General features: G+C 44.3%; 1 protein-coding gene and 1 pseudogene across 1 annotated transcript; both read right to left on the bottom strand.

The window, feature by feature from the left end:
* Positions 1-7,753, bottom strand: part of LOC132024152 (large ribosomal subunit protein uL10-like) — a 16,431-nt pseudogene extending 8,678 nt beyond the window's left edge.
* A 21,723-nt stretch (positions 7,754-29,476) lies between these two features.
* Positions 29,477-62,009, bottom strand: FBP2 (fructose-bisphosphatase 2). The gene is made up of 7 exons (XM_059412312.1): positions 61,716-62,009; positions 57,101-57,263; positions 54,993-55,085; positions 41,601-41,741; positions 39,163-39,300; positions 33,226-33,345; positions 29,477-29,762 (listed from the first exon to the last, which is right to left on the bottom strand). Exons 1-7 carry the CDS (start codon positions 61,883-61,885, stop codon positions 29,568-29,570), a joined length of 1,020 nt encoding a protein of 339 aa, XP_059268295.1. The 5' UTR covers positions 61,886-62,009; the 3' UTR covers positions 29,477-29,567.
* Between the last annotated feature and the right edge of the window lie 10,080 nt (positions 62,010-72,089).

The following is a 72,089-nucleotide window of genomic DNA, read 5'->3' as shown; positions in this document are numbered from 1 at the left end:
TATTTCTCTCCAAATGTGTCATTTCTGTCTGGAAGGTCTAGGAGCTTCCAGCTTCGGTCACTTCTTTGGGTCTTCCTTCTCTCATGAAGTCTTCCAAGTGCATATAAAAACCCAATAAAACTTGTATACTTTTTCCTGTGAATCTACCCTATGTCAGTTTAATTCTTAGACCTGGCCAGAGATCCTGAGAGAGTGGAGGAGGACTTCCCACCCCTCTCCCACATGTCCACCCTTAGTATGGAAAGAAGTCTTCTTTATCTGGAGTGAACTGGTTATCAATTTTAATCACTTCTACACAGGAACTTCACAGCAAGTTCCAGAAAAGTGTTGACCAAAGAGCTGGGCACCACAGCCTCCCGAAGCTGACACTTGAAGTCAACCATCTTGAAGTCTGAAGTACAAACAGGGAAAGCTGACCCTGCAAGCTATGATGTTGGGTGAAAAAGGCATTTTACAAACATATGATGGGGTACAACTTTTGTGAATTAAGGGGGAAAAAAAGCACAAAACAAACGTGTGTTCTTAGGTAAAGGAAAAGGAACAGGACTACTAATCGCCCTATGCTCGTGGTTCTGGTCACTTGCCTCAGGCAGGGGAATGTGGGTTGGAGAAATTGAGAACCAAAAGGGGACTCTGTTTTTTCTTCACGCTTGACTCAACACTGTGAGCATGTTTTCACTTGAAAGTTGTGTACGTCACTTACGAATACAGTCAGGCAGCAGAATTTGTGTGTCTCCCCTGTGTCAGGTCCTGTCTGGCTGCTGAGGACAGAGGTGAACGAAACAAAAATCCTTGAACTCGGTGTAGATTCAGGGCCGATGTATGGAGACACGCAACAGCCACATGCAACATACAGAGAGGAACAGTATGTCAGCTGGAGACAAGGCTCTGGGAAAACAAATCAGGGAAGGGGAGAGGAAGCCCAGGAGGGGCTGTGTTTATTGTAATTCCAGGCAAGGACAAGCTTCTCAGAGAGGGAGACAAGGCAGCCAGGTCAGACGGCAGGGAGGAGCCTTGGACACACGTGGACGAAAGCCTCACAGGGGAGCAATAGAAAATACATAAAAGGACATTGAAACTGGAAGAATTATTTCTAAACATTACAAAATACTAGATACGGGATTTCAAGTGTACTTCTTTTTTTTTTTTTTTAAGATTTTATTTATTTATTTATTTGAAAGACGGAGATCACAAGTAGGCAAAGGGCCAGGCAGAGAGAGAGAGAGAGGAGAAAGCAGACTCCCCTTAGAGGAAAGAGCCTGATATAAGGCTCGATCCCAGGACGCTGGGATCGTGACCTGAGCCGAAGGCAGAGGCTTTAACCCACTGAGCCCCCCAGGTGACCCTTAAGTGTACTTCTTTTAGGACCTCACTCTCGCCCCCTCTAGGAATGGTCTGACCTGCCCTGGAGAGGTGGGAAGGTGGGCAGGAAGACAGACAAGGACAGACCCCACCCAGTGAATGGTTGACTCCAACTGAGACTGTTTTCTGGGGAGGTTCCCTAACCAGAGAGCTTCGCCGGCACAGGAGGACTCTGGTTGGCAACACAGCTTTATTCATCCTGCAAGTAGGCTGACACCCAGAACAGTGTGACCATCATGTGACCAAGGCTCCCAGACTTCCAGGGACAAGGCTGATGGGGGCAGGGGTGGGAAAGGCAGATCAGGATCACCTGCCTGCACTTGAGCCACCAAAGGACAACAAAACCTGGCCCAGAAGGTGGAGCCCAGTATACATGGATACATGTTCACGTGTCTAAAATGTGAAGGTTTTTTTTTTTTTCCTAGTAAAAATAATTTACCTTTGTCCTTAAAGATTGATGGTCCCATTTTGCTGTATTCCGGGGTTGGGTTAGATACAGGCAAAGGGCAGCTGATGTGAGATGCATATCTTTATACCTACAAAGAGCCAGAGGCCCGCAAGTGGTCTCCCAGTGGACCACGGGCACATCAGGAGATGTGCCTCGAGCCCAAACACACTTTGACTCTATAAAAACTTACTGTATTAACATTTTACCTCACTTCTTCTTTGAAGTTGTTTCATTTTTTAAAAAGTAAAACTTCATACATTTTTTTAAAAAATGATTTCAAAAGGTATTACACAAGGCAGTAATACAAAGAAGTTTTCATCAATAATGAACGAAGTGGTAATATTCCCTGCGTCTAAAATGTCACACAATCAAAGCAAATTTAGCTCTCCAGTGATTCAAGTGTTTCATCCCACACAATAAGGTGTGGTCAGCTGTAAAATAAGATGCATTTGCTGGATATTCTGTCAAAGACACTGGGACGTTGACAGAGTTGATAACAATGTTGAAGAAATAGATGTCAGGAGTGAAACACTGGAATCTTGGGCAAATCTGGGGTCTCAGCAGCAGGAACTATTAGGCAATATTGTCAGGGCTCTGTTGCTGGAAGGAAGAATTCACACTGTTTCTTTCATCCTTGCATCATTCTGCTTCCAAAAACCTGGGAGACACTGTCTATCGATATCTCATCTCATGTCTAGGGGAGGGAAGGCATCTTAATTACAGCCCCATTAAGACTCCATGCAATGGGGAAGAAACAAGTTTCCCCAAAGAACCCACAGTGCTCCTACCAAGACCAGGGGAAGTGGATGCTGGTGGCTGAGAAAAGCTTTGGTTCAACACAGCAGCCCCCATTTAGCTTCTCAACACACAGATAAATGCTTTCTTTTCATTAAACTTTTTCTTTTGAGAAAATTATAGAATCACATGCAATTGTAAGAAATAATACAGAGAAATCCAATGTCCCTTTTACTGGTATAAAAACAGACACACAGATCGATGGAACAGAATAGAAAGCCCAGAAATAAACTCACACGTATAAGGTCACATCACTTACAACAAAAGGGGTAAGAATATACGAAAGGGGAAGAACAGACTCTTCAGTAAATGGTGCTGGGAAAACTGGGCAGCTACGTGAAAAGAATGAAACCGGACCACCGTCTCACACCGTACGCAAAAATTAACTCAAAATGAGTTAGAGATTACACTGTTATTTCTGAAAGCATAAAACGCCTTGAAAAAATAGAGGCAATAAGCTCCTTGACATAGGTCTTGGCAGTGGTGTTTTTGAATCTGACACCAAAAGGAAAAGCAAAAAAAGCAAAAACAAGCAAGTGGGGTTCCACCAAACTAAAAAGCTTCTGCAAAACAAAGAAACCCATTCACAAAATGAAAAAGCAGCCTACGGGATGGGAGAAAGTATTTGCAAATCATGTATCTGATAAGGGTTTAAAATCCAAAATATTAAAGACCTGAGAGAATGCAGTAACAAAAGATGCCTGGGTGGCTCAGTTGGTTAAGCATCTGCCACTGGCTCAGGGCAGGATCCCAGGGTCCTGGGATCAAGTACTGCTTTGGGCTCCTTGCTCAGGGTGGAACCTGCTTCTCCCTCAGCCTGTTGCTCCTCCACTTCCCCTCTGTGTTTTCTCTCTCTCTTTCTGATGAATAAATAAATAAATAAATAAATAAATAAAATCTTTAATAAAAATAAAATATTAAAAAAGAATGCAATGGCAAAAAAAAAAAAGATTAAAAAATGGAATAAAGATCTAAATAGACATTTTTCCAAAGAAGACGTACAGGTGGCTGACAAGTACAAGAAAAGATGCTCATCATCATTAATCATCAGGAAAGGAAAGTAAACATCGCCATGAGATGTGACCTCGCACCAGTTAGGATGTCACCATCAAAGACAAGGAATGAACAGCTCGGTGAGGATGTGAGCGAAGGACACCGCTGTGCACTGGTGGCGGGAAGGCAAACTGGTGCAGCCCCAATGGAAAAGAGTACAGAGTTTCCAGCTCATTAAATGTAGAACAACCATAACATCCAGAAATCCTGCTTCTGGGTATTTACTCACAGAAAGTGGAAACAAAACTCAAAAGGATGATCTATGTGCCACATATTCATCGCAGCATTACTTAAACAAGCCGAGACACATCAACAACCTAAGTGTCCATCATGAACGAATGCATAGCGACGTAGCATATACACACAATGGAATATTACTCAGCCATAAAAAAGAACGGAATTTTGCCATTTGTGACAACATGGATGGACCTTGAGGGCACCATCCCAAGTGAAATTAGTCAGACAGAGAAAGACAAATACCATACGATCTCTCCTCTGTGTGGAAGCAAAACAAAAACAAAAATCGAGAAAACAGGCAAACACTAAACTAAGCACACGGACACAGAAAGCACAGGATGATTACCAGATACAAGGGCTGTGGGTGGGAGAAAAGGGTAGCAGGGTCAAAAGGTAAAGAATATTACGAAGAGAAAGAAAAAGGAGCCTGACAGGAAAAGCTGTTGAGTCCTCCTGCGATCTCAACTTCTGTTCCATCCTTAGCTGCCGTTCCAGCATTAGCCTGGGGCACAGAGCTTAGTGCCTCTCCCCTGTGGGTAAGAGGATGAGCAGAAGCTGAGACACCTTCAATTACTGTGTGCAGAAAGGGTCTCTCTTAACAAGGCTTTATTGTCTTCCTACTGTTTCCAGATGGGCTGGCACGCACGGAAGAGAAGCTTCTCTGAAAAGGAAGTGCAATTCTTGCTGGAGCTTAGCGCAGGCGGCAAGGAGTAACCACCACATCCCACGTTCTGAAGGTTTTCTGCCAAGTTTCCTGGCATCCAGCCTTGTTAGGCGCTGTCTATATCCCTCGGTATGATGGACTCCGGGTCAACGACCCCGCAGCACACACTGCCAGCTTCTTCACTTACTTGGGAGGGAGAGAGTCACCCTGGCTGCCTCTGCCCTCTGCCAGCTCAGCCGATGCCACATTTCATAGACTGTTACTTCTAATGCCCCATGTCCACGTCCCGGTCTCTCCATTAGACGTGATGCTCCCAGCTTCAGGTGACAGAAGCCTAACTCAACATGCTTTCACACAAGTTCTTGTGTTTGCATGTGAAACAGGGCAGGTGATCTCGAAGCATAGCGGGAGTCCCTCAGAAGCTTGGTGGGTGTGGGACAAACCTCCCTGAGCCTGTCACCGCGCCCCATGCACAGTCCTTCCCCCCATCCTCTCTAGCTCCCAGCTCCGGGCTCCGCTCTCGGACTTCTCAGACTCACTCTTGGCAATTACAGACTCATCCACTTCTCAGGACGGCATCCTCAGAAAAGGGGAAGGATCCTGCCGAATCGCGCAGACGGTGTTGGAACGGTTCCATTGGCTCTACTGGGCTGTGGCAGGTGCTCGTTTTAAATCATCTCTGTAGAGTGTAGGTGAAGGGGCAGGTCTCAGCTCGGTCCCAGGGACAGGTCTGGTGGGCAATACCAGAAACACTCCTGAGGAGGAGGGGGTGATGGAAAAGGAGAAAAAGATGGCCATTGCTGAGTCGTAGGGTATATGAAAGTTTGCTTTTATAAGAAACTGGTTATAAAGGAGGGGAATGCAGGGCCAGGAGTGCCAAAGGTACAAACTTGTTATCGATAAATAAGATCTGGGGACGTAACGTCCAGCATGGTGACCGGCTTAAACATGCCACATTGTACATTTGAAGGTTGCTAAGAGAGTAACACTTGGAACTCTCTAGCGCAAGGAAAAATAATTGTAACTACATGAGGGGAGGGATGTAAAATAAAGATATTGTGGTGATCACTTTGCCATTTTGACACGGGACGGTCAGCAGTGCATCTGATCGAGAAGGGTAGCGAGTCTTCTCTCTCTCCGAATCGTTGTCAGGACCCTTGAGGCTACTTTGAGAAGCTCCTCAGAACCAGTGTGCACTGCGGTTGTCTCTGCTCAGAGAGACTGTCTCTGCATCTCTGCAGTCGTGGGCTCTCCTTTGCACTTAGTGACAGGATGCACTGAGCTTGATATCCTAACCACATGCCTTTTTTTATCCTGAACACGAACACATAACTGGTTATTTGTTATTAACCCCCTAGTGATGTATCCAGGAATCAGACTGTCAGCAAGAACTCCAGATCTGCGGGCAGCAATGAAAGTCACGGGAAGACTGTGTCATCGCCAGGTGTCTGTCACACAGTCTCCATCCCCTTCCCCGATCCTGGAAATGGAGCCAGAAGAGGATGAGGGGGTCTGGGGGGCAGTCGGCTGGGTCATCAAGACACCAGGGAGCTGGAATGGAGGCAGCAGACGGCGCCGGTTTCTCCTGCCCGTTTGTCACATCATAAGCATCTGTCTGTCCCTGTTGAGCAAAACATTTGTGAGTTCATGTGACCCTGACCCTAAATGTGTGCCCTGGGGCAGGAGGGTTCCTGGGATATGAGGCAAGGGAGGAAACATGGAAAGCTGGTGAACGCTGTGCAGATGAACAAGGTCAGAGCCCAATAGCACTGGGTCCTGAAGATTTGAGACCAGGTTTGTCCTGTGTATCCTACGCTTTAGAGATGAATCCTGAACACTAAAAGCCTCTAGGGCAGGGCTTCTTAATCTGCAGTCCACTGAATGCTTGGGTTCATGGACACACTTCAGGCAGCCTTTATTAGTCAGGGTTCTCCAGAGAAGCAGAACCGATAGGACGTAAATAGACAGAATGAGATTTATGATAAAGAATTGGTTCCCATGATCATGAGGGCTTAGAAGTCCCAAGATCAGCAGCCAGCCAGTCAATAACCTGGAGACACAAAACACCCAAGGAGAAGTCCCAGTGGGAGCACCTAAGGACCAGGTGTTAGACCTGCATCACCAATGGTCTAAGTTCCAGGCAGGCCCAAGGCCCAAGATGAGCCAAAGTTTCAGTTCCTGTCCAAGGTCAGGAAAAGACCATTGTCCCAACTGGAAGTCAGTCAGAGTCCTCCATTACTCAGAAGAGCGTCGTGGTTTGGTTTTATTTTGTTTCTATCTATATAGGCCTTCAGCCGGCTGGATGAGGGCTGCCCACATTAGGGAGGACAAGCTGCCTTACTTTGTTTACCAGTTCAAATGTTAATCTCACTCCAAATCATTCTCACACACACGTGTGAATGTGTGAATATGTGTTTGAGTATTTCCTGACCTAGTCAGGTTGACACAGAAATTTAACCATCACAACTCAAGTCCTTGTCCACTTGGCATAGGTACACATCCTCTCAAACCTTGATTTCCAATTAAAGACAGTAACAAGGTCAGAATTCTGCCTAACATGATCCAACTAAGCTGACACAACCAAGAATGCACTAAGGCCTTGACCCAAAGAAGAAATGAGGTTCTTGAGTGGTCTTTATTCCTTTTCTTTATACCCCATAACTACAATACTATGTCATAAATTCCATAATACCTAAATACTATGACACAAAATAAGTACATCTTATGTTACACAGTAAAGAAATAAGAGAGGGAAAAAGACAAAGATATCTTGCACACAAACACATAAGTATTCATGACAGAATAAGAAGGAAATGCTCATAATAATGGCAACCCTCATTTCTGGAACTGGTTATGTGGTCTGACATATCTGGTATTTACAACTGCTTCCTTCCACAGGTTCCATCCCCTTCCCTAGTACTGGAGATGGACCATTCTGCATCCTCATGGACCTCAGCAAACACCTCAGCTGGTCATGATTCTTTACCAGGTGTGGTGACCCAAAATTTCATCTCTTCAGGGTCTTGGGCCATTACCAGTCTGCTGGAGTGGGTTGCTGTAATTTTCTGTTGAGCTTAATCCTAGATGCCCTAAGGTATCTCTTATATCCCAAACATACTCTCCTTTTCCTTCATTGTGGAGTAGCAGCCCATTTCTTCTTGGTAGTAAGGATCAGTCACCACAGCCGGCACCATAACTCCCTTCTTTTCCTGTTGACTCAATAGTGTGAAGAATGTACATGGCTAGGCAGCAGTCTGAACTTCCAAGTCAATGGAATTGTTGTGTATATTCTGGTGGAAGCATTTCTCCTTGTGCAACTAGGACATCCAAGGCAGAAGAGAATAAGGTGATAAGAACAGGTAGCATAAATTTTATCAGTGGACCACTAGGGGTAGTAGTGAATAGTGACACTCCCGTGTCCACCACTGAATTCTGGAACCTTTGAATTTTGGTTTATTGGAGAAATAGCACCATACTGAATGCTGGTTCAGTCCACATACAGCCTCCTAGAGAGCCTTGCGTCAGTCCTGCAAGATACTGCCACCAAGCTGGTGCTGTTACTCGAGTCTTCAAAGTCCATTCCACCATTCTATCAAGTCAGCTGTTTTGCATGTTAGGGAACATAATAGGACCAGTGAATTCCATGAGCATGGGACAATTGTTGCCCTTCATTGGCTGTAAAGTGAAAGTCCTTGAACATAGCAAGGATTCCACAATAGACAAAGCATTCTGTAGTGCATGGGTGGTAGTTTTGGCAAAAGCATTGTATGCAGGGAAGGCAGGTCTGTACCCAGACTGTCCATTTCAGGAAGAGCAAAAGGTTTCCCCTTATTGATGGAAGTCGTCCAATGTAATCTACCTGCACCAGGGAGCTTGCTTAACTCTCTGGAGAATGGTGTCAGGGCCCATTGTTGATCTTTGATGCCGGCAGATGGGGCACTAAACAGTGGCCATTATCAGGGTACCCTTGTGAATAGAAGTCTGTGTTGCTGAGCCCATGCATAACCTCCATCCTTGCCACCATGGCCACTTGGTCCACGAACCCATCAGGCCATGGGAGGGGTGGCTGGGCAGAGAGGCTGATTGCTATGCACAAAATGGATCATTCTACCCACTTGATTACTAAAATCCTCCTCTGTTGAGCTCTCCCCTTGGCGAGCATTCACACAGTACACAAATATCTTCAAAACTTCTACCCATTCAGAAAGGTTTTTTCACATATTTTCCCCCCAGATTTCCCTGGGCCAGAAATCCAGTCACGGTCCACCCAAGTCTTTAGTCATCTTGCCAAACAATGGGACACAGCTCGTGAATCAGAATATAATACCATGTTCGGCCATATCTCCTTCCAAGCAAAGTGAACCACCAGCTGTGCAACTAGAAGTTCTCCTCCTGGGGAGACTCTCCCTTCTCTACTGTCTCTTAGAGATGTCCCAGATAGGACTGAAGTAGTGTAGTTGTCCACTTTCAGGCGAGCCCTGTCCGTTGTGCAGAGCCATCTGTAAACCAGGCTTGTGTCTTAACTTTCTTTGTCAATAGACTGTAGAGAACTCCCAGTGAGGCCATAGGAGCAGGCTGGGCGAGATAAGGCAAGGCTGGGAGCCATGTCATTTGGGCAGCTCCTTACGGTAAATTACTCACACCTTCAGGGCCTGTGTAGGACTAATTGCACACATACCACTTCCATCTGATGGAGGAGTGCTGCTGTGCATGTCCAACTTTATGGCTTGGTGCATCAGATAGCATCCATGCATGATGGGCTCCCCAAGTCACACTGTAACCTGATGACCTGGGGTTAACTGTTCAGTCTCTACAAAGGCTCAGGAGCAGTCAGAGACCTCTTTTTCCCCCGAATTCCTCAGTGTCTGTGCTGTGACTCCTCTACAGGGACCTGCCAAAGGCTCCAACCTGCCACTACCCTTCGAGCACCACTGAATGGGACCTGAGTGGCAGAGGAGTCACAGAGCTACTGCACCTGCAGCAGAGCTCCTCATGTTTCTGAACCTCATTCAAAACCAGACTTATTTTTTGTTCCTTGGGAAATAGGTGGGACATGACATTCACGGGAGGACTATGTTGTTTAAAAAATCAAAAGATGCCAAAACCCAAAGGAGACCTTGTGCTTCTTTTTTGGTTTGGGGGTGAAGGGGTGCAGATATGATACCATATCCTTCTCCTTAGAAAAGATCTATTGACCAACCCCATACCTTTGGGTCCCTAGAAGTTTCTCAGAAATAGAAGGCCCTTGAATTTTAGTCTGATTTATTTCTCACCCTCTAACACAAAAATGTCTTGCCAACAAGTCTAGAGTCTTTGTTAGTTCTTGCTCACTAGATCCAATAAGCATAAAGTCATCAATATTGTAAACCACTGTAATATCTTCTGGAAGGGAGGGGCTGTCATGGTCCCTGTGAACTAAATTATGACATAGGGCTGGAGAGTTGATATATCCCTGACATACACCAAAGAAAGTGTGCTGCTGGCCTTGCCAGCCGAGGAATAGACTTTTGGCTTTATTGGCATTTTCTTTAATAAAACAGAAAACCTGGCCACATTCTTCAGGTTATGGAGAGTTTCTGACCATTCCATGGACCCTATCTGAGGTATGGAAGTGATGGTCTTGCCAGCTGAAAGCTGCTTCTGGTTGGTCTCATGGCAGACATGGAGAAAGAGGCATTTGCAGAGACCAAAGGTATACACCCGTACCGGGGTGTGTTAATTTCGTTAAGCACGACAACCACATCTGGTTCAACACTGATTGAAGTGACCACCTGCTTAAGCGTATAATGATCCACTGTTAGTCTACAGGGTCAGTCTGTCTTCTGCACAGCCGAAATGGGAGAGGTGAGTGGGGATGCGGAGACCGTCACCACTCCTGTGTCTTTCAAGGCCTTGATGGTGGCACCATCAATATCAGCACCTTCTCCAGGAATGTGACATCACTTCTGGATTACAACTTTGCTGGGGAGAGACAGTGCTAGTGGCTTCTGCGTCACTTTCCCACTGTAATATCCCTCACTTCATAGGTCAGGGAAGCAATACGAGGATTCTGCCAAACACAGGGCTCAGTTCATCTATTCCAATTATGCATTCCAGAACAGGATGGGGTTGGGGACCCACTGGGTCCACTGGAAGATGGATTTGTGCTAAAACTCCATCAATGACTTGGTTTCCGTAAGCCTACCCTCTGGTGGACGACAGTGACATTTTGGGTCTCTTGGAATCAGTGTTGATTAGGAGCGAGTGTCTGATTATTTCCACTGTGGTTACCCTGATCAAAATCAAAGGTTCCTTTAGGAAAGGCTGAAGAAAGAATAACAGGACTAATCTTTACTGGTTACCAGGATCCTTCCTCAAGGGGAACTGGACTCTCCTTCATTCAAGGGTCCTGGGTCTATAAACTTGCTGACGTCTGGGAACTGATGAAAGGATGCGATTCTCTTTTATGGCTCAGGTTAGACTTCTGTTCATTCTACCTGAACTTCTGTGCTCAGTTAACATTTAGCAGGCTTCCTATTTATTTCACATCCGGGAACACCGTGACCAACCAGCCAGCGCCACAGGTCTTCATGAGTCAGACGCTTCTGACTGGTGCTTTGGCTCTGCTGACCATTACAGTGAGCGTGCCCGCCCTGCCTAGGGCTGTTGAGTGCAGACTTGGCCCCTCACAAGCTCATTTCTCACAGAGTGGTCCAAAGTATGTCTTCTGCGTCCTCCCAGTGTGGGTGAGACAATGACAAGTTGCAATGACAAGTCCAATCTAACATTCCAGTTGCCCCTGCCTGTAAATCCCTTCCTCTACATTAAACCAGGGAATGCCTGGCATTTCCAGCTGGCTCTCTGTGGGCCACCATTTGGTCCATGTTTCATGACCAACCAACCACACCATTAGACCCTTTCTGAGTCCCCAGGATGCAGCATTAAATGCAGAACCTCCTCTTAGGGAGCGCATATCTACCAATCCATTTTTTTTTAATTTATTTTTAAATTTATTTTTATTTATTTGACAGACAGAGATCACAAGTAGGCAGAGAGGCAGGCAGAGAGAGGGGAGGAGAAGCAGGCTCCCTGACATGCAGAGAGACCGATGCGGGGCTCAATTCCAGGACCTCAGGATCATGAGCTGAGCCGATGGCAAAGGCTGTAACCCACTGAGCCACCCAGATGCCCCCTACCAATCCGTTCTAATCCAAGTTCATGTTCGCCTTCCCACTGTCTCGTAGCTTAATATCCATTCTCATGCATGTTCCCCAGAGTTGTTTGTATAAGTTAGAAAACTCAAATAGTTGCTTTGGAATGTAGTGTACTTCCACGTGGGTCTCTCTTTGAACCTCACCTCTAGGGGTCTGTTGAAAATTGAGTTTAGCTTTAGCAAGCAGGGGAGGTTGGGGTCCTGTCTTTGTCCACGTGGACTGCCTTAACAAAATACCATAGACTGGGGGACTTAAAGAACGGAAATTTATCTCTCCCAGTTCTGGAGGCTGGGAGTTCAAGATCAATGTGATCGTTGATTAGGTTTCTGGTGAAACCCCTTTCTGGCTTGCACATGGCCACCTGCCTGTCGTATCTTAAAAGTGGACTTTCCTTGTGTGCATGGGGAGAGACAGAGATCAGTTTCTCTATATTTTCTTATAATGCCACTAGTCTTATTAGATTAGGCCCTCTCCTCCCCCACGATGTTCTCATTTAACATTAATTACCTCTTAATTGCTCTATATCCAAACACAGTAACACTGAGAATTAGAACTTTCATACTGAATTGTGGGTGGTACACTATTCACGGCACAGGCTAAGACTCTCTAAAAGGGAAAAGAACATCTTTCTTTTTTTTTCTAAATTGTAATCAAAAATTTGCATTCCTTTCAAGTATGTCTGTCACTAACAGACAGGATATTAGCAGTACTCATGACTTTGCCATCATGAGAAATCCGTTGTTTCGTATCACATTACAGGTGGTCCATGTCTCTTAGGAAATTGCTTACGCTTGTCACTATTTCAAAATTATAGCATTTGAAGATCCACCACTGCAGACACACATATTATCATGTCACCAATATATTTGTATTTTGGTAAGTGTATTTCAATATCCGATCACCTTGTAATTTCATGTATTGCAAACATTTAACAGCATTATCAAGAGACAGGGTCTGTGGGCATCATCAGGTTGCCAGAGGTGTCAGGGCTGAATGTCTCCCATAGAGGGAAACCTGTATATTTAGGTTTTTGGACTTCGGGCTGTGCTCCACTGGTTACGAGGTCTTCAGGATCACCCAAAATTGTCTCAGAACTGAGAAGTGGACAGCTGAGCTGACATGTCAACCAGGAGGTCCCTTTGACAAGAAAGGAGTTTAGTGACCAGGCTCTTAAATAGAAACATGCGGGGCACTATGCAATCATGGCCAAGAATTCTGCAACTACGCTGAGGATTATTGAAGCCTTGAAAAGAAGGCTAAGTTGGACTAATCTTTAGCTAGAATTATTAGCAACCAACTTTTCTGAAAGAACCATGCTCTCTGGCATAGTTTTAAATTCACCTCACTTAACGGAAACCTGTCCTAAAATTAACAGGCGATTATTTTCTGGATTGTGAATCAAAGGTTAAAATGTGTCCTCTTTTGAACAGACATCTCTCAAAAATGGCCACTAAACACACGACAAGTTACCCAGTGTCATTAGTCATTAAAGAAATACAGACTAAAATCACACTGAGAGCCCTCATTCTACCTACTAAGATACCTAACATTGAAAGGACTGACAAGATCAGATGGTGAGGATACAGAGATACTGGAAATCTTGTGTTGCTGGTGGCGGGGGGGAGGTTAAAAACGGTACATCCGCTTTGGAACACTGGCTGTTTCTTAGGAAACTAAATCATAGGTGTCCCTCATGACTGAGCAATTCACTCCTGGGTATTTCCTCAAGAGAAAAAAAAGCAGGTTTCCACAGGACAGATTACTCTAGAATATTAATAGCAGCTTTTTTGTAAGCACCGAAAGGAGGAAAGAATCCCAATGACCATCAACAGGAGAATGTCTGGATGAGTGTGGACACCGTGCCCTGCAGAACCATCCAGCCACGAGGAGAGGGAACTGCTGGCAAGGGCAGCACTGTGGGTGAATGTCATTGACTTTGTGTTGAGTGTGAGAGCAAGACACACACAGGAGTGCCTACAGTGTGATTCCACTGATGGGAATGACTAAACATGCTCCAGAGATCTGTGGTGAAAGAATCCAGCAGTGCTTGCCTCAGAAGGTGTGGAGGGTGGACATGGACTGGAAGAGCAGCTCGATGGATGGTGCTGGTTGGCTTGGACGTTCTGCCGTCTGAGTTTGATTTTGTTCATACAAGTAAATGCGTTCATTAAAACTCATCCATGTGTTACATAGACCATTAAACGTGTACCACAACTAAAACAAAATCGCCCATGGACTCTCCCATATGCTAAACATATGGGAACATTTCTCATGTCAAAATTGTTTTTCTCTCTGTAAAATTATGATTAGTATACATGCATACATTAAAGACGTGTCTATCTGGTCATTGTGGCCAGAGTGTCAGCCCCCAAAATGTGCCTGATGGACAGGGGAAAGAGAAGTGCTAGGTGGGGGATGGGAGGAAGGCGGGAGGAGGGGCGTTCTCCAGGAAACCTGCCCCAACTTAGAAGAAAGGATCACATCAAAGAGGACACAGGCTGATGTATGGAGGGTTGTTGAGATGGGTCAGAAAGAAATCGCGTTATGTCACTAAAAATAAAAACTGATATTAATTTTCTGCAGGAGAAATAGTCCTAGCCATATTTTTCAGACATATTTTGCTCAAGAAATTTCCTCTATGAGGTGAGAGTTATTTTCTCCTAAGGAAAAATGTTTTGTTCGTGTTTTCTTCTTCATTTAGTTTTCCCAGGGGCGCCGGGTGGCTCAGTGGGTTAAAGCTTCTGCCTTCGGCTCAGGTCATGATCCCAGGGTCCTGGGATCAAGCCCCGCTTCGGCCTCTCTCTCTGCCTGCCTCTCCACCTACTTGTGATTTCTGTCTGTCAAATAAATAAATAAAGTATTTTTAAAAAAAAATTTAGTCTTCCCAGCTTTAGAACATCTAAGGCTGACTGATTTAGCATGTAAAATATTTAAAAATAATAATAATAATGGAATCTTATAAAAGTCTCAGCATGAAGTGTTTCTGGAATGCAAGGAGGAATTCACGCTTCTCCTCCAGGGAACCACAGAGTTGACTGGGGCCAGAGGCAATTCTGATATTTCCATAAACTACAAAACAAAACAATGACATTCCACCATTCTGCCCTGTTCCTTACGTGTGGATGGGAGATAGCATTCATTCATTAACAAATATTTATGTAAGACTTGTTATATGCTACGTGAGTGGTGGATGCAATGGTTCCAGGCAAAGGTAGGCAATAATCAAATGAATAAATATGTAGTAATTCAGGCCACTGATGGAGGAATTAAACAATTCTGGGTTCAAATCTTGATTCTGCTTCTTAACAGCCGTATGCCCATGGGCAAGACCCTTCACCTCCCAGAGACTCCATTTATTTCCTCTGTCAAAGGAGATTAAAAATGCCTATTCTGAGGGGATGGTGAGGGTCATAGAGGATACCTTATACCTTGGTGAGCACACAGTCCCTTGCATGTGGCTACTACGGTTATTCCTAATGATGTTCTGGAATTTATGAGGGCCCTTAAACCATCAGGACACCCTAGCTGGGGTCATACTTTAGATCAATGACTGAAGATTATAGAATTATCAGACAACACAGAAAAATAATGGAACATGTGACAAGGCCTTGAGGTCTGGGGACAGCTAAGCACGTGAGGTCACAGGACCAGCAGAGATGGACAGGGGATTAAGAACACGAGACCACAACTCTCAGCTGGAGCCTAATGGGTGCTCTGTGCTCAAAGTCCGATGGAGAGTCAAGAACTAAGGTGACGTTGGAGTCTTTCAACCAAACAAGCTTCCATCATCATGGCTTCGCCCCTGGCTTTCCCTGCCCGCTGAGCTCCCAAATGCACACGATGCACTGAAATAGATCGTGTGGGGGCAGACTGTTGGCAGAAGGCAATGCTGTGTCCAGGCCCTGCCTCAGTGAACTCTGCTAATCCATGCTCCGTCTGGCAAGCTGGTGTTCTTCCCACTCTTCTCTTGCACGTTCTCAGAAAACCAAGCCAAAAGCCACTTTGGAGACCTCCAGTGGCTTCACTCTCCAAATGGTCCTGGCATATCGGACTTGCCAGAAAACATGACTTAAATGAGTATCTTAAAACTTCAGTCTCTATGTCCTGGGACTATCCAGAATCTAAAAGGAATGCAGTGGTTTGTTGTAAAGGTGAAGAGTGTGAATGTTTCACTACCAGAGGAACAAGGAACCAAACCAGTTACCTGGCTCGTGAGCAACAGGGTCACACTTTCCCGTGTCATGCTCCTGGGGATGAGACAATCATGCACCATTGCCCTGACTTGCCTCCTCCCCTTGGAGTTTTCCTGAATGACTTAGTAGTAGCTGCGGTCAAGGATCTCAGAGGATGATGGCCACTGGCCTTCCAGCAGCTTCTTCTGTTCCTTTTCTTAATTTTTTTAAAAACAAAACAAGTGATCATTATGAAAACTTTAGGAAGTATAGATAAGTAAAATGGAAAAAACATGCAGCCAACCTCCCATCCACCTCCTTGTGGGCTCTGGAAGCCAGTGGACAGCTGGGACATAGTCACAAACACTCTGCTTTGGGTGGTGGCCTTTGTGCACCATAACAGCCCTTCTCCCATGTTCCAGATGAATGAACCGAAGCTTCGAGGGGCCTGGCAGCTTCCCCGGCTGGGGGGCAGGGAGCCAGGGTTTGATCTCAGGAGTTGTTACTCCAGACAAGGCAGCACACAGGGCAGGAGCAGACCTAGGATGGAAGCCTGGCCATCAGCAAAGATCGTTAAAAAGAACTGCAGAGGACAACAGCTAATGTTTCATGCTTCCGTCCTGGGGACAGCAACCAAAGGAACACACTCCTTCCTGGGTCCCAGGTCATTACCCCAGGCACCATTGCCAATCCTCTGCCACTGTGTCCACTTTAACATTTCTGGAAAGTTCTTCCTGTGCTCTCTGACTGTGCACTGACTTCAGTCAGGGCAAAAAAGAGAGGGAGACTGGGGATTCCTTCTCTCTTCTCCATGCTGGAACCACCACCCCTGGTAGAAGACGCCCCACTCCTGAGTTATTTCCTCTAGAGCAGGTTGGGGTGCAGTTGGCAGGGCTGTGGGGAGACTGTATTTAGATGCTGACGGGGGCCCTATAGCCGCCTGCAGACCTATGCCATGTGTGAGCCAAGGGGAGTGATACTTTCTGAATATGTCTGGGTTCTTCTCCTGTTTGTGCTCCATTTCTAGGGACTTGTCCCCTCCTTAGTCAGGGACATCCTTGTCTCATGGATTATCAAGATTTCAACACTAGGAATGCAAAGAGAAGTAAGAGTCACTGCTCAGCACTTGACAACCCGGTTAGAATTCCTGAGTCCTCAAGGACCCTGAAAGCCAAACTGTAAAGAAAAAAAAAAAAAGATTTCCTAATCCCAGGAAGAGAATTCCTCCCACTAGTCCATTGCCTGGAGGAGTGGGGGGAAGAGGGGAGAAGGGTCTCCCCGAAACTGGGAGAGGAGTAGGGGTTTCTCAAAGGCTGAGGGCCATAGCCTGCTCTCACTCAAGCTTTGTGAGGCTGGTCTGGGGGCGGGGGGAAGGCTCTTGAGGCTCTGGAGGCTCCACAAGCACAACCATTGACAAGGAGCGGGGAGATCCCACACCCTGGGGTGACTAAGGGCTGCAAAAACACAAATTGTTATAAAACCCCAGGACCCTTGCACAGCCCTGGGGTGAAGGAGAAGCTCATGAATGAAAGAGACTAGAGCTTGCTTTGGGGGGGGGGGCTCCTAGTCACAATTATTTTAAGAAGCATAAAGGAATTTGACAGTCCTCGGGAGTGTGGAGAGTAATTGTGCCCAAAGTCTGGGTTACAGTCATGGTTGAATACGAAAAAGTCTGATTAGCTCACAGAAAATGGACGGAAGTGGCGGAGGGTTGATGTACTCTGGGAAACTGAGGTTTATACATTCTCCTTAGGCTTGTCCTATGATCCAGGGGCATCACCTTAACTTCCAGTCCTTCTCAGATGCTAGCAAGGATTAGGGTTAAGAAACATTCAAGTCAGAGTCTCTCTAATAGCTTAGGGCATTTGTCTGCATCAACCACGTGCCCTCAGATGTTAGTTTCTCAGTCCAGGCTGGGGAACTCCTTCCCCGCACCCCACTCTCCTCCACCTGAGGTGCGTGCACTCCTGCAGCAAAAGGCAGGAAGGTTGTAGGTTGAGGCCCCATGATTTGCTTAGTACAGAGTTCACTGAACTCAAAATCCAAGCCGTCTGGGCATGAGTCCAACCCAGGCCGTGCCAAACAGTGTTACTAGAATGGTCAGGCTTGGTGTCAAGGATCAGTGGTGCAGGAGGAGAGCCCGGCCCCAGGAGCACAGGGCTTGGGTTGGACGCAGGTGAGACGTGACCCCACGGCCTCTCCTCCAGGCACCTGGGGCATCTACACAGCGCTCAAGCTGGTGCAGGTAAGATACTCAGCCCGCTCCACCCCTGCTTGCCGGAGCGCAGGCAGACAGGGGGTGCCGGCAGAAGGTCCCGGCTGGCTGGTCACACTCACAGACCGAGGACATGGACACGGGAATATCCCAGGGGAAGTAGAGCAGGAACGCTTATTCTCGAATGTACTTGTTTCTCGGATTATGAAAGTGGGACACTTGCAAACAGGAATGTAAGACAGAACAGCGTAGTCCGCTTTTCGGTGTATTTCTTTGCAGACTGTTGGTCCAGCCTGACAGAGGCTGCGAGGCGCAGAAGCACGAGCTTGTCCGCTTTTCGTGGGGACCAGGGGCCCCAAGCGGCTGCACAAGTAGCAGCTGGCATCCACACGTGCCCCGGCTCCTGCGTCCTGCCCGGTGGCTCGGCCCTTCTCCCCCTGCACCTTCAGGAGCCAACGGCACGGCCAGGCGTCTAAGGCAAACCTGCAGCCTGTCTGAGTGATCTGTGTGTGCCCACGGGGGCCTTTCTCCCGGGAAAAGGAAAAGGAGGGGTTGGGGTTGCGGGGAACCAGGGCTATGGCCTGGGAGGGAGCCAAGCACAGCCCCCCAGGCACAGCAAAGCCTCTGTGCACTGAAAGAGCTGCTATGTCCATGACCACACCTCCTTCCTCAGAGCCCACAGTCAATCCAAGGAGCCTGTCCCCTCCTCCAACCCCGGTCTCCCCCAGGAGGCCCTCCTAGCTTGCCCATTTCCTGCTTTCCCTCTCACTTTCTCTTAGGGCCCCCAGATGTCTCCAGGGGGCAGGGGAAGCCCTATAGTTTGCTTTGGGGTGAATCAGGAATCTTGTCAGTCACCACACCCCAACCAGCAATTCGTGCCAAACAGCCTAGATCCTTGCTGATATGATGAGAAAAGGCCTCAGGGTAGCAGTTCCCATACTTCCCTGCACACTGGAACCGCGGGGTGTTTCATAACTCCAGCGGGCTGCACCCGCCCACCCCCTTCTGGGCACTCTGCTTCCCTCAGTCTGAGTGCAACCCGCACACTGCAGTTGTAAGCGCTCCCCGTGATTCTGACATGTATCCACGTTTGGCGACCACTGTCTTAGTTGGAAGAAATCTGAGCCTTGACTAAAGTTGTCTGACTTCCAGCCACAACACTTCTGTCAGAGACCCAGGATCTGCTCGGTACACAGGCAGAGGACCTTCAGTGACAAAGGTTCCTGTCCATCACGGAGCCTCTGCAGTGACAAGAAAACCACCAGCAACCAAATGCCCCCCATTTGCCCAGCACTTTACAGTTTGCCAAATACAACTCAAGGAGACACTCTTCATGCTCCCAAAAGAAAGGCCTGCCAGCGTCGTGGGAAGTTCAACCTTTGGCGTCAAGGACGAGGTTTACGTCCTGAATCTGCCCCCCACCAGCTGTGGTCAGTCACTGGGCCTCCTGGAACCTGGGCTTCTTCATCTGCAAGGCGGACACGGGGGCCCTCACTGCACAGGCACTTGAGCGGATCAGAGAAAACCAAATGGAAAGAAGCAGCAAAGCGGCAGGCACAGAAAAAGCAAGCAGCGGTTATTATGAATAGAGCGCTGAGAATTTCCTGGAACTAGCTGGCTCTCTGTCCAAGACGGAACGGGCTGGGAGCTGGATGTTTGCATTCTGACCTTGCCCGACCCTATGCCCCTGAGCCAGGTGCTAACTCCCCAGTAGCTTGTCACAAGGAGCAGGAAGGACCTGCAGAGAAGGCCAAGACAATGGATTTGTGGGGAATTGTAACACATGTCATCTGGAGGAAACCACCAGCGTGAAATTCATACTTTGGGGCGGGTGAGACTTCCCATCCTCGTAAAACATGAGACCCCAAGCAGCTTATGTCATCGCCTCCGCTACCCCCCATTCATTGTGAAATTTAAAAAACCACCTCTACCCATTTCCTGACACTCCGGGGAAGCCACCCTCTATTAGACCCCCTCATGTGGATCCTGAACACATTCTTGGGGAGAAATCTGTGTCTGCACTGCAGGGGGGAGGGGGCTTAAGTTGTCTTGTCAGTCCATACGTTTGTACGTAGGCCAGATTCTCAACAGAAACACTGCTTTGTTTTCACCTCCACTCAGTTGACATGTCTAAGAGCATAATTTTAAAGAAAGTTTTCTAGGGAAGCCATGGGCTTCCTGTTCCAGAAACACAACCACAGTCCCTCTGGGGACAGCTCACCTCCTGGGGCCACAGTGAGACTCTGTCAGTGCAAGGTCCCAGGAGCCTCAAAGACAAGCCTCGTGGGCAAAGGGCTCTGGGGAACAGGCTCCTCAACCGCTCTGGGCAGCGCTGCCCTTGGTACAAAGCCCCCTCCTCTGCTGCCCTGTGGGGCCCGTGGTCTCCATATGGACAGGAGCTTCCCAGCGTCCGAAGCCTCTGTAGAATGTGCTGGAGGCCACCATGGGAGTTCTGATTGGCTCCAGCTCTAGACGGCACATTTTGAAAAGGAATCAAAACTAGAGGTGGAGATTCTGGAGGACAGTTTGCAGAAGGGGTTTAATTACAACTTAGGAGTCCCTGAAGTGACAAAACCACATTTGGCCCCATTGATGTCCAGAGTCCCCATGGGTTTTACTAAACCTTAATGGTGTGGCCCTAGAAAATCCCCTCCAAAGTGAGGGTCTGAGTTCACTCTTCCTACAGGCACAGCGGCGACGTGCCTGTCAGGGAGTGTGGTCAGGAGAGCTGAGCTTCGTGTGGAAGGCCTTAGTGAAGGGGAAAAGCTAGTTCAGTTTGGAAGATGAAAATGATCTGGGGACGGATGGTGAGTATGGTGCCCAGCGCTGGGCGTGTGCTCGCTGCCCTGTGCCGCACAGGGAAATGCAGCTCAAACGAACAATGTTTTTTAACTTAAATAAAATTAAGGGGCACCTGGGTGGCTCAGTCAGTTAAGCGGCTGTCTTCGGCTCAGGTCATGATCTCGGGGACCCCAGATGGAGCCCCGTGTCGGGCTCCCTGCTCAGCAGGAAGCCTGCTTCTCCCTCTCCCTCTGCCTCTCCCCATGCTTGTGCGCTCGCTCTATCTCTCTCTCAAATAAAATATTTAAAAATAATAATAATTAATACGTAAATACATTTAATTAACATAGAGTGTATTAGTAGTTTCAGAGGTAGAGTTCATTGACTCATCCATTCTATATAACGCCCAGTGCTCATCACATCACGTGCTCTCCTTAATGTCCATCACCCAGTTGCCCCACCCCCCTGCCCACCTCTCCTCCAGCAACCCCCAGTTTGTTTCCAATGATTAAGAGTCTCTTACAGTTTGTCTCCGTCTGTGATTTCATCTTGTTTGGTTTTTTCCTCCCTTCCTCTATGCTCCTCTGTTTTGTTTCTTAAATTCCACACATGAGTAATATTGTTTTTCTCTGATCACCTTATTTCGCTTAGCATAATGCCCTCTAGTTCCTTCTACAACCTAGAAAATGGCAAGATCTCATTTTTGATGGCTGCATAATATTCTTTTTTAAAAAACTTTTAATTTTTTTTATATTTTTTTGCTTCAGTGGTATAGACCTGTGAATCGTCAGTCTGACACAATTCAGAGCACTCAGCATAGCACATACCCTCCCCAATGTCCATGAAACAACCAGCCTCTCCCTCCCTACCTCCCCCCAGCAACCCCCAGTTTGTTTGTGAGATTAAGAGTCTCTTAGGGTTTGTTTCCCTCTCTGGTGCCATATTCTTTCATTTTTTCCCTCCCTCCCCCCATGGTCCCTGGCCCGGCATCTCAAATTCCTCATATCAGTGAGATCACATAATAATTGTCTTTCTCTGATTGACTTATTTCACTTATTGTAATACCCTCTAGTTCTATCTATGTCATTGCAAATGGCAAGATTTTGGGGATTTGATGGCTGCATAGTATTCCATTGGATGTATATATCACATCTTCTTTATGCATTCATCTGTTGATGGACATCTGGGCTCTTTCCATAGTTTGGCTATTGTGGACACTGCTGCTATAAACATTCAGGTGCACGTGCCCCTCTAGATCACTACATTTGTATCTTTAGGGTAAATATCCAGTAGTGCAATTGCTGGGCCATAAGGTAGCTCTATTTTCAACTTTCTGAGGAACCTCCAGTTTGCATTCCCAGCAACAGTGCAGGAGGGTTCCCCTTTCTTCACATCCTCGCCAACATTTGTCTTTTCCTGACTTGTTAATTTTAGCCACTCTGACTGCTGTGAGGTGGTATCTCACTGTGGTTTTGATTTGTATTTCCCAGATGCTGAGTGATGTGGAGCACTTTGTCACGTGTCTGTTGGTCATCTGGATGTCTGCTTTACCAAAATGTCTGTTCATGTCCTCTGCCCATTTCTTGATTGGATTATTTGTTCTTTGGTGTTGACTTTGATAAGGTCTTTATAGATTTTGGATACTAGTCCTTTATCTGATGTGTCGTTTGTGAAACTCTTCTCCCATCCAGTCCATTGCCTTTTGGATTTGTTGACTGTTTCCTTTGCTGTGCAAAAGTTTTGATCTTGATGAAGTCCTGATAGTTCATTTTTGCCCTTGCTTCCCTTGCCTTCGGAGATGTTTCTAGGAAGAAATTGCCATGGCTGAGGTCAAGGAGGTTGCTGCCTGTGTTCTCCTCTAGGATTTTGACAGATTCCTGTCTCATCAGTTTTGATTCTATTTTTGTGTGTGGTGTAAGGAAATGGTCCAGTTTCATTCTTCTGCATGTGGCTGTCCAATTTTCCCAATACCAATTGTTGAAGAGACTGTCTTTTTTCCATTGGACATTCTTTTCTGCTTTGTCAAAGATTAGTTGGCCCTAGAGTTAAGAGTCCATTTCTGGGCTCTCTATTCTGTTCCATTGATCTTTGTGTCTGTTTTTGTGCCAGTGCCATACTGTCTTGATGATGACAGCTTTGTAATAGAGCTTGAAGTCTGGAATTGTGATATCACCAACTTTGGTTTTCTTTTCCAACATTCCTCTGACTATTCGGGGTCTTTCCTGGTTCCATTTAATTTTAGGATTATTTGTTCCATTTCTTTGGGAAAAAACTGAGGTATTTTGATAGGGATTGCATTAAATGCGTAGATTGCTTTAGGTAGCATGGACATTTTCACAGTATTTTGTTCTTCCAATCCATGAGCATGGAACGTTTTTCCATTTCTTTGAATCTTCTTCAATTTCTTTCATAAGCGTTCTATAGTTTTCTGAGTACAGATTCTTTGCCTCTTTGGTTGGGTTTATTCCTAGGTATCTTATAGTTTTGGGAGCAATTGTAAATGGAACTGACTCCTTAATTTCTCTTTCTTCTGTCTCATTATTAGTGTATAGGAACACAACAGATTTCTGTGCATTGATTTTATATCCTGCCACTTTGCTGAATTCCTGTATAAGTTTTAGCAATTTGGGGAGTAAAGTCTTTTGGGTTTTCCACATGGAGTATCATATCATCTGCAAAGATTGAGAGTTTGAATTCTTCTTTGATGATTTGGATGCCTTTTATTTCTTTTTGTTGTCTGATTGTTGAGGCCAGGACTTCTAGTAAAATGTTGAACAACAGTGCTGATAGTGGACATCCCTGCCATATTCCTGACCTTGGGGGAATAGCTCTCAGTTCTTTGTCCATTGATAATGCTATTCCCTATTGGCTTTTCATATATGGCTTTTATGATATTGAGGTATGTCCCCTCTATCACTATACTATGAAGAGTTTTAATCAAGAAAGGATACTGTACTTTGTCAAATGCTTTTTCTGCATGTATTGAGAGGATCATATGGTTCTTGTCCTTTCCTTTATTAATGTATTATACCACATTGGTTGATTTGCAGATGTTGATCCAACCTTGGATCCCAGGAATAAATTCTACTTGGTCATGGTGAATAATCCTTTAATGCACTCTTGGATCCTATTGGTTAATACCTTGCAGCTTTTGAGGATGAGAGTGAAAATGGCAGCCTCTGAATCTCTGGCCTCGAGTCAAAATCTCAGGGCCCCACTCCTCAGTGTGCCCTCCGAGAAAAGAAGTCATCTACTCCTGTCTCCCTGGTCTCCAGCTGCACTCTGTGTTCACCCAGCCTGTGATTGAACACTTCTCTGTGAAGCACACAACCCCGTTTTCAGTCTCCAAACACTGAAGGTGATGCGCCACTCCTCCCAGAGGAAGAAGGGGATGTCACCAGTTCCACACTTGTTGGTCCCCAGCTCATAGAGCAGTGGCCCATCTATGCCGTAGTTCACAGTTTGTTACAACCTGGAGTGGAGAGCCCACTCCTGGACTCACTCTTTGAAGGTTCTCCACTCTGTTGCCTGGGAGCTCTGCCACACTCAAGCACCCCTGATCTTTCTGTAACCCCCAGGATCCTGAGACAACACTATCCCAGCTAGGGTTCCACCCCCTGCTTAGCAGCCTGAGACATGTCCCTCACCAGAGCAGACTTCTAAAAATTCTGATTTTGTGCTCTGCTGCTTTATCACTTGCCAGTAGCCGGCTGACAGAGGCTCCCTTCTCCTGCGGTCTATCTTCCTATGTATTGCTTCCAATTCACTTCGCCACACTTCCTACCTTGCAGAAAGTGGTCACTTTTCTATTCGTTGAGTTGCACAGTTATTCTTTTCTTAGATGTCTGGTTGAGTTTGCAGGTGGTCAGAATAATCTGATAGCTATCTAGCTGAATTCCTGGGACCAGACAAAATTAAGGTCTCCTACTCCTCCACCATCTTGGACTCTTCTTCTCAAATGCTTTTTCTACATCAGTTGAGAAGATCATAAGATTCTTGTCCTTTCTTTATTAATGCAGAGTATCCCATTCATTGATTTGTGGATATTGAACCAACCTTGCAGCCCAGGAATAAATCCCACTTGGTGGTGATGAATAATCCTTTTAATGTACTGTTGGATCCCATTGGCTAGTATTTTGGTGAGAATTTTGGCATCCATGTTCATCATGGATATTGGTCTGTAATTCTCCTTTTTGGTGAGGTATTTGTCTGGTTTTCGGATAAAGGTAATGCTCGCCTCATAGAATATGTTTGGAAGTTTTCCTTCCATTTCTTTTTTTTTTTTTTTAAACAGTTTCAGAAGACTAGGTATTAATTCTTCTTTAAATGTTTCGTAGAATTCCCCTGGGAAGCCATCTGGCCATGGGCATTTGTTTTTTGGGAGATTTTTGATTCCTGCTTCACTTTCCTTGCTGATTATTGGTCTGTTCTGGTTTTCTATTTCTTCCCGGTTCAGTTTTGATAGTTTATATGTCTCTAGGAATGCATTCGTTTCTTCCAGATTGCCTAACTCATTGGCATATAGTTGCTCATAATATGTTCTTATAATTGTTTGTATTTCTTTGGTGTTGTTTGTGATCTCTCTTCTTTCATTCATGTTTTTATTTTTCTTTTTTCCTTTTGATTAGTCTGGCCAGGGGGTTATCAATCATATTCATTCTTTCAAAGAACCAGCTCCTAATTACATTGATCTCTTCTACTGTTCTTTTGGCTTCTGTTTCATTGATTTCTGCTCTAATCTTTATTAATTCTCTTCTCCTGCTGGGTTTAGGCTTTATTTGCCTAAGGTGTAGGGTTAAGTTGTAGGGTTAGGTGTAGGGTTAGGTTGTGTACTTGAGACTTTTCTTGTTTCTTGAGAAAGACTTGTATTGCTATGTACTTCCCTCTTAGGACTGCCTTTGCTGCATCCCAAAGGTTTTGAACAGTTGTATTTTCATTTTCATTTGTTTCCATGAATTTTTTAAATTCTTCTGATTTTACTAGTTGACCCATTCATTCTTTATTAGGATGCTCTCTGGCTTCCATGTATTTGGGTTCTTTCCCAATTTCCTCTTGTGATTGATCGAGTTCCAGTTTCAAAGCACTGTGGTCTGAAAATATGCAGGGAATGATCCCAAACTCTTGGTATCTGTTGGGACCTGATTTTGTGACCCAGTATGTGACCTGTTCTGGAGAATGTTCTATGTGCACTTGAAAAGACCATGTATTCTGTTCCTTTAGGCTGGAATGTTCTGAATGTATCTGTGAAGTCCATCTGGTCCAGTGTGTCATTCAAAGTCCTTGTTTCCTTGTTGTTCTTTGGCTTAGATGGTCTGTACATCTAAGTACACTGTACTAGAGACAGTGAGGAGGGTTTTAAGTCCCCTGCTATCATTGTATTATTATCAATGTGCTTCTTTACTTTTGTTATTAATTGGTTTGTAAATTGGCTACTCCCACGTTAGGGGCATAAGTATCTATCATTTTTAGATCTTCCTGATAGACCCCTTAAGTATGATATAGTGTCCTTCCTCATGTCTTATTACAGTCTTTGGTTTAAAATCTAATTTGTCTGCTTTCACGATTGCCACCCCAGCTTTCTTTTGAGTCCATTAGCATGATAAATAGTTTTCCACCCTCTAATTTTCAATCTGGAGGTGTCTTTGGGTCTAAAATATGTCTCTTGCAAATAGCATATTGATGGTCTTCCTTTTTTATTCAATCTGATGCCCTGTGTCTTTTGATTGGAGCATTTAGGCCATTTACATTCAGAGTAACTATTGAAAGATGTGAATTGAGTGCCACTGTATTATCTGTGAAGTCATTGTTTCTGCATAATGTCTCTGCTCCTTTCTAGTCTATGTTACATTTGGGCTCTCTCTTTGTTCACAGGATCCCTTTTAATATTTCTTGAAGGGCTGGTTTAGTGATCAAATTCTTTTAGTTTCTGTTTGTCCTGGAAGCTCTTTATCTCTCCTTCCATTCTGAATGACAGCCTTGGTGGATAAAGTATTCTTGGCTGCATGTTTTTTCTCATTTAGCACCCTGTATACATCATGGCAGTCCTTTCTGACCAGCCATGTCTCTGTGGATAGGTCTGCTGCCATCTAATGTTTCTACCCTAGTAGGTTAAGGAGCTCTCATCTATAGCTGCTTTCAGGATTTTATCTCTGAAATTTGCAAGCTTCACTATTATATGTCAGAGTATGGAATGATTTTTATTGATTGGGGGGTGGTTCTCTGGGCCTGCTGGACTTGAATGCTTGTTTCTTTCCCCAGATTAGGGAAGTTCTCAGCTGTAATTTGTTCAAATAAACCTTCTGCCCCTCTCTCTCTATTCTCATCTTCTGGGACCCCTATTATTCAAGTACTATTGAACTTTATGGTGCCAATGATTTCTCAAAGCCTCTCCTCGTGACCTAGTAGTTTTTTCTCTTTTTCTCAGCTTCTTTATTTTCCATCATTTTGTCTTCTATATCACTGACTCTTTTCTGCCTCATTTACCCTAACAATTAGAGCCTCCATTTTTTACTGATCTCAGTAATAGCATTTTTAGTTTTGACCTGATTAGATTTAGTTCTGTTATTTCTAAACTAAGGGATTCTCTAGTATCTTTTATGCTTTTTTCAACCCCAGCTAGTATCTTTATAATCATTACTCTGAGTTATAGCTCTGACATCTTATTTATATCCATATCTATTAAATCTATGGCAGAGAGTATTCCCTCTGCTTCATTCTTCTGTTGTGAATTTCTCCTTCTAGTAATTTTGTCCAGAAAGGAAAAGAGGAAAAGAATGAGAAAAAAAAAGAAGGGGGGAAAAAAGGAAAAAAAAACTGTAATAATCAACAACATCTTCAGGAAGTAATTCTGGTGTACACTGTGTATACTCTGCTATGGTGTTTTGGCTGCTCTTTCCCACTGGTCCTTCTCTATAGAGTTCTTCCTTGTTTTGGGAAGGGGGGGTACCTTTGAGTAGGGATGCTTTGGGTTTTTTGTGGGGTGTGTGTGTGTGTGTGTGTGTGTGTGTGTTTAAGCCAGAAGCTGATGTTTTCGAGTTTTCTTTAATTAGTATACCTGGTATATGCTGGGGTTTGTGTTTGTCTTCTGAGGGAAAGGCCTGCTGTGCTGGTTTACAAGCTGACTTGCCCTTAGAACTTGCCCCTGCCAGGTCTGGGGGTGGGGTTTAGTGTAAGGGATTAAAGCCTCTACCAGAGGTGCTGTGTTTCTCTCTGTGCTGGTAGACAGGAAGAGGGCATCATGTAGAGAAGGTAGAATATGGTGTTACCTCATCCCCTTGTCCCTAGGGGGGCAGAACCCTCAGCAGCTGTTGCTCAGGAGGCCCTCCCAGAAAACTGAACAATCTCCTGTGGCCAGGCCTTCATCAATTTCCTGCCCTAACCTTTCTATGTCCAGGTCATCAGCATGCCCAGAGCCACAGATCTACTGTCTTTTATCTTGGCCAGTGGCTGGGATTCAAAACTCTAAGTTTTAAAGGGCCTGGTAAGGTGTGCATATCCAATGTTGTCCCCAGGCAGGGAGCATCGGGCTGTGTCCAGCACGAGTCCATCCATGAAAAGCCTTCACACAGTATGTGTGCAGAGGCTAGAGTTTATCATAACACTGATGGAAAGCTGGGGCCAGGCTATCAGCCATCTGCACTACTCCCTACTCCCTTTTTCCTAGAAAAGCCATCACAGAGGTTTGGATCTATTGTGGCAGACAGTAAAGCAGCAGCCATGTTACCTGTCGTTGGCTCCAGCCTCCGCACTGGCCACAGACAGTCCAAGAAAAGTGACTATTGGCGCATGCGCGCAGAGGTTCAAGCCTATTGTGGCTCAGGGCAAAAACTTAAGAGGTTTTCTCCCCTCTGTGCACCCCCTGACCCTACTGGAGAGCTCCCCTCAGTGGCTCCCTGGCTGTCCCTTTGGCTCTGGAGAGGACAAATAATCCTCAAATGCCCTCTGGAAAGGGGAGCAATTTTTCCCTGAGCAACCCAGGGATCCACTCGACAGCTACTTAGGGGGTCACAAACTGCTGCAATCTTTCTGACTTCCTCTCTCTTCCTGACTTTGCTCTGCAAACCGGGCTTACACCCCTTCCCCACTCCACGGCTTCCCAATCCCCCAGTTCAGAGCTGTGAACCGCACTTCTGCCAAATTCCCTCACTCCATACTCCTCCCATCCTTTTCCTAGTTTTTCAAAAACTTCAAGGCTAGTCTAGTTGTATTTAAAACAAAACAAGTTCAGGGTCTGCCTAGTACTCTCCATCTTGGAAGCAGTCTCCACTAGGTTCAAATTTTAAGCCAACCAAGACAAATTCTTAACTGATCCCTAAACCTTTTGCCCAAAAAATCCGTAGCTGCGAATTCCCTGGCTGTCAGACTTGGAACTCTAATCCTATTAGCTGTTGTGCTTGAGAGAAGACAGATCAAATTTGTTCTTTTCAAATGTGGGTTTTTACTTTGAGCCCTTCCCATGGAGCATAGAATCGCCTCTGGCTCCTGGAGCCCGGAGGAGCACTTCATTGCTGCTCTTCTGGGGCTGATTCAGGGGTTTGTCTTCTACGACTCATCACCACTGTTTACAATGATTGTTTATTTAGGGCCCTTAATAGAAGGGACAAGACAAAAAAAAAAAAAAAAAAGGCAGCATTCCGGGTGAAACCCACTACCTTCCTGCCTGGCTTTTCTGTACACAGGTGAGGTACTCTTTCACATCATCTGGGGACCCCAGAATGAGGGGAACTCGCTGGTGAATGGACTCCGGTTTCACGTCCAGCACGGGCTGGGTGCCTGTGGTCGCCAGGCCTCCAGCCTGCTCTATGATAAAGGCCACGGGATTGCACTCGTACAGGAGCCGGAGCTGTGGGAGAAAGAGAGTCAGGTGGACAAGTTCTGCAAGTGACCCCAAATCCCGAAGCCACACCCCTAAAGCTCGATGGGGAATTCCAGCAGCTGAACTTGTGTCTTGTTAGCACGACTATGCCAGGTTCATGGCCATGTCTTTGGGGCACTGCTGGTCAGTCTCTACCTGTCTTGTGATCTTTGTGCTTATGAGAGGCCTGCCTCCTCCCTTGGGAGATGAGACCTAGATCCTTGCTTGCTGTTAGTTCAACAGAGAGCTAAACTGATGCTGAGCGCTGGTCAGGAGCCTGTGTATGTGAGGCCTTACGGCAAGTGAGCCATCCAGCTTGGGTGAGATGGAAGGTCATCTAGAGAGTGCTAGGTGGTCTCTCAGGATAACTTCAGTGTTCGGGATCATGTGAAGAACCCCACATCATCGACCTGACTAGGTAGTTTGCTGGGGTTTAAATGGCCTTTTCTCTTGGCCCCCAAGACAGAGTTAACGTCCCCTGCTTGCACTCCCACAGGATCCTGCACATTCCTCTTCCTATATTTGTCACACAGAGGCGTGTTTCATATCTGCCTTCCTCCTTACACGCTCGCCCTTGAGGGCAGGGACAGAATCTGTCTGGGTTGGACATTGTGGCATCTCCCTTCCCAGTAATATCTGACCCAAGGGAAATGTCCAAACAAGGCTACTGTGTCCCTTGCCCAAGGACTCCCAGTGGAAGGCAGAAATGGGCAGAGTGGGGAGGGTAAAGTCAGCTTGTGCCCTGCTTTCCAAGTCATGCCCGTGTACCCAGGGCTGAGCTTATCCCGAGCAAGGACTGCTTCTTCTAACAGGCACTACAGGAACCAACAGGTGTCTGCCCTGCGTCCCAGTGAGTGCTTGGGGAATTGAATAGAAATGGGCTGGACCCAATGTCTTTTTTAGGCTTGTTTCTGTGATTGTGCTATGATGCACTCCTCACCAACCCACCCCCTACCGAAAAACACACACATATCCCATTAGATTCAGGGTGACAGGCTAGCTGCATGTTCTAGCCCAGTATCATACTGTCTTTTCCTTCCTTCCCAATAGGTGCAAAAACCTGTATTTAAAAGATAACAAGTTCCTTCCTGTAATCAGCTTACAGAGTGGTTGTGCCAGCTTTCTATAGCCTTTTCTTTCCCATTCTCTTCTTCAACCCTTTCTGAAGATCATCTGAAACTCTTTGAGAAGCAGTCATATCTTATGCTGATTTTTGAATCGTTGTTATTTCATGGTGAGAAGCAAAATATCTCTGGTCTAGGTTAGAGAGACAGGCATTTAGGAGAGAATAAGTTAAGATTCTGGGGGTATTTACTGGCACTTTGGTAAAACAGTGTACACTGCCCTCCACCCTAGACCTCCAGGGTCCAAAGAAGCCCCAGTGGGTGTGGACACACTTGGATCCACTAGTTTGGTCCCTGTTCACCCAGAAGAGGGACACTGGTGGCCAGCTGGTCCTGCACAGCCACCTTTCAGCTTCTAGAGTTTGGTTTTTTCTTCGTCCTTTCCTTGCTCTGGGTGCTTAAGGATGAGGGATTTGGGATGCCAAAGTCTCAGACTGTAACCCAGTAGCCTTTGTTACCATGTTGATTCAGATATTTAAAAGAAAAAGAAAAAGCACAATATCCTCACATAAAGTTTGTCTTTGAGCCAATGCTGCCCTTCACCTAAAGTTGTCTTTATAGTAAATTCATCTTAAAACACAATGTGCAGGGGTACCTGGGTGGCTCAGTGGGTTAAAGCCACTGCCTTCGGCTCAGGTCATGACTCCCAGAGTTCTGGGATCGAGCCCCATATCAGGCTCTTTGCTCAGCAGAGCCTGCTTTCCTCTGTCTCTCTGCCTACTTGTGATTTCTGTCTGTCAAATAAATAAATAAAATCTAAAAAAAAAAAAAACACGATGTGCAGGGCTTCGTGTCACTTTGACCTGCAGCCCATGTGATCTTCTTTTTTTTTTTCTACAATTAAAATCTAAACAGATAGACAGAGAAACGCACACACAGGAGAAAAGGCATACGCATCTACCCCAGCACCAAAACACACACCAAAGCACTCACAGAGACCAACAAAGCTAAAACACAGAGATCAGGAACCAGCGGTATTTTCAGTAAGGTTGGTGATGGTGTCGTGAATATAGATCTATACATGGAATTACATGTCTTTACAGAAATGTCTCGTAATCCCATGTGCATATTTTCTGGCTTATTGTAAATTATTTTTAATAATTGGTAAGAAACAGACTAATGTTTTCTGTGTTGGAACTGAGCAGACAGCAAGCATGTTTCTATGCAAGCATTTCCTCGTTTTCCAGACCTCATTTAATACCCCGTCCCCGCACCCGTCATGCAGACTTGACTGTGATTGTTACTTCCGAAGGTTATAATATAACTGAGCTCAACACTCACATGAAGAGAAATTCCTGACACACTAATCTGCATATTAAAAATCTTCCCACTGGTCTCATGTGCTCTTAGATTTCTTTTTTTTTTTTTAATTTGACAGACAGAGATCACAAGCAGGCAGAGAGAGGCAGGCAGAAAGAGAGAGGGGGAAGCAGGCTCCCTGCTGAGCAGAGAGCCTGATGCGGGGCTCAGTCCCAGGACCCTGAGACCATGACCTGAGCCGAAGGTAGAGGCTTTAACCCACTGAGCCACCCAGGCACCCAGATTTCCTATCATGGCTTTGAGTCTGGGATTCCAAAAATTCAAATTGCACAGCCTGGGACACAAATATACACACGGCCAGTTGTGGGTGTGTTTGAGAACACAGTAGATCTTTATTTTGATTTGTCTACTTACCTATGATTTCTGTGGTTGGTCAGACACGTTTCCATGGGAGGGTCTATTCAGGATAGATGCATTCGGATCTTAAGATTCTCATCTGACCATACAAGTATTTTGGAGTTTGTGTCATAAAGTTGCAGTAAGATCACCCAGGGGCTACCTTTCCAGAAGTATTAAATAAGTTCTGACCAGAAGTTCTTACTCTGAAGTTTGGGAACTCTCTGGAGGATTCATCAGTAGACTTCAGGTCATCTGTGAACCCCCAAAAATGTATGTAATGCCTGTTTATGTGCATTTATGTGCATATGGAAGTGGATCCATAGCTTTCATTAGATTCTCGAAGGGTCTCTCATCCAGAATTAGGTGTTGCTCAAGCTACAAGTCAGGCACAGCACGTAAAAAGCAGCAGTTGAACACAGCTGACTCATGGTGAATGACAGGCCTGAGACCAGGGAATGCAAAGACCAGTGAAAATGGCCATTAACATCTTCAGCCTCCACCACAGCCTCAAAATCCATTAATGGGAAATACACTTATTTTTTCTTCCACCTGCACACTCACAAACAGACGTGAAAAGGACAGAGCAGTAGCCAAAAAGCAGGCATGAAGAGAAAGGGAACTCCAACTGGCTTACTGACCAATACAGCCAGGGGACAAACGAGAATTACCTTGCCCTTCGGACTTTTCTGATTCGCCGGGTACAGGAAGATCCCTCCGTAGACCAGGGTGCGGTGCACATCGGCCACCATGGAGCCCACGTACCGGGCCCCATAGGGCGCACTGCCATCCTAGGAGGCGGAGAGAGAGGAGACAGGATGCTCGCCTGGATTAGACACTCCCTTACCCACGTACCTTGCCTTAGGAGGTTTACAGAGCAAAGCAAAGTAACTGTTAAACCCTTCTAGGGAAAGAAGGTGACATCAGCAGCATTTAGGCTTGCGTTAGACAAGCAGGAAATAGTCACCTCCCACCAAAATGAATTGAATTGCAATAAAAGCAGGTACTACCAGTGATCCCAAACCCTGAATATTAGGTAGAATGCAAAACATGCCAATTACTCTCCTAGTTAACAACATGAGTAGGACTGTTCACAAATCGCGTGTAAACTCAGCCCAATAAATAATTTTTCAGCATCTTATTTATGCCTGGCACCAGGCCAGGCCCTGAGGATGCCAAAAACAGGAAGATAGTCTCTGCCCCCAAGGAACTCCCAACTGAAGGGAGGGACTAACATACATAAATGAATAAAAATAAATGAATTTACAATTTTATGATAAAAAGAGGAATAACCCCATTTTAAAGATAGACCAAAAACTTAACCTACGCCACATGACAAGTTAACTCAAAGTGGTTGGAAGACCGGCACATTAAGAGCTAAGGCTATAAAACGCTTAGAAAATATCAACAGACTTTTGGGGGAAGAAACTTGAAAGAATTGGTATTAAAATTCTCTGACAAAGAAAACAAGAACATTTGTGAAAATGAAGAGCAAGGAAAAAATTATCTCTACCAAATCTAAGAGCACACAGTGAACAATATTTACATATGCAAGGAAGAAATGCAAACACTGACCAGTAGCTCAGAATAGAGCCCAGTTATGGGCCTAAAGATAGACAAGAATTTCATTTATGCTGAACAGGACCTTTCAATCAGTGTGGGAGAGGACTATTAGGGAACAAACAGCACTGTGCTAACTCCTTAGAGAAGAGGGGTGTAGGATCCTTACCTCATTTTTTACAGCCAAATTATTTCAAGATGGGGAGAGACTTAAAATGAGAAAATAACAAATAATTTAGAACAAGGCTGTCCAGTGAAATTCTCTGTGGTGATGAAAACACTTTTTTAAAAAGCTTTTATTTATTCATTTGAGAGAGAAAGAGAGACAGAGATATCAACAGAGCATAAGCAGGGAGGAAAAGGAGAAGCAGGCTCCTGGCTGAGCTGGGAACCAGATGCGGGACTTGATCCCAGGACTCTGGGATCATGACCTGAGCTGAAGGCAGATGCTTAACCACCTGAGCCACACAAGTGTCCCAGCAAAACACTTTTTATCACCAATGTCCCACTCGGCAGCCACTCACCACTGTTGAGCTCTGGTAACGAGACAAGTGTAGATGAAAATAGGATGATTTACATGTTATTTACTGGCAATTAATTTAAATTTAAATAGCCACATGTGGCAATTAGCTATTTATTGGACAGCACTTCTATAGGATCAAAAGCTGAAAGTCTATACATATTTCTAACATGAATAACAGACAAAAGCTAGTTTCCTTCATTTACTAAGTGCCTATCCAAAGCAACAAGAAAAAGATAAATAACACTAAGTAAGTATTTGCTAAGGATAGAATTAGGCAATTTACTAAGACAAAAGTAGGTGCTTGATAAATACATAAATGTGCTTTATGACATAAAGCATAATTAAACATGTGCAGATGGAGCCACAAGGTTCACCTTTTCACCATCAAAGGGACAAAAATTTTAAAAGATTCACCGTATCTCACACTGGCAAGGACATAGGGAAATGGGTACTCTTTCATATGGTGCTGGAGGCTATAAATTGATGCAACTTTTCTGAAAGACTATTTGGTAACAAATAGTGAAATATGAAATATTCATATCCTTTGACCCAGCACCTTCAGTAAGACATGTGCCCTACAGATACACTTGCAAAAGGTCATGAGTGTATACATTTGGGATCTCCATGGCAATTATGTCAATCTCTAAATCATGAAAAAGAAAATCAGGTGAAACTAATAGGGTCTACCTAATGTTCTAAAAGGGTAGTGGTACAGATATGGAGATGAATGTGCATAACCCTTCCCCCCATCCCAGCTCAAAGAATAAAAGCAACACTTGGCAGTGGTCATCCCTGCAAAGAGCCCCTTGAAAAAGGGAAGGAGGGTTTCACCTTTAATTTTGTATATTTCTGTATGTTTTACATTACCTAATCCTAGATTATATTTTTTAATTGAAGTAAAATCTACATCAGATAAAATTAACAATTTTAAAATATACAGTTCAGTGGTATTTAGTGCATTCATAATATGGTACAGCCATGACCTCTATCTGATTACAGAACATTTCCATTGTCCAGAGGAAAACATCATACCCATTAAGTAGTCTCCGTCCTCCCTTCCCCCCAGACCCTGGCAAGCACTAATCTGCCTATGTCTCTACACTTGACCTAAGCTTAGCAGATGGCTTTTTCCACTTAGCATAAATGTTTTTGAAATCATGATATCGATCAATACTTCAATCCTTCTTATGGCTTGTAATACTCCCTTGTATGAATGTACCATCTTTTGTTCATCCACTCATCCCTTGATGGACATTTGAGTCCCATCAGTTGATGGGACATTGTTCCCACCTCTAGTTATTGTAAATAATGCTGCTGCAAATATCTGTGTGCAAGTTTTTTTCTGAATATATTGTTTTGATTTATTTGGGGTATATACTGAGGAGTGGAATTTCTGGGTCATATGGTAACTCTATGTTCAACTTTTGAGATATATTACTTGTTAAATTTTGTTAACAAGAAAAGAAACTAGTTTCAATCAAGTGGAAATATTACGGACTATTTATTGACTTCTTCTTTGGGCCTTTCTTTATTTAAAAAGAGTTAAAAGTACTTAATAAAAGAAAGAAATGGCTTCATCCCAATATCCCCCAAGCTAGCCTCTCCTGCTTTCATCTCTGTCCTTCTCTCTTCTCAGAGAATTGCTGAGGGAAGGGCACACAGATTCTTTTCCCTAATTTCCTTTTAATCTTTCTAAGGGATCACTGACAACCTCCACCATAGCCAGGAGGATGCCCACCACTCTGTTGAGGATATCCCCCTCTGTCCAAAGTCAAAATTCCTTTTTGTATCTATAGGAGGAAATTCTGGAATCCAACTTGGGGTTTCACTGTAGCTCTGTTTGTCTTATCAGTTAGAACTGTTAACTCCCAATCCAATCCAGCACTTCCATCAAAATGATCATTGTTTTTTTACATCAAGAAGAAAGTCCCTCCCTGGACTATCAAGCGTGGCCTGAGGAAATTATCAAGCATTCACACCAGTGTCCTGCTGTTACATGTAGATTAAACTTTCAGGGCCACAACCAACTAATGCCTAGTTTTCAGTTTATGGATCTTATAAGGGATTTTATGTAAAAAGTAAGCAAAACCAAAATCTTCTAGAGACAGAACAAATCCTTTTATGCTAGGGGAAGATGTAAATTAAATCTGGAGTTACACGTTAAAAAACAACTGGAGGATTCTGGAGCCTTGCTTTATATTGGGGAGTATGTGCCCTCCTTTGCTGTTGAGAAGGGTCTCATCTTTGCATCGACACGAAATATTGATTAATACATTGTGCTCAATAGTCTATCATTTCCATGATGAGTGAACACTGACTTTCTGTTTTCTAGGAGGGATTGCTCCACTGAACAGCTGTTACAGAGCAAGGAGGAGATCAGAATAACCTGCTATTTAGATCCTACTGCACAAGTCCTACTCGTTTTCATACTGGGTACAATAATGAGCAGCCATCCATGGGCTCCTTTGAGTGACATTAACCTGTTCTGCAGGTGTGCAATGCACACACTCCCTTTTATTTTTGTCTCACTGTCTCCATTCTGAGAATCTGTAGATTACTTTTATGATCTAGTGAAATGTTTAAGAAGCTACCCAGCACAGTACACTTTTTCAAGTGTGGATGAAAAGCCATTCATGGATCATAAAATCCATTTATGGGTCATTGCTAAACATGTTTTTGAAAGAAATGAAATGCAATCCAAACAAATGGACTGGAACAGAACAGACCAGATCAGATCAGAACAGAATAGAATTGAATAAAAAACAAAAGAAAATAATGAAAACATATCTTAGAGCACAGTAGACAGAAAGGCAGTTTACTTCTGTTTCAGTGTGCATGTGCATGCTTGCACAAGTGTGCTCTGAATTAGACATAAAATGCATTTGTTATTAATGGTCACAGTCAAAAATTCTTCAGAACCTCTGGCCTGATGAACTTCTCTTACTCCTGGGACATCTCTTGGGAAACTGTGTAGATCCTATTAAGGTTATTTACTCCATTTTGCAAAATTACAGTGGGTAGCTTTATCTTAGAACCTAGTGTCTTTCTTCTAGCTGTAATCAAACCATCTAAGCTGGACTGTGAGAAACGAGACAAGAGAAACCCTTTTTTTTTTTCTTTTAAAGAGCAGAGAGCCTTACCTGGGTGGAGAAAAAGCTAAAATGGAATTGAGAAAGATCTTAAATAACTCCTAAGAGTTCCGGTTTTACTGAGAGGGCAAGGGATTCATGTTTTTTCTCTGACTAGCATAATAATCATGCCCTTTGAGTGGTTTTCCATTTGGGAGCTCATCCTGTGGTAAGATTTACAAGGGGTCTTCGTGTGATCAGACTGTTCACCAGCTGTCAGTCATTCATGGGCTGATGCCTTTTTTCCTCACCTGAAACCCCTCCTTCAAAGAGACATATGATAATTTTTGTGTAGGACTTGTATTTTTTAGTGGTACTTGTATTTTTTATGGGCTCTAGAGAAGGCACCTTTTAGCTTAGAATGGGGGCCACTTTGAAACATCTCCAAGACCAGAAACACGTAAATAATTTTGAATTTATCACCTTACAATTCACATCTTGCGACTTTTGCCCTCAAGACATTGGATGGGTTCGTGAGTGTTGGCAAAATACAACCCTATGAAGAAGAGGTACAGGAAATGGCACTTTTGAGAATTTCACTCAAAAAATAAATGAAAAGAAGTAGAAATTTCTCTATAGCTTCACCTTGGGCCTGCAAAGGCAGGTCCCAGGATCCTGTTCACAGACTGCCTCTTAGTCCTGTGGCATCACAAGCTCTTTTTCCAAGGAGTTCATGAGGACTTCCAGGGACAGCCAGGCTAGCCCACCACACCACTGCCTTCCCACCACAGGACAAAGGGTATCTCTTATGGAATTCCCCAGAATTTGGTGAGAGATGGTCCCACTCATAGACAAGCTTGCATTCCTCTTCAATTTAGGCCAGACTTTACACAGTTGACCTGGAAAGTCTTTGACTCTACTCTCACACCTATCTTAAAAGTTTTCTTAGAATGATGGACATGTTGAATGGATCTTGAGGACTTCATTAATAGACACATGAAGTCCAGAACTTGGTAATCCCATTGAGAGACAAAAAAAAAAAAAAAAAAATCCTAAAGCTTGGGGTAAACACGAGGTCTTGATATTAGGGCATATGAATGGGACTTTCAAATATAACTACTCCATCTAAAAGCAAATAAAAGTGAGTGACCAGAGTCTATATATGGTAGCTCAGCAAACAAATGACCTGACAGGTTCTGGCCTGAATCCTGAATTTTGAAAATGTGGTCTGTTTCCTAGAAAAACTAAACTAGGGAGTATTCTCTTAAGTAGGTAACTTTTAGTTGTCAAAGACATTGCTTGTTTATGAAGAAAGGCAGAGCCCATCATTCTCGTACTAATCAGATCCATAAACAGGGGTATCAACTCTTTCAGCCAGACCCCCAAATCCGGCACCCAAACAGCGACCCACTGAGGCAGCATTCTCCCTGCTACTGCCTTAAGCTTTCTTCACTCACCTCAGGAAATTTCTTTTTCTGCACATATTCTGTGGTGGCAGCATCAAAATATTTGGCATAGCCCTCATTGAGACTGTAAATCTTGCCTTTCTGTTTTATCTTGACATCTTTTTCCACCAGGACAAATTCACCGAGAGCCTAGAAAGATGAACAGAAACACCAGGAAGGAGAGAGATACCAGGAAACAGAAGCCAACAGCGCTGCCCCCAACAATCAGAGAGCATCAGAAGGTGTGGGCCTCCTTGAGGACCCAGCTGGTCCCCGTCCTTCAGCAGCTCCAGCCATCCTCCAGCAAGAGATGAAATAATTCAAAGGAAAGAGGGAACGTTTCCTTGGTAATTTTCACTGCCTGTCAGGTCACTCTTTCATTGGGAACTTCGAAGCATTAATACCCCCAAGTTCTCATCCCTAGTTAATTCCTGATTTTTCCAGGAAGATGTGGGCCATCGACAATGAGAGGAAGAAGTTCCATGGAAGGGATTCATCATAAAGTTGGGGGATGTAGTTCCCTACTACTGTGTGGTCCATTGATTTTAATGACTCGGTCTTAGAAATCACAAAAAATTCCCAGTATCCCAGTGACTCTTATACAGGGTAATAAGGAAATCAGAAACTGTATTCACTTGGCATAAGGAATAAAAAGGGTAAAATGAAAGAAATCTTCAGAATTATTTAATCAGATTATACCCACGGCCCCCACTGTGGTCACTCCGCAGGAGACCCCTCAGGTACCATTTATCTGAGTGTTTATGGGCGTGATTAACTGGTTGCAGGCATCACCTCAAAAGGCTGGATGTCTAAGTCACTAGGATAAAAACCAGGCTTGGAATGTAATCAGTTTTAATGAACTTTGAAGACTAAGAAAATGAAATCCCCTGGGACAACAGCTCACATCAGGTGGCTAGACTAGAAGTTTCCGAATAAACAAAGCAATTTATAATCCCAGTTATAAAAAGGCAAGACCATGCTGACCATGTCTGAAATAAGACAGTGATGAGAATACTCAGCAACCACAAATGTAGCTAAGCATCCCTCCCCTCTGCTGCATGTGAGGGACGACTTCTTCTTTACCAGTGAGTCTCTACCTTCACTTTAATCTTCCTACCTCCTAGATAAAAATTACTGATACACAATCATTTATGGTATCCACTCTCAAGCCAGAATGGACCCTCTCTTTCTTGAATCCTCCCAAGATTATCAAGCAAAAGTGCATTTGCTGTAGACTAAGTCCATCCCAGCTCCCTCCTGGCAGGATTCTCCACTGTTCTTCTAGAGCACAGCCATCCTTGTTCACTAAGTCCTACTTCCTGGTAGTCTCTGGCTCCTGAGCTTTAAGAGCTTGCTGTGGACATTTGTGGAGTAACACTTCCTAAAAACAGCCTAACATCCTTCTCATTGGATGCCAATCTAGGAAGACTAAGCTGGGTCTCCTCCAGCCCAAGGTCAGGCATGTGACTTAGCTTGGCAAATGAGATACTCTTCTTTGGCACTTGAAACCTGAGTGAGAGACACAGAATCAGGGGTAGGGTCCAGGCCAGACTGGCCATGCTGCAAGCCCGTTCCTGGGACTCCTGCATCCGGGTCCTCAAGACCTGCCCATCCCCAGCGTATGTCCTGAGCTTTACCATTAATATGGTAACATCTTTTACTTAATTGGGAAGAACATGTACATTAGAAGGAGTCCCACAAATCCATGCTGTCCAATGGGGTAGCCACTAGTCACATGTGGCAATTTAATTTAATTAAAATGAGACAAATTTGGGTTTTTTTTTTTAAGGGTTTTATTTATTTATTTGACAGAAACAGCAAGAGAGGATCACAAGCAGGGGGAGTGGGAGAAGAAGCAGGTTTCCCGCCAAGCAGGGAGCCCGATGCGGGGCTTGATCCCAGGACCTGGGATCATGACCTGAACCGGAGGCAGATGCTCAGCAACTGAGCCACCCAGGTGCCCCAAGACAAAGTTTTGAAACCAAGTTTCTAGTCACACTAACCACATTGCAAGTGTTCAGTAGCCACAAGAGGCTAGTGTCTGCCATATTGGACAGCACAGATAATAGAACATATGCTGGGTCACAGAAAGTTCTATTGGAACATGCTACTCTAAAAATATCCATGTTTCTGTCTAGACACTGGCAACATTAGGCTTTTTAAAATGATTGTATTTCCATAAGCCAAAGAGGTTGAATGCATTTTTGGATTAGAAAAATCCTTAAGGGCAGAGGCTGGGCTGATATGACAGACCCCACAGAACCCTTCAAAAGCCCTCTGGGGGGGTGGACACAGGTCATTAATGTTCATTGATGTTGGTGTTGATTCCCCAACCAGATTCCCTTGTCCCAAAAGCAAGTATTAAGTATGAAATTACCCCAGCCAACTGGAATTAAAGCACAGAGACACAGGGAGTCCTCAGAACTGATATGAACACACTGGATACCTACTGGGTCAAGCATGAAGAGGTCCACTCCTTGCCCAGTGGAAAGAGCCACCAAGGTTGCACTACCATAGAGGGCATAGCCCGCAGCCACGATATTTCGGCCTGGCTGCAGAGCATCCTTTTCAGAAGGCTCATCCTCTGAAGTCTGTGGAAGAGAAAAGAGAAACATAGGGTGTTATCGTCTCTGGACAGAACACTCTACCAGAGGCCTGGGCTTCAGACCTCCTTGAACCACTGAAGGAAATGCAGTCCTTAGAATTTTGAGCTGAGGCCAATGCATCTGGAGGGAATGCATTGCCATGGTAACAAATGGTTCGAGCCAAGCAATTGCAGAGACCATTCTTGGACTCCTTGCTGGTTTCTGAACACATCCATCTGCGTCCTGCCAAAAAGCACCCCAAAATGCTAAAACCACAGGCCCTCTTAAAAATTATAAGCCAGGCTCCTTAACTGTTACAGAAACCAAGGTCATGAAGCTCTGATCTTGCGCCCTATCCCATTGTATGTGCTCAAGAGCCCTTGGAGGGAAACATCTTTATCATCTGGATTATGTAGATGCAACACTCAGGCCTGAATGTTTGAACAACTCACCTGATTACTTTGGAAAAACAGGTAGCACACTGCTGGGCTCTGCTGTGAGAGCTGAGTTGGGGAGTGGGAAGGAGAGGAGGCATGCCCTGCTCTTTCCTCACCTTCATCTGGGGTTCTGGCTTCACAGCAAAGCCTTCAGGGATGGGGGGAGAATTCTGGACTAGCACTGGAACTGGCCGTGGCCTCTAACATCCCTGTGGGTGGCAGATGTGACAGGAGCTTGGAAGGAGAGGCGAATGGGCAGACTTCGATCAACTCTTCAAATCAGAAGACCCAGATGGATTCAGCTCCACAGACCATGGCAAATAGCTGTGACAAATGTGACAAGCTGAGGCTCCAAACTCACTTTCCCAGAGCCTGTCATACCCAAGGAGCGTGGTGCTCGGTGTGCAAGGGTTAAATACGAATGGTTGGCCTCATTGCTTCTGGGCCCTTCTATACCCCACTCTCTATTTTCCAGCACAGCTTCTTCTGCTGTTTAATTAGATGCTCTGTTCTCTCTAGATGCCAGTGGATTTGGGCTAAAAGACCAGTCCAGAAATACTGCCTGGAGATTCCCTACTGAGCAGAAAATTCCAGAGAACTGCAAAGTGGTAGAGGTGAAGTTATGAAGACACACTGATGATTATGTCATTAGGAACCAGAACAACAATATTGAGCCTGAATATTATACACACATCTAAAATCTGTCAGCCGGGGCGCCTGGGTGGCTCAGTGGGTTAAGCCTCTGCCTTCGGCTCGGGTCATGACCTCAGGGTTCTGGGATCGAGCCCCGCATCGGGCTCTCTGCTCTGCAGGGGGAGCCTGCTTCCCCCCCCCCCCTCTCTCTACCTGCCTCTCTGCCTACTTGTGATCTCTCTCTGTCAAATAAATAAATAAAATCTTTTAAGAAAAAATCTGTCAGTTGTGTTAATTGACTCCCCTGAAGAACAACTTCTTCAGGGTAAAATAGTTAATTTATATTTATTTGGGGCTTTATCTTTTTCTAAGTACTTTCCCATCCTCATGCTTCTGTGAAACAATGGAGACTCTCCCTAGTCCTCATTTAAAAGTGAAGGAATGGAGGTCAGGGGAGGTACCCACACATTTTGAAACAATTGAGTGACACAGCTGGGATGGACCCACATGTCCCAGTGCTAAGCCAGCATCCTTCTCCACACTGTCACGGAATATGGGTGGCTCAATCTGTTAAGTGTCCTACTCTTGGTTCCTTTTTTTTTTTTTTTTTAATGCTATGTTATGTTAGTCACCATCTAGGACATCATTAGTTTTTGATGGAGTGTTCCATGATTCACTGTTCACATTTAATACTCAGTGCTCATTACTCCACGTGCCCTCCTTAATACCCATCACCGGGCTACCACGTCCCCCATCCCCCATCCCTCTCCCCTCTGAAAGCCTCCGATTGTTTCCCAGAGTCCATAGTCTCTCGCGGTTTATATCCCCCTCTGATTTTTCCCCATCTGTTTTCCCTCCCTTCCCCTAATATCTTCCATGCCATTCCTTATGTGTCACATATGAGTGAAACCATATGATAATTGTCTTTCTCTGCTTGACTTATTTCACTTAGCATAATCCCCTCCGGTCCCATCCATGTCGATGCAAATGGTGGGTGTTCATTCCTTCTGATGGCTGAGTAATAGTCCATTGTATATATGAGCCAACTCTTGATTTCTGCTCAGGTCATGATCTCAGGGTCATGAGATCGAGCTCCACATCATCCTCTGCACGAGCACAGAGCCTGCTTAAGATTCTCCCTCCCTCCCTCTCTTTCATGTGCAGTCTCTATCTCTCAAAAAACAAAAACAAAAACAAAAACAAAACACCTAATTTCCTTTTTTTTTAAGATTTTATTTATTTGACAGACAGAGATCGCAAGCAGGCAGAGGCAGGCAGAGAGATAAGGAGAGGCAGGCTCCCTGCTGAGCAGAGAGCCTGATACAGGGCTCAATCCCAGGACCCTGGGATCATGACCTGAGCCAAAGGCAGAGGCTTTAACCCACTGAGCCACCCAGGCATCCCAAAGCTAATTTCCTTTTAATAGTCTTTATGTTCCCATTTTACATTCTTTCAAATAACTTTTTTTCTTGCAACTAATTACATTTCCACCTGACTCTCTCATGTGTTCAATAAATTGGCCTTGTTTCTAATTCCTGGCCATGTATTCATTCTGAGAACCAGGCCCTGGAGCAAACTCTCAAAGAAGACAAGCAGTATCAGCATCCCCTGTGATCTTGTTAGAAGTATAAATACTAGTCCCCCCACCGCTCCCCCAACCAGGCTTTGGAGTCGGAAACTCTGGGCCTCCGGAAAGCTTGCAGGTGATTCTGGGGCATGCCAGTTTGGGAACCACAGCTCTAAAGCATGAGCTCTCAAGAATCTTTAGAAAAGTGGAAGTTGTTTGTTTTTGTTTTTTTTTTTTTTACTAAAATCTTTAGTCTTCACCATCGAAGCTTCACTCGGCCACCAGAAGGACCACATTTTCTGTGTAGGAAACCAGAGTTCTGTCCTGCTGATTTCTCCCTGACCAGAGGAGCTGGGGTCTTGTAGTCCCCACACAGCCTAGCACCCTCTCCGTGGCCCTCTGGGCTCTGTGCTGGGGCTTGAAGGGAACCACTCCTTCCCCACTGGCTTCACTGCTTCTAATAACAGGTGGAACCCTCAGGCCCACAGAAATAATAAAAATACTTTCTAGATCTCAAGGCTTCCCTCTAGCCATTGCCCTATCTCTGTCTTCATCTAGGTCTGTGAGTCTAGAATGCCTGTCTACCTAGCTGTCTGTCTTCTGCCCCCACTGCAGCCTCCCAGATATGACCCATCTACCACCTCAGGAGCACAAGGTCCAGTCCTCTTTACCCTACCTCTGGGCAATGTCGGGTCCCTTGGCTGCTGTCTCCATCTTGATATGGGTCTCTCCTGACCATCTGTCTGCTTCCCTCTTTTCCGACTCCCAATTTTGTGATTTATAAGAAATATCTATTTGCACATTCAGATGACCGAAATGCATTTCTCCTATATATTCCGTTTTCACCCACAGTTCCTGGCTCACAGTTTCCAAAACCCTCAGACTTCCCTAAGTGTTGAGAGTGATAAAATGTCTTTGTCATGCTGATGAATGACTTTTGGACGTCACTGGAAGGAAGCTGGCTTGCTGCCAGAAGAATCAAGCTCTGTAATTTTTAGAAAATTGGAACTTTCGACCTCACCCCCTGCAAAGGTGGTAAGGGATGGAGACTGAATCTACTGCCAGCGGCCAATGATCTCATCAGTCAAGCCTATGTAATGAGTCTCCATAAACCTGAAAAGGACAGAGCTGGAAGAATTTCTGGACTGGTAAACACCCAGAGGTTCAGGGAAAGTGGTGTGCCTAGAGAGGGCAGGGACACTGCACCCTTTCCCCATACCCTCCCCTAGGCATTTCTTCCATCTGGTTCTTCCTGAGTTATATCCTTTAATAATAAACTGGTGATCTAGCAACTTTTTTTCTCTGAGTTCTGTGAGCTGCTCTAGCAAATTAATCAGAACTGAGGAGAGGGTCTTGGGAACCTCTGATTTCTAGCCGGTTGGTCAGAAGCTCACATAACAACAGGGCTTGCAACTGGCATCTGGATTGAGTGGCCAGGGGGTGCAAATATGTCTTTTAGAGAAGGTTACATAAATAGGATCATACATGAGGCGGAGGGCGGTCATTAGGACTTCCAATCTATAGCAGGTCGGTCAGGAACACAGTACAGATAATAGCCTGGGGTTGCCTTGTAAGAATGAGCCCTTCACTCCTGGAATCTGATGCTATCTCTGGGTAGATAGTGTCAGAAAAGAGTTGAGTTCTTGGACACCTGCCAGTGTCTGAGAATTGCTTGGTGCAGTGTGGGGACCCTATCTCTCCTCCATGTTGGAATTGCATCCAGGAACCTTTCATGGCCTTTCAAACTCTCTAGCTGTGCCTTCTTATTTGCTTTTGCCACCTCCTATTCCTCTGACCCCTTAAATGTAGGTGCTCCTCCTGATTCCTCCCCACCCTCGGGGTATATAACCAGTGCAAGATGCACTTTCTTATCCATAAGATGCACTTTCTTATCCAAAAGTACTCTGAGTTGCTGTGAGACAAATTTAATGAGGGCTGGGATGAATGTCTGACTCAACCTGGCCCAATCAGAGTCTGCTCCAGAAATCCAGACTTGGGGCTAGAACACCCTGGTTCATGTCAGCCTGGGAGCTGTGGGACAGCACTTTCCTTCTGCCATTAGCCAGAGAACCAGAGAAAACCTGATTCACAGAGAGAGGAAGGAGTAAAGTGGCCAGGTGGCAGGAAGGCAAGATAAGAGACTCTTTTCTGGTCCCAGCCTTCTCTGAAGCTGCCATATTCCTGCCTTAGCGTTTCCTAATCCATTCCTGCCATTTACGCTAGAACCCTAATCAGTAAAGCTCTCTTCTCAGTCTACACACTCCTTGGCAATCGTACCCACAACCAGAGTTCAAAGCCCTACGCACCTACCGATGATTCCTGAGAGCCCAGCCTCGGAGTCACTGCCCACCAGACAACCCTAGTCAGGTATCCCGGAGATACGTCAAACTCAAGATGGTATTTGCCGGGACGCCTGGGTGGCTCAGGGTCCTGGGATCCAGTTCTGCATCAGACTCCTTGCTCAGCAGGGGGCCTGCTTCTCTTGCTGCCTCTGCCTGCCTCTCTGCCTGCTCGTGTGCACTCTCTCTCTCTGGCAAATAAATTTAAAAATCTTTAAAAAAAAAAAAAAAAGATGGAATTTGCCTTTCCCATCGCACCCCCCAAATCCCTGCTCTGCTGTCATTATGTCTTGTCTCAGCAAATGGCACTGTCATTTGCTCAGTAGAAGCCCAAGAGTCCCCAGCCCCTCCCTTTCGCTGGCCACCCTCCTTGCCCTCACCCACGCCTTCCTCTCAAGGCACTAAGACCGGGCGCTCCTGGCACCTCCCTTCTCAGCGCCACGGCCCTCGCTCCCTCCTCACCACCTCCACCTCGCCCCAAGTGACCTTCACCTCCTGCCTGGTCCCCCAACTCCACCCTGGCCCCATCCGGACCCATGCCGCTTCTCTGACTGTCTTGTTCATGCCTGTTTTTCTACCACTAGGGGCGATCTGGCCCATGGCTATTGCACTCCGTTGAGAGACACACACAAATACACACGCAAGTTTATACACATGCATATATATCATATATGTACATATATGTACATATACACATGTGCATATGCGCATGTATATGTACATATATGTAAAATATATATAAATATAAAATATATTTTTAAAGTATGCATACATACTTTTTCAGGAGCAGGCTGGGCAGGCAATTGCATAGGCATTTCTAAATTTAATCAACCTCTTATTTAAAATTTAGATTTTTTTTTCCCTGAAATTTTTTAAACTTTGTTTTAAAATAATGGTAGATTCACAGGAAGTTGTGTAGATAGTACAGAGAGCCCCAGTACCTTTCACCCAATTTCCCTCAGTAGTTTCATGACATACATTTTACTATGGTACAATATCAAAACTGGGAAACTGACATTGGTATTAAGTCCGTGTGTCGCTCTTTGCCATTTTATTACATGTGTAGACACCACATAAAGGTACAGAACTATCCCACCAGGTGGAGAAATCTCCCTCATGCTACTCCTTTACGGTCACACCCAACCTCCTCACCCCACCATCCCTAACCCCTGGCAGCCACTGATCTTTCTCCAACTGTACAAGTATGTATTTTTTTTTAAGATTTGTTTATTTATTATTAGAGAGAGAGGGAGCATGGGGGAAGGGGGAGGGGGTGGGACAGAGGGAGAGAATCTTTCAAGCAGACTCCCTGCTGAGCACAAGCCAGATGCAGGAGTTGATCCCACAACCCATGAGATCACTACCTGAGCCAAAACGGAGGGCTGGATGCTCAACAGACTGAGCCACCCAGGTGCCCCTGTGCAAATATGTCTTTTAGAGAAGGTTACATAAATAGGATCATACATTTTGTGAACTTTTGAAATTACCTTTTTTCACTCAGCATGATACCCTTGAGATCCACCCAAGTTGTTACATGTATGGATAGTTTATTCCATTTTATTGCTGAATGTTTCTTCATGGTAGAGATGTATCATTGTTCAACCACTCACCTATGGTAGGATGTTTGGGTTATTTCCAGTTGTGGGTGATTAGAAATAAAGCTGTCACGAACAATCATATGCAGGTTTGTATGTGGACATAAGTCTTCATTTCTCTGGGATAAATGAAGAAACTGCCAAATTTTTCCCAAGTGGCAGTGTCACTTACATTTCCACTAACAACACATGAGGGACATCATTTCTCTGCATCCTTCCAACATTTGGTATTGTCACTATTTTATACTTTATGGGTTGTATTGGATGTGTAGGGATGTCTCATCATGGTCCCACTTCACATTTCCCTAATGGCTAGTGATGTTGAACATCTTTTTATGTGCTTATTTGCCAAAAGACTCATTTTCACCTGCTTGGTGATATGTCTCTTCACGTCTCGTGTTCTAATTGGATTGTTCAGAGATTTTTACTATTGAGTTTTAAGAGCACTTTTATGTTCTAAAAAGGAGTCCTTTGTCAGACTGGTTTGCAAATATCTTCTCTCATGCTGTAGCTTGTGTTCATTCTCTTAACAGAATGTGATTTTTGAAGGATTGCTCCATTTCATCTGAGCTGTCAGATTTATGTGTGTGCAGGTGTTTACAGTATTCCTTTATTTTTCTTTTGATTTCTCCTCATTTTTTAAAATACCAAAACAACTTTGAGATGAACAATCTAGTACACAAATATGTGTTTTCCTAAAAATTCAAAAATTAAAAATAAATTTTAAAAATGTGTGTTTCTCTGATTATTCTTAGAAGAGAAATTCCAAATAATGAAACTATTGGGTAAAAGACTGTTAATACATATTGAAGAGTTGCCCCTCAAAAAGGTTGCATTAACTTGCAACTTTACGATCAGTGATAGAAGTATTTGTTTTTTTGTTTTGTTTTGTTTTGTTTTGTTTTGTTTTGTTTTGTTTTAGAGAGAGAGAAAGAGAACACATGCACATGCACCAGTGGGATTGTGTTGGGGCTGGAGGAGAGGAAGAGAAAGAGGGAGAGACAGAATCTTTAGCAAGCTCCACGCTCAGCACTTATGACTCGAGCCAAAATCAAGAGTCAGATACTGGGGCGCCTGGGTGGCTCAGCGGGTTAAAGCCTCTGCCTTCGGCTCAGGTCATGATCCCAGGGTCCTGGGATCGAGCCCCGCATCGGGCTCTCTGCTCAGCGGGGAGTCTGCTTCCTCCTCTCTCTGCCTGCCTCTCTGCCTACTTGTGATCTCTGCCTGTCAAATAAATAAATAAAATCTTTAAAAAAAAAAAAAAAAGAGTCAGATACTTGGGGTACCTGGGTGGTTCAGTGAGTTAAGCCTCTGCCTTCGGCTCAGGTCTTAATCTCAGAGTCCTGGGATCGAGGCCCACATCAGCCTCTCTGCTCAGCAGGGAGCCTGCCTCCCCTACCCCAGTCCCCTGCCTCTCTGCCTACTTGTGATCTCTCTCTCTCTCTCTCTGTCAAATAAATAAAATTTTAAAATCTTAAAAAAAAAAAAAAAGTCAGATACTTAATTGACGGGCCATCCAGACAACCCAAAGCATTTGCTTTAATCCAATCTGATGACTATAAGAGAACACTATCTTTTCAACTTGGTCAATTCGAAGGCTAAAAAAAATTATATTTCTTTTGTTTAATTTCCATTTTTTAATAGTTAACAATGTAAACTTCATAGGATTCTTGGCCATTTTTATTTCTTATTTTGTAAGTTGCCCTTTCATGTATTTGTGTATTTTTCTCCTAGCGTAATTGTCTTTGTGTTGATTATTTTAATACCTTTTTACATATGAGAGATAGTAATGCCTTATATGTGTTAAATCTATTTTCCTCGTGCTATCTGTCTTTTAATTTTACTTATAGTGTCCTTTTCTTTTGCAGTGCAATATTTTGATCATTAAAACTATTCGGGCATCTGGGTGGCTCAATCAGTTAAGCATCTGCCTTTGGCTCAGGTCATGATCCCAGCATCCTGGGATTAAGTCCCACATTGGGTTCCCTGCTTAGCGGGAGCCTGATTCTCCCCCCCCCCCCCCCCCCCCCCCCCCCACTGCTCATGCACCCTCTCTCTCTCAAATAAATAAATAAAATTTTTATAAATAAATAAATAAATATGTATATATATTATTCATTACAGTCCAAGTTATTTTCTTCTCTATCTTTATGGTTAGATAGGATTTCTCCTACATCAAGACAAAACCAGACAAATAGTCTTCTATGTTTTATTTCTCCATGAAATTTGTTAACCCATCTATAATTTATTTAAGCTCATGAAAAATAGAAAGACTCATTTTTTTCCTGGCTTTGAGACTTCAAAGATCTACTTCACATTAGTCATCTCTATTGCAATGACACTCTCCTCAGGAAATCTCGGAGTAGTTGGCAAACAATTTAGTGTTACCTTTCTCTGATCTTTTTATTTCTTCCTACCCCAATAAAACATCTAAATCTGTCACATGTAAAGGAACGGATGCACCCTATGGCCACTTACCAGTAAAGTTAATGGGAATTGCAAAGGTTCACTCTGTTTGGTGGTAGAGCGTATGGAAAAGTGGACCATGTTTCTTTTTATTGAGGTATAACTTACACATAGCAAAGCACACACATCTGAATTGTATAGTTCAGTGAGTTTTTACATACATGTAATATACACTTATGCAACTACCAAAATCAATTTACAGAACATTCCTTTTTTTTTTTTTAAGATTTTATTTATCCATTTGATAGAGAAAGCAAGAGCATGCACAAGCAGGGGGAGCAGCAGACAGAGGGAGAGGGAGAAGCGGGTTCCCCATGGAGCAGGGAGCTTGACCTGGGGCCTGATTCCAGGACACTAGGATCATAACCTGAGCCGAAGGCAGACACCTAACCAACTGAGCCACCCAGGTGCCCCACTGCAGAACATTTCTAATAACCTAGAGAGACTCTTGCACCCTCCTCAATCACAATCACCTTCCCCAAAGGTAACCTCTACCCTGCCTTTCATCATGTAGATATCAAAAGGATAATCACCTTTGCCTGTTTTGGAACTTCATTTAATGAAATCCTAAAGCATATGTTCTTTTGTAACTGGCTTGTTTCACATTATGTATTTGTAATTTTATCTGTGTTTTTGCACATGTCAGTGTTCTGTTCTTTTTCATTGCTATGTAGTTTTCTGTTGTATGAATGCATCACAATTCATTTATCCATTCTAATGCTGATACACAGTTTGGCTCTGTTTGCCCACCAGGGGCTATTACAGATTACTTACCGCGTGTCTTTGGGCAGACCCGAGCACTCACTCATCTTGGGTGCGTACCAGGAGTGGATTTGTTGGACCATAATGTATGACTCTATGTTAATCATCAGCAGGTGCCATCCCAACTTTCTAAAGTGTTTGTGCTATTTTTGCTCCCACCAACAACGTACAATTCCCAGTTTCTTCATCAACACTTGGTACGCACTTTTCATTTTAGCCATTCTTGTGCGGTGAATGATGTCTCACTGTTTTAATGTTCATTTTCCTGATGACCAATGATGTCAAGTATCTCTCTTGTGCTTATTATTAACCAGCTGTGGAAAAACTCTCTTCAGTGAAGTGCCTGTTCTAATCTTTGCCCAGCACTTTGATGAGATAATGGCATATTTAATTCATTTGTAGAAGTTCTTTACTTATTCTGCCGAGAGGTCTCTTTTTGGAATTATGTCTTGAAAATCTTTTCTGCCAGTCTGTGATTACCTTTTCACTCTCTTAATTTTGTCTTCTGATGAATGAAAGTTCTTAATTTTAATGAAGTACAGTTCATTAGCCTTTTCTTTCATGGCGATTGCTCTCTATCTCTCGTTTAAGAAATATTTACCTTCCCCAAAAGCATGAAGATATTCTCCTGTGGCTTTTTTTCTAGAAACACTGGTAGTTTCCAGAGGCAGAGGCAGAATGGTGAGGGGCAGAAGGTTGAAGGTAACTAAAAGATACAAACTTCCGGTTTTTCGATGCTAAATCCTAAAGATGTAACGTACAGCATGGTCACGATAGTTAACAATACTGATTGCATATTTGAAAGTTGCTATGAGAGTGGATCATAAAAGTTCTCATGACCAGAAAAAATACATATTTATTTTGTGTATATGTATGTATATATGTATCTGTATGTATATGGACATATATACATACAGATCTCAAATCACTATGTTGTTCACCGATTCTAATACAGTGTTATATGTCAACTGTATCTCAGTGAAGCTGGAGGGGCGTGAGAAGCTATGAAGAGCCTGATGCAGCTGGAGAGCCCGTTTGAACCCCTAACCTGCCGGGTCCTGACTGGTGATTCTCTCTGTGCTTCAGTTTGTTCACCAGTAGGAAAGTGACAGCAGTAAGTGCACCTGCTTCATAGGCTGAGGCAAGGGCTGAGCCATGGGCTCGGTGCTTACAGGTGGGCAGAACGTGGCCAACTCACGATCTGTAGTCCATAGTATTAGCCATAATGAAAAAGTCAACGCTTAAAACCACCTCAAATGTACACCTGGTACCTTTTTTTGGAATCTCATGAAGATCACACCATCCATCCCTTTATTTTTATCTCTAAGCTGTACCTTAAAGGGAGAAGCAAAGCTCCTTTATTCACCAGGCTCATTTTTGCTTGACCTCAAAACATCACCTTAGTCTTTCACTCTCTCAAATACCAGAGAAAGTGTCCACAGTCATTCTCGCCTGCCCCCTCAGCAAATGTCTCCTTTGCTCTCTCGGCAGGAAAAAAAGAGAGAAGCACCAAGTAGGAAAGCAAAATTCTCAGAGGTTCCCTCCAGTCCAGGCTGGCTTGGCCTCCATTTGGTTCTCCAAGACAGAAGTAGCAGAGCCCACTCCTGCTCTTCGACGTTCTCCTCAGAAAGAAGCTTAGACTAATTCACATATCCTGCTAAGGTTAGTTTTCTGCTAAGCTTTTGTCCCTTGAAAATCAAATTCTGGGCTCTTTCTTTGAACAACCATCAGCCAAGTAGAAATATCTTCAAATATCAGTATCTACAGGCAACACATGAGGTGACATGGGACAGATCCAGTCTTTCCCTCATGTTTGTCATCTAAGAGCACTAAAGAAAACACTCAGAGGAAGTTAATCACACGCACATTACAGAATTAGTGCCAAATCATTGCACAGAAAGTCAGTGATGCCCGCGATTTGATCCCAGGTAGTTTAGTGGACAGAATGTGTGCTGTGGAGACAGCAGCATGGGGAGGGGCCTCCACAACCAGCCTGGAGGGAAGATTACCCAAAAGAACGATCCTTAAGACCACCCAGCAGCCTTGGTCTCCCTTCTGACTGAAAGCCCCCAGGGCAGAGCCCAGCCATCCTGACTAGAGTGAGGACTGAGCCTCAAATTGTGATCCAGTGTGGGTTATGCGGTTTGCCATGAAGTCTCCAGTGATACAGGATGGTCACAAACCAAGCCATAAAATCCTCTCTGTTGTTAGGTATGCATGGTAGGCAAAGGCCCCAAAGAGATCCTAATCCCCAGAATCTGTGACCGTGTTATATTATTTGGCACAAGGGACTTTCAGATATAATTAGGGTTACCAATTTAAAATAAATCATCATGGATTATCTAGATGGGCCCAATCTAACCTAATAAGCCTTTATTTTTTTAAGATTATTTATTTATTTATTCACACAGAGGTCACAAGTGGGCAGAGAGGCAGGCAGAGAGAGAGAGAGAGAGGAGAAAGCAGGCTCCCGGCTGAGCAGAGAGCTAGATGAGGGGCTCCATCCCAGGACGCTGGGATCATGACCTGAGCCGAAGGCTTAACCTACTGAGCCACCCAGAAGCCCCTCTAATAAGCCTTTAAAAACAGGGAACTTTCTGTGGCTGAGGCCAGGGGAGATGAAGCAAAGTAGGGATATCAGAGAGATTAGAAGTCTGAGTAAGACTTGACCTGCCTCTGCTACCTTTAAGGACACAAGAGTCGCAAAACACAGAATGTAAGAAGCTTCTAGAAGCTGAGAATGGCCCCAGCATCAGCCAGCCAAAAAAAGCCAGGGACCTCCATCCTACCACAAAACAGAACTGAATTCTGACAACAACCTAACCAAACCTGGGAGCAAACTGCCCCACCCCCAGTTTCTCAGGAGGAGCCCAGGCTGGCTGACACACAGACCGTGGCCTTACGAGATGCGAGCAGGGAACTCAGACAGCTGACCTACAGAATGGTAGACAATAAGAGGGTACTGTTTTAAGCCTCTAAACATGTGGCCCATTGTTACAGCAGCAATAGAAAATCAATACAATAGGGGCGCCTGGGTGGCTCAGTGGGTTAAGCCGCTGCCTTCGGCTCAGGTAAAAAAAAAAAAAAAAAAAAAAAAAAAAGAAAATCAATACAATAAGATTTGAGAAACATAACAAAGAAGCAGAGGAGTCCTCAAATGCCATCAAGAACCTAATACCACATCTGATATCTGTTCACAACCAGATTTTCCAAACCAGGTCCCGTCTGTCCTCTGATGTTACCATCCCACCAGGGGGGTGAAGAAGGCAGTCAGAAAAGTACCAGTTCAGTTCTTCCGGTGAGGATCCTGAGACTGAGCGAGCTATGGTTTGCCTACAGTGGCCTGTCTGGTTAGTGGAAGGACAGAGACTAGAACTCCAAACTCGTGGCTCCCAGCCCAGCAACCTTCCAGAAACTCCTAGAGGGAGGAGACATTAAAGATCAGACCATCTGCTTACCTTCCTGTAGATGGCAAAGATGGTTCCAATGGAGGCCAGGCAGTCGATGTTAGAAGATCCATCCAGTGGGTCAAAGCAGACCACGTACTTCCCCTAAATGCACGGAGAGAAGAACCACCTGATTGGTCCCCTTTCAAACAACACACTCCATGTAAGTGGCTGTAAATGGCAGGCAACACTACATCAAAAAGTGATTGAGAGCAAAGAGTTATCCTTACCAAAAAATGCAATTACTAAGGGTGGCAAAGTATATCAGCATCTATGAATCCTAAGCCCAGGACCAACCTGCCTGTAGACGGATGAGTTGATGCCCACGTGGGGCGATCCAGGTCCCATCCACCTCCTCGCTTCCTCTGGCTCTGCCCTCCCCGGCCCCCTGGAGACTCAGGGCTGACAATGGTGTGACAGGAAACCCAGTCTGAAACTGACAACTGGCCCAGAGGGGTAGAGAAGTGGAAGGTGAACCCGGGCCAGCTCTATCCATAGCCGTGGTGAGATTGGTTATAGATTTATTCATGACTCTTGCTGAACCTCTCTGCAGACAGGCTTTCCTCCTTTTGGAGTGTTTTTGCCAAAAGACTTTGCCAAAAGAACAACATTCCAGAGCCTCTGGATCTGTCTAAGAGAGCTAGTAACCATAAATAGTCATGGGAATGAAAATACTGTCCCAGGTTTTGCTGAAGCCGACCCACCTGTCCTACGTGAAGACCAGAAGACAGAGTGGGTGGGATCTTTCTAGCTCACCCCACTGCTGTCACAGGCTGCTCCAGGTGTCACTCCGTAGAAAGAAATCACCAGATACTTTTTACAGGCCTCCTATGTGCAAGGTTCCAGGAGAGCTGGAGTGATGGGAATCAGAGTCTCCTGGCTAATTCCACACGGATAGTAGAACATCAAGGAAGACAGGAGTCATCTCTTCCACCACTAAAATTACTTCTCCCTGACTTTCTGGTGAGTAATACCCTAGCTTAAGCTGACCTTTATTTCTTTTTTATTCCTTGCTCAGTGGGGATGAGGGCAGGTTAAAAAGTGGGATAATCCATAAATTTGGAAATTCCCCATTCTCCCTGTAGATAATTCAAGTGAGCCCATTCATTCAGGCATGCATGCTTTCCACAAATATCTGTTGAACATCTGGAACATGCTGGAAAATGCTCAAGGAGCTGGCATGGAAGTAGGCATGGAATATTCAAGAACTAGCACTAAGACCTGTATGGCTTGGGTCAACTGGTGGGGAAAATGATGAATTAGATCGGAGAGATGATTGGGGGCATATCAGTGGGAGCTAAACGTTGAAAATGATCAGCGTCGTTTAGTTTAAATTGTGTGACACAGCGAGAGTAAAGTACTTTGCACAGTCCCTGATATACAGCAGGTATTTAATAAATTTGGCTTTACCTGTTCTGTCCTCTCATTATGAAGAAATGGTCTCCAACACCTAATGTATAAAACAAGGACCAGTCCCAGTATTTATTTTGTATAATAGTTGAGCATAGGTTGAATTTTTGGCCACCAGCAAACCTCTGTCTTTAATGAACTGTTTGTGAAACCAGAATGACTACAGACCCTCCCCGGTCACGCCCTGCACTGACCAGGTTTGCCATTGTATTAAGGCAACAGCACATGATCCTTACGCTTTCTTTCCTACATGAATCTGTTTCTCAGGCACAAAGAGATCTCTGCCGAAACCAGAGCTCCCTTGGAGAAGTGTGTGTTGGGGTAATGGGGCATAGAAGTGGGATGGGTGCTCTTCCTAGAAACTCTACTTTTTATTGGACTCAATGACTTTGAAGCCACAAAAAAAAAATGCAACACTTATTCCGGGCACATGAAAACACATGAACCCCACCCATTGAGGCATTTCCAGTTAATTACTCTGTTTTACTTCCTGAATGAATCACTCGGTCATAGAATTTTTTTCACTAGACAGTGTCAGCCTTCTAGCTAAAGAAGTATGCAATCCATTTTTTTTTTTTTCCAGGAAACAGAATTTAAGGAATCAAGGAAAATCCCAGAAACTAAAGAAAAGCAAAGCAACCAGATTCTTCCCAACTCGGTAGTGTCATCTGCTGGTGAGGAGGGGAACTGCATTCCGGCCATGCTCTCACCCTCTTCTCCTTGGCGGTGATAATCGCGTCTTTATTCTCCTCTGAAACCAGGACGCAGGTGCTGTAGGAGGACTGGAGCATGTTGATCACCAAAGAATTGGATAACACGTCCAATTTCTTCACCTCATCCCCGGTCACATTCACGCTTCCCGCAATTCCATACCTAAGAAAAGGGAATTCTGAATTAAAGGAATCCAAACTCCAGTAGAGAAGCCCAGAAGCCATTGTATGCCAGCTTTTCCCCTCATGGCTGCAGGGTCTCCAAATTATACAGACCAAGTGTAACATGACTCACAGTAGGGATTCTCAACTTTGCTTCCTTTACACCTCAGGGATGTATGGTCCTATCCCCTTATTTTCACAAAAACCCTACCAAGAACTCAGTCTTAATAAAACACAAACCAGCATTGGGCAGTGGGAGGAGAAGGAAAAGGACTAGTTCATAAACTCAGACACATTGCTGTCTTTACTGACTCCAACAAATGAAGGCTCATGGCTTTGCAGCCCGGAAGCTTCAAGTATCTGTTGATTACCCCAATAGTGGACCAGTGAGTCGAATGAAAAATAGCCCCATTGACAGCTTTGTGTTCCTTACGAAGGAAAGTTGGGGACACAATTAACTAGTTTAATTTTGCTCTTCATTGCCATTTCAAGCAATGTAAGAAAAATTCTATCTAGCTTTTTATTTTAGAATATCCATATGCAAGGTCTCCCAGTTCCCACCCTCATGGATAGGATCCTTCTAAAATACCAACCAGATAACTCTGGTCTCACCCTGAGTTCCCAGGTTCCCCACGGTGGACCTGAGGTCCCACCAAGAAAGCCCTGTCCCACTCACTTCATTCAGCCAGTCTCACCTCCAGAATCCACTGGACACACACTTGCCTTACATGTACCCCTGAGTTTGCCATCCTACCCCCACACTCTTCCACACTCATCCCTCTAAAAGTGGAGTGGCTATTACCCCGCTCAAGCCTTTTTCATCTCAACAGTACAAAAGTCCTGTGGCCACCAGCACCCAGCAAACTGTTCCTCTCCTTTTCACCTTCACTCATTGTGTTTCTCCACAGGAATGCTCTCTGCCAACCATCAGCTTCTCACTAGTCTCCCTCCTCGTCCCTTCTGGAAGGTTCTTTGGTTCCACTGTAGTGGGACGCTTCCCCACACTGGACACATCCCCTATCATCCCTCCCTCCCACAGCAGTTCATGACCTGTTCATGCAAAAACCTTTCCTGCTGGACTGTCTGTTCACTGAATGCTAGACTGCTGGCCTACTGTACTGGTTTCCATAGTGCTCAAGGACATAGTAGATGCTCAATACACATTCAACGAATTATGAAGAAGGCATGGCAGGAAAGTAATTTCCCTACTTCTCCATTATTTAATGTCATTTATTTGTTGAAGGAATCCTCAAGTGGTAGCCAGGGTTGAGAACCACTGATCTACCCTCAGCAGGAGACAACTCATTTCCCACCCTCCTTGACTGACAGCCTTCTTCCAGATGCCATCTACTCTTAACCCCCAACAACATCCCTCCTTCCAAAAAGAATGAAAGCTCATTCATACTGAGACCTAATTGTCTGACAACTGCTCCAAGTTAGGTCACAGATGCAAGAGAGCTTTATAACCCACAGGACAATATCTTTTGCCATTTTAACTAATATTAAAACTTTACTGACAATTTTTGGGGCACCTGGGTGGCTCAGTTGGTAAGCATCTGCCTTTGGCTCAGGTCATGATCCCAGGGTCCTGGATTCCAGCCCCACATTGGGCTCTTCGCTCGGCGGGAAGCCTCCTTCTCCCTCTCCCACTCCCCCTGCTTGTGTTCCCTCTCTCACTGCGTCTTTCTCTGTCAAATAAGCAAATAAAATCTTTAAGAAAAACGTTACTGACAATTTTTAAATGGAATATTCTACCACTGACAGTAGAAAACCATGAAGATGTTTCCAGAAGAAGCATTCTAGCATTCCCTTCTTCTTATAGCCACGAGAAGACCAAAAAAGAAGGAAAAAAAAAAACACCATGAAAATTTCTGATCCCTTTGGCATTCATTAAGTTTGTGCCTAAAAATATCTTCCCAGAAAAAGGAAGCAAAAGAATGAGGGACTTGAGGTCCCCTAAGTGGGAAGGGACAGAAGTATGTGGAAGTCCCATTTTCGTGAGCAGAATTGCTCCAGGACAGAGAGCAACCCTCTAGCAATATGAGAAGCAATTCCCTTGCTGTTCCATTGTCCTGTTAATTAATCTCAGCATTTCGTTAGAAAGAAGGAATTTCCAGACAATGGGCTTCTCACGCTGCCACTTTGGTGTTTCTTACTGAGGGGCTAGGGAAGGACGTCATCTGAATTGGCAAGGTGTGGGGCTCCTGCCAGCCTGAGGACCCCTGTCTCATGGCCTCTGAGAAAAAGGTGGAGCCTGACATCTTGATTCGGTGGTCTGCACCTGCCACCTAGTGGACAGTCAGCAGCATGGCCCAGCCAGCCGCAAATTTCCTCGGATCTGCACTGGGAACCACTATAATCATGAGAATTTACTGAGCATTTATTATGGATCTGGCCTTTTTGAAATCTTCATCCCATGGATCCACTAAGCCTTACAACAACCCTGTAAGCTAGGGGATATTAGCATCCCCTCCAGGTTACAAATGAGAAACTGAGGTCCCAGTGAGTGTAGATAATCACACGGAAAGAAGAGCCAAGTTCAATGAAGCCCCTATTACCCAGTTCCTGAGTCTACTTAATCTGGACGCTCAACAGCCACAAAGCTAAGAGTTCTGAAGCCAATTAGTACAACCCTACCACAGCCGCCATTGCCTAGCTAAGCATCCTGCCAAGAGGAGAAGCGCATTAAGGTGGGTAGAATATACAGAAATGTCAGCAAGCAGCGGAGATGCCCAGAAAATGGCTCTAAGCATAGCAGGGCCCATATTGCAGGGACAGAGAAAGTCCCTATTTAGTGTCACTCAGCATAACTCATCACCTCATAGGAGCAGGACAGAGGCAAATGGCTTCACCTCGCATTCACGAAAGTTCTTAATTGTAGAGCTTGGCCATTATTGCTGGATGACACAATAATACAGTTATAGCACAGAGAGTGGGGAAAGGCGATCATAATACATCTTTATTATTATTATTATTATTTTTTTTTTTTTTAAGCAGGCTCCACTCCCAGTGTGGAGGCCGATGCAGGGTTTGAACTCATGATCCTGAGATCAAGACCTGAACTGAGATCAAGAGTCAGATGCTTAACCAAATGAGCCACTCAGGTGCCTCATAATGCTATCAATTTTTTTCTGTATTATAAGTACTAAATTGTTAAGAATTAATGTTTTAAATTATCAGATTTTGTTATTTCTTTTTGTTATTTCATTTTTGGAATAATAATAATGGGTCCTTTCAACTTTTGAGAAGACCTCCACTGGACTTGCTACAAAGAAGATGGAACCCCAGAGAAAATCAGCTTCTTTTTACCACAGACTTAAACTGGACACTTGGCTTTGTGAAATTTTATTAAAGGTAAACCTCACTAAAATTGAGTCAGGAGGCCAGAAGGGGGAGCCCTCACACTGGACAACTGGAGGTCATTGCCGGAAGTGTTGTCAATTCCAAACCCTAACAGAAATCATCAATTAATTACAGACTCCTATAAGAAAAGATGTGGGTGGCATCTCCTCCAAGAAATTGACTAGCCCAGCAACGCAATCAGTAAAAAACCGTGAAGGCCCTGAACTCTTGTTTTTCACCAATGGGCTTTCGTTCAAAACAACCCCTGCCAATTTCCTCCTCTGTAAAATAACCTTCTTCTTTGTTAGACCAGCCTATGGTTTTTGGCAGAGCTTACTTGTCCCAGATTGCAATTCTCTACTATTCCTAATAAACTCATTTTTGCTGGCAAAATAAGCAACTTATTTTTAAGGTCAGCAGCTGTGACAGTCAGCAGCTGTAGCATGAACTTGGCCTCATTCTGCGCTTGGAAGGAGTACAGAAGAGAATCAAGTGGAAGAGCGCTCTGCATTCCCTCCTCCTCAACCCAGAACATCCCAGCTTCCTGCACGCCAAGCAGAGAAGATAAAGAGTCACAGAGAAGAAACAAAAAATTGTCTTAAAAGCAAAAAAGACTCCTTTCCAAAATAAGACTGAAGCTTCAGGGCAGGGAGTTATTTTGTAAATGATTCCTAGCTCCTAGCACCGTTGGCAAAGTTCATGGCAATAAAATGCTCATATCTGCTAGGAGCTAAAGCGAAATCTCAAGTGTTTCTCACTGTTTCTTTGCACAGCAAGAAACAAATCATGATAATTCAACCTATAGAAATGCAACAAGCCCCTGAGCTGGTCATCATTATAATACATGACAACTGGAAAAATTAAACATTTTTTTAAAAGAAAAAGAAAAAAAATTTTTTTTCCTCCATACCATCTCTCCCAGTATTTTGTTCCTTTCTTGAAACAAGTCAAGAGCCCTTCATCAGAGACAGAAACTTTAAAATCACCTTCCCTCCAGACACAGAGGCAGCTTCCCCGAGCACCTGCAGGTTTGCCCATGCCCCACCCGTGCCTGAATCCCTGCGTGTCAAGGGCGGGTCTGAGCACCCGCACTTGCTCCCCCCGGACTCACAGGTGGGCCAGGCCGGCCTTGCGCACAGCCGAGGATATGGCTTTGATGGCCGTCAGCATGGAGTTCAGCAGTTGCGTGAGCTCCCCAGTCCCTTTGGCCTGACGCCCCTTTTCCATAACGTAGCGGGTCAGGGTGAGCATGTCCGTTTCAAAGGGGCTTCTGTCCGACATCGTGGCGGGGAACTTTGCAAATCCTTCTTTTCTCCCAGGAAGCCCTGTTTATCTCGAAAGGCTGTAGCTCAGTTGGTATCAGAGCTGGTTCCTGCGCGTCCTGCCAGGACCGTTAAGGAAAAAGTGCCCCGACCCACGTGGTTGAGACAACTGGGCAAGCCCTCAAGGAAATCTCTCTGGCAGGCTGATTTGGAAGGATGCCAAAGCACCATAAGCAAGCTGCAAATAGAATCAGGCAGCCCAGAAACACACACCTCATTTTTCTTGATGATCCCAGGAAGCAACCCTTCAGTAACTGGTGGGAGAAGAGAAATCCAGCCACTAAAAAAAAAAAAAAAATCCATAAAACCCTCTCCTTCCAGGACTCGGGATGCTTTGCATACATCCACTGCAGAACCCAATTCCCCTGTGCCTATGGGAGGCATGCTGGCAAGTAACTTATCTGGGGTATAGGTCAGGTGATGAGATAATCCTGGTTCCGCTTAGCCAGGGGTCTTTCATAAACGTTTGCAAAGGGGGCTTCTTATTTCCAAAAGCACATGTGACCAAAGGGGTATCCATGATAGATAACCAAATCTAGAATAAGAAAATTACCCTCCTAGCGCAGTGTCTCACATCAGGTTTTTTTTTTATCAAGTCCTCTAGATTTGCACTTTTTTTTTTTAAGATTTTATTTCTTTATTTGACAGACAGAGAACACAGTAGACAGAGAGGTAGGCAGAGAGAGAGAGAGAGGGAAGCAGACTCCCAGCTGAGCAGAGAGTCCGATGTGGGACTCGATCCCAGGACCCTGAGATCATGACCTGAGCCAAAGGCAGCGGCTTAACCCACTGAGCCACCCAGGCGCCCTAGATTTGCACTTTCAATTCAAAAATGCTACTTGCTTACTGAAAGGAAACATTATGAAAATATATAAAGAAAAGTGAGGGGCACCTGGGTGGCTCAGTCAGTTAAGCATCTGCCTTCGACTTGGGTCATGATCATAGGGTCCCTGAGATCGAGCCCTGGGATCAAGTCTCCCATGGGACTTCTGCTCCTCAGAGAGGGTCTTCTGCTCCTCCCCCTGCTCGTGCTCTCTCTCTCTCTCAAATAAATAAAATCTTGAAAGAATGAATAAAGGAAAGAAAGAAAGAAAGAGAGAGAGACCTCACCACCAGTCCAGCCCCCAACCCACTCTGTAGGACTAACTGGGTTGGTGGGGGGTCTGTATGGGTCATAGGCACTGGCGGGGGCCTGCCTAGGGTGGACCAAGAAGGTTCTGTAGGGGCACACACACCCGGCACTGAGTCCCAAGCTAGTTAGCTACCTGCTAGATATCCCCAGGAAGTTTCCTGAATCCTCAGTTTTCTCTCTTATAAGTGGGAATAGCAGTAAAACATTGTCAGGGTTAAAAACAAAAAGATGAGCCTGGCACATAGTAGATACTCAATACCTCTGAGCTATTATAGATATATATATATAACTATTTTAGATGTATATTTTTTAGATGTGTATTTAATAATTACGTGTACCTATGGTTTAGATGTATATACGACTATTGTTAGAGTTTTTATTTTTGTTGTTGTTAGATTTTTTAGATGTATATTAACTCTTATGTATATATAACTATTTTAGATGTATATGTAACTGTTATGTGTACATATATAACTCCATTTTGCAAAATAGAATATGCACATTGCTCTGCCGAATATACATGAAGACGTTGCGATGGGATTTTTTTTCTGACAATTAATTCAATCAGAATGTGTTTAGCTGCAAGCAAGAGAAAACTCAGACGACTTAGATATGCGGGAGTTTATTTTTCTCATGTTTTCTCATGAATTCACTAGGAGGTGGCTGCTGGCATTTATTTAGCTACTCAAAGTTTCCATGAGGAGCCCCTCTGTCTCTCCTGTTATCTTTGGTCAGCTGGCTTCTGCCACTAAGCTAAGACACCTCAAGAGCACAAAATGGCAGCCACCATTCTGAATATCTAGCCCACACTGAAGACCCAAAGAGGGGAGAAGGGCGCTCCCATCACATCAGTTGCCTTTTATTAGAAAAGAAGTATTTCCCCAGAACACTCTCCCCCGCCCTCTCCCTACACACACACCAGTGGACTTCTGCTTATATAGCTTTGACCAGATTTATGTCATATGGGGACCCCTTGTTATGGGGGTTGAGCACTGGTATTCCATAGACCAGCCCATCTCAAGTGGCTGCCATAGCAAACATCTCAGAAGTACATATCCATGTTGGTACACAGAGATATACTGCAATCCAAGGTGTGGACAGTTTGATGATTCTGGAAATGTTCACTCTTGAAACAATGTTTCAATGAGCTTCCATATCTTTGTGCACCTGCTTGTGTGAGCCTTTAGTAAGATACAGCTGTGGATACCTGCTCTGTCAGAACACTTAAATTTTGACACCACCAGCATCTAAACCAGAGAGCTCTCTTTTTTTTCTGAGAGCTTTGGGAAATGGTGAGAACTATGGAGGGAACCTTCTTTACTTGCCGAGTCATGTTGCCATTAACAAATAACAAGTTTTGTCTGATCAACAATGATTCTTCTGACATGACTATAGTAGGAGATGTAACCGGGTGTTAGGAGTCCTGGGCCAGTAAGTGAGTACACTTACTGTGTACTGGTTATTGGTTTCCAGATCTCCTTTGAAGTACAACATTGTCATCACAGGATTTCCCACGTGACCGTGCGAAAGGATGCCGGTCAGTGGGCCTTCACATCTTCCCTGGAGAAAGGATTATGTCTATGCACACTAACACCGATTCATGAATATTTATAGCAGCTCTATTTATAATGTCAGAGACTGCAAACCCAAGTGCTCCTCAGTGAATGGATAAACAAACTGGGGTAGAGCTGTAAAACAGACTAGAGTTCAGCAATAAAAAGGAGCAAACCTGTTGCATGCAGCCCCAGGACGAATCTCAAAGACACTGTACTAAGTGAAAGAAACCACTCTCAAAGATTACGTGTGATATGATTCCATTTATATTTTTAGAAAACAAAATTAAGTATAAAGAGAACAATCCCATAGCTGCCAGGGTCTACAGGTGTGGGGGGGGTCGAGACAAGGACTGTCGCCTGATGGGACTGTTCCCTCTCCGAATTATGGTGATGGCGATTCATTTGTTTTGTTTCGTTTTGTTTCGTTTTGTTTTTTAAGATTTTATTTATTTATTTGACAGACAAGTAGGCAGAGAGGCAAGCAGAGAGAGAGCCCGGGAAACAGGCTCTGCCGAGCAAGGCAGCCTGATGTAGGGCTCGGTCCCAGGACCCTGGGATTATGACCCGAGCCGAAGGCAGAGGCTTCAACCCACTGAGCCACCCAGGGGCCCTGGTGATGGCAATTTGAATCTATACGTGTGTTAAACTCAAATAGCTGTACACTTTTTTAAAAAATTCATATTACTATAGAACAAAATACAAAATGGATCATGGATAGTCTGCAAACTGTACCAGTCCGTGACCAAGTTAGTAGAAATATTCAAAACATTTAGAAATGTCTATAGCAATTGTCCTATGTTGTGTTTGCTCTGTCTGTATTAAAATGTGATTTAAATCTAGCAATAAGGGGTGCCTGGGTGACTCGGTCAGTTAATCATCTGCCTTTGGCTCAGGTCATGATCTCAGAGTCCTGGAATCGAGTCCTGCATCAGGCTCCTTGCTCAGTGTGGAATCTGCTTCTCCCTTTCCCTCTTCTCCTCTCCCCTGCTCTCTCTCTCTCTCTCTCTCTCTCTATCTGGCTCTCCATCTCTCTCTCAAAAAAAACAATGAAATCTTTAAAAATAATAATAATAAATCTAATAATAAAATGTAATTTAAATTTAAATGAAATTTTAATCTAATACTAAATAATCAGGAACTGCATTTTATATGTAATTGTTTTTTATTTCATTTTTCCAGGTTTGGGTTTTTTTGGTTTTTTTTTTTAACCACTGTAACGATTTTTTAAGCACACCGTGCAGTGGCATCAAATAGATTCACAGTCTGCTGCATCCCTCAACTGAAACTCTCCTTAAAGGATAACTCTCTTCTTTGGCCTTTCCTGTAATTCTTTCTATTATGTTTTATAAAAGTATATGTTAGCAAGATTGGAAGTGAAACCAACCAACCAGTACTTCAGGGTAAACTCCCAGAGAAGCTCTGCGCTCAGGCACACGCGCATGTTAAGAATACGAGAAGACTGGAGACCTTGGAGATGGAGGAGGGAGTGGTATTGGCTAGTGTCGTTTCTAAGTGGTCAGTGACTCATCCACAAAGGGAACAGGGGAGGGTCTGCTATTTGTGCCACCATCTGGCCCTGGGTGATAGCTGGGTGCAGCGATCACACCCCTTTTGCAGCTACACTTAAATGTTACAAGTTCGAGTTACCCACTGGTCTAAAATTGCAACTGATGACCTTTCAGCAAATGCCAGAGTTCCTTCAGGGCACACAACAGGGTGGAAACAGAGCGGCCATGGTGGGAGCCGGCAGAGAGGGAGAGCGGTACCCAGCCCTCATTTAGCTCAGGGCCACTGATCTGCCAGTGACCCCAAAGCAGCCTGGAGCCCTGCTCTGCTTGATGGCGGATGCTCACAGTCTGAGTGAGTAAGGACAAGCAGAACCCCTGACAGTCGAGCCAATTTTGCTCTTGGATCAGGATCTGAAGACAAGGATCTGGAACGTGACTCTAGAGGATCAACCAAGGGACGCTTCTTCGTTAGCAAAACCCTGCTAAGAGGGTTTCCATTCACTCCCCCATGTGATCCCAATGTATGGGGTTGCTTTTTAAGTTGTCAATCAGAGAAGATTTTATTATAAGAAACAGTGCCATCAGGCAAAAAAAAAAAAAAAACAAAAACAAAAAAACACGATTGAGGCGAAATGTTTAAAAATGTGCACACATTTGCCCCCGTAGGACTGCAGTGTTTGCTGTGTATCTGAGTGGAACACCGAGGCCGTTGTAAGCTGTTCCACGTGGGGAATCTGGTTGTTTTTTTAAGATTTGAATTTATTTATTTATTTGTTTTTTTGTTTGTTTGTCTGTTTGACAGAGAGAGACACAGGGAGAGAGAGAACACAAGCAGGGGGAGTGGGAAAGGGAGAAGGAGACTCCTGGCTGAGGGGGGAGCCTGATGCGGGGCTCTATCCCAGGACCCCGGGATCACAACCTGAGCCGAAGGCAGACGCCCAATGACTGAGCTACCCAGGCACCTTGGAAATCTGATTGTTTGGGGGATCACCCTATTTTTCCTCACGCACCAGTGAAATCAGCTTAAGCTTCAACTTTGCAGGATAAAAGAAAACAAAGATGGGAAATCAAGAATCCAATTTCTACTCTTCTATAATATACTAAGTCCAGTTTTCAGTGCCTAAAAACTATATGGGGAAGTGCTATATACATTCGTCAAGTGGAAAAAACAAAGTTAAAGTGGAACGAGCCCATGTTAGAGCTATTTTTTAATTCAGTGGTAACTGCTGTGCTTTTTACTCTTATTCTCACCGTGCTATGCATTTTTTAAAAATTCAAGACTTGGGATTCCCGGGTGGCTCAGTCAGTTCAGCGTCTGCCTTCAGCTCAGGCCATGATCCCAGAGTCCTGGGACCGAATACCACATGGGACTCCCTGCTTAGTGGGAAGCCTGCTTGCTTCCCCCTCTGCCTGGTTCTCCCTCTGCTTGTACTCTCTCTCTCTGACAAATAAGTAAAATCTTAAAAAACTAATTTTAATGAACTATTGGGACTTCATCAAGATCAAAAGTTTTTTCACAGCAAAGGAAACAGTTAACAAAACCAAAAGACAACTGACAGAATGGGAGAAGATATTTGCAAACGACATATCAGATAAAGGGCTAGTATCCAAAATCTATAAAGAGCTTATCAAAGTCAACACCAAAGAACAAATAATCCAATCAAGAAATGGGCAGAGGACATGAACAGACATTTCTGCAAAGAAGACATCCAGATGGGTGCCTGGGTGGCTCAGTTGGTTAGGCAACTGCCTTCAGTTCAGGTCATGATCCTGGAGTCCCAGGATCAAATCCCATATTGGGCTCCCTTCCCAGCAGGGAGTCTGCTTCTCTCGATGACCTCTCTCCTCTCATTCTCTCTCTCGATCTCTAATAAATAAATAAGAAAAATATTAAAAAAAAAAAAGAAAGAAAGAAAGAAGAAGACATCCAGATGGCCAACAGACACATGAAAAAGTGTTCCACATCACTCAGCATCAGGGAAATACAAATCAAAACCACAATGAGATACCACCTCACACCAGTCAGAATGGCTAAAATCAACAAGTCAGGAAATGACAGATGCTGGCGAGGATGCGGAGAAAGGGGAACCCTCCTACACTTTGGTGGGAATGCAAGCTGGTGCAACCACTCTGGAAAACAGCATGGAGGTTCCCCAAAAGTTGAAAATAGAGCTACCCTATGACCCAGCAATTGCACTACTGGGTATTTACTCTAAAGATACAAACATAGTGATCCGAAGGGGCACGTGCACCCGAATATCTATAGCAGCAATGTCCACAATAGCCAAACTATGGAAAACCTAGATGTCCATCAACAGATGAATGAATAAAGAAGATGTGGTATATATCTACAATGAAATACTATGCAGCCATCAAAAGAAATGAAATTTTGCCATTTGTGGTGATGTGGATGGAACTAGAAGGTATTGTGCTTCACTAAATAAGTCAATCGGAAAAAGACAACTATCATATGATCTCCCTGATATGAGAAAGTAGAGATGCAACGTGGGGGGTTTGGGGGGTAGGAAGGGAGGGAGACAAACCATGAGAGACTCTTAATCTCACAAAACAAACTGAGGGTTGCCGGGGGGGAGGTAGGGAGAGGGTGGTGGGGTTATGGACATTGGTGAGGGTACCTGTACCCCTGGGGCTAATAATACATTATATGTTTATAAAAATTTTTTAAATAAAAATAATTAATTAATTGATTGATTAATTGATTTTAAGACTTTGGGGGTTTTTTCTTAAAGATTTTATTAATTTATTTGACAGAGAGAGATCACAAGTAGGCAGAGAGGCAGGCAGAGAAGGAGAGAAAGCAGGCTCCCCGCTGAGCAGAGAGCCCGATGCGGGGCTCAATCCCAGGACCCTGGGATCACGACCTGAGCCGAAGGCAGAGGCTTTAACCCACTGAGCCACCCAGGCACCCCCAAGACTTGGGTTTTGGGAGTTTTTTTAGAGCAGTTTAGGTTTACAATAAAGTCAAGAGGAGATGTGGAGATTTCCCTTTTCTCCCTGTACCCCACACGTGCACTGTCCCTGTTACCAACTCACTCACCAGAGTGATACTTTTTTTTTTTTTTACAAAGAAAGACCTTCGTGGACACATCACAATCACCCAAAGCCCATAGTTTGCCTTAGGGTTCAATCCTGGCATTGCATATTTTATGGGTTTAGACAAACATATAATGACATAGATCTATCATCATATCATACCATACAGAGTATTCTCACTGCCCCAGAAATCCTCTTTGCTCCACCTGTTCATCTCTCCCCACCCCCCTCCCCTACCCCCATCCCCCTAACATTGACCTCTGCCAACCACTGATCTTTTTTACTACGTCCATTGTTTTGCTTTTTCCAGAATATCATACATATAGTTAGAGTCATATGCCATGCAGCCTTTTCATTTTGGCTTCTTTCTCTTAGAAATACACATCTAATTTTCTTCCATGTCCTTTCATGGCTTGATAGTCCATTTCTTTTAAGCACCGAATAATATTCCATTTTCTGGGTGGACCACAGTGCGTTTATCCATTCAGCAAATGAAGGGCATCTTAGTTGCTTCCAGGTTTTGGCAATGATGAATTAAACTGCTCTAAATAAATTTCTGCAGATTTTTGTATTATTTTTGTATGATGTACGATGATTTTGTATGATGTAAGCTCCCTTGGGTATCAGGTCCTGTGATGGCTGGGTCATGTGGTAAGTGTGTTCGGTTTTTCAAGAAAATTGCCAAGCTGACTTTCAGAGTGGCTGTACCACTTGGCATTCCCATGGGCAGTGAGAGCTCCTGTTTCTTCACATCCTCATCAGCATTTGGTGTTGTCAGTGTTCTGGAATTTGGCTATTCTAAAAAGTAAGTAGAGGTGTTCCTTGAATTTGCATTTCCCTGATGACATATGACGTGGAGCATATTTTCGTATGCTTATTTGCCATCTGAGTATTTTCTTTGGTGAGGTGTTTGTTAAGGTCTTCGGCCCTTTTTTAAGCAGTCATTTCCTTATTGAGTTTTTAAGAGTTCTTTGTATGTTTTGGGGTAACAGTCCTATATTAGATGTGTCTTTTGCAAACATTTTCTCCCAGACTGTGACAGGTCTTCTCATCCTCTTGACACTGTGTTTCCCAGAGCAGTTTTTCATCTGCATGAAGCCTGCCTTATCAATTACTTCTTTCATGGATCATGTCTTTGTGTTCTATCTAAAACGTCATTACCATACCCAAGCTCATCTAGATTTTCTCCTGAGTTTTAGGGTTCATATTTTAGCCTAAGATGCATTTTGAGTTAGTATTTGTGCTGGGTATAAGATCTGTGTCTAGATTCACTTTGTATATGTGAATGTCTGGCTGTTCTAACACCATTTGTTCAAGAGACTATCTTTGTCTCATTGAATTCCCTTTGCTCCTTGGTCAAAGATCAGTTGACGATATTTATGAGGGTCTGTTTCTGGACTCTCTATCCTGTTCCACTGATCTCTTTGTCTGGTCTTTCACCAATACCACACTGTCTTACTCTAGATTCTTAAAAACACCTTATTTACTTGTTCATTTATTAGAGAGAGCAAACATGCAGGGTGAGGAGCAAAGGGAGAGGAACAAGCAGACTCCACACTGAGCATGGAGACCAATGGGGAGCTTGATCCCACAACACCAAGACCATGATCCGAGCAGAAATCAAGTTGGCTGCCCAATTGACTGAACCACCCAGGCTCCATTAATTTCTGTAGACTTATAGAAGTCTTGTAGTTGGGTAGCATCAGTCCTCCAATTATGTTTTTCTCCTTCAATACTGTGTTGGCTATTCTTTTGTCTGTCCATATAAACTTTAGAACTAGTTTGTCAATACCCATAAAATAAACTTAACAGAATTTTGTTTTGGTGGCCTTGAATCTATAAATCAAGTTGGGAAGAACCAACATCTTGACAATATTAAGTCTTCCTATCTATGAACACAGAGTGATTCTCCATTGATTTAATTCTTTGATTTCATGTATCAGAGTTTTGTAGATCTTCTATTTTGTTAGATTTGTTATGTATTTCATTTTGCTGGGTGCTCCCTCTGGAGCTGTAGGGATGAATCGTCCAGCTTCTGGTGGCTGTTGGCATTCCTTTCTTTGGCTTGTGGACACATTGGTCTTGTCTCTGCTTCCATCTTCACACTGCATTGTGTGTGTGTCTCTTAGAAAATCGCATTATCATTCGATTATGGACCCACCCAGGTAATCCAGGATAATCTCACCTCAAATTCCTTAATTAAATCTGCAAAAGATCCTCTGAGTAAGGTCATGTTCATAGGCTCTAAGGATTTGGATATGGACATGGCATTGGCAGGTTAAGGTGGAGGGAGCAGTAACAGGTTGCCACAATAATCATTCTGAAATTTTGAGAACCAATGATGCTCATCTGGAGTTTCTACCCGCTTCCTGGTCACAGGTTGTCCCATCACCCAGTGGCATAGTATGGTGGCAAAGCCAGGCCAGCCAGATGCTGTAAGTCAAACTGGACTTAGCTTTTGGTGAAAAATGAAACAACAAGCATGCCATCATGGAGAAACTCCTCTGCTGATATACTTTGAAATATTTAGAATTTAGGCTTACATCCTGGCATGATTTTAACTTGGAACATGAGGGACACAGCTACGGAACCTGTAGGAACCAAAGTGAGACCTGTAGGTGGCAGCAGGGAGGCCTGGGGAACCTTTACAAACCCTGCTGACGCTGTTACTGAGGAACCTAATAGAAAATCCCCAGGTGAGTGGTGAAAGGGGGTGTTCTCCTTTGCAAAGAGAATACTATGTGTTAAGAGTAGGACTACACGTGGAGCCTTAGATCCAGCAGACCTGAGTTCCCGCCACACCACCACGTAATGCTCAGTGAACACTCTCTTTGTCCTCATCTGTGAAAGGCATGTCAGCATTTCCAAGGTCAAATCCAGATCTGAGATTCCACAAATCATCAGAGAATTACT

The sequence above is a fragment of the Mustela nigripes genome, chromosome 9 (genome assembly GCF_022355385.1).
Source record: "Mustela nigripes isolate SB6536 chromosome 9, MUSNIG.SB6536, whole genome shotgun sequence".
Classification (NCBI taxonomy): domain Eukaryota; kingdom Metazoa; phylum Chordata; class Mammalia; order Carnivora; family Mustelidae; genus Mustela; species Mustela nigripes.
Note: the sequence above shows the minus strand (reverse complement) of the source record. Positions and strands in the feature narration are given on the sequence as shown.

Coding starts and splice junctions, on each gene's coding strand:
- FBP2 (XM_059412312.1), bottom strand. CDS start 61,885: ATGTCGGACAGAAGCCCCTTTGAAACGGACATGCTCACCCTGACCCGC. Junction 33,346..39,162: donor AGAAAAAGAAATTTCCTGAG/GTGAGTGAAGAA, acceptor TCCGCCTCCTAG/GATGGCAGTGCGCCCTATGG. Junction 29,763..33,225: donor AGAAAAGTCCGAAGGGCAAG/GTAATTCTCGTT, acceptor TTTCTCCCACAG/CTCCGGCTCCTGTACGAGTG.